Source organism: Periophthalmus magnuspinnatus, chromosome 15 (assembly GCF_009829125.3).
Source record: "Periophthalmus magnuspinnatus isolate fPerMag1 chromosome 15, fPerMag1.2.pri, whole genome shotgun sequence".
Lineage (NCBI taxonomy): Eukaryota > Metazoa > Chordata > Actinopteri > Gobiiformes > Gobiidae > Periophthalmus > Periophthalmus magnuspinnatus.
In genome coordinates this window covers 30,042,966-30,115,054 of record NC_047140.1, presented here as the reverse complement: position 1 = coordinate 30,115,054, position 72,089 = coordinate 30,042,966, and the positions used below count along the sequence as shown (strand labels likewise).

General features: G+C 40.0%; 1 protein-coding gene across 2 annotated transcripts; it reads right to left on the bottom strand.

The window, feature by feature from the left end:
• Positions 1–20,053: 20,053 nt before the first annotated feature.
• On the bottom strand, positions 20,054–71,791 carry srbd1 (S1 RNA binding domain 1). Of its 2 annotated transcripts, none has more exons than XM_033980210.2 (20): positions 71,388–71,791; positions 69,912–70,242; positions 69,616–69,837; positions 69,219–69,385; positions 68,197–68,314; positions 67,857–67,995; positions 66,993–67,089; positions 66,722–66,905; positions 58,992–59,095; positions 58,804–58,911; positions 58,556–58,713; positions 57,218–57,308; positions 56,264–56,371; positions 44,736–44,827; positions 41,476–41,558; positions 31,234–31,340; positions 28,887–29,054; positions 28,619–28,762; positions 23,092–23,276; positions 20,054–21,209 (listed from the first exon to the last, which is right to left on the bottom strand). In XM_033980210.2, the coding sequence occupies exons 1-20, from the start codon at positions 71,450–71,452 to the stop codon at positions 20,917–20,919; spliced, it is 2,964 nt and encodes a 987-aa protein (XP_033836101.1). In that variant the 5' UTR covers positions 71,453–71,791; the 3' UTR covers positions 20,054–20,916. The 2 variants fall into 2 exon arrangements, with proteins under 2 accessions (XP_033836101.1, XP_055083355.1); XM_055227380.1 differs by having other exon boundaries at positions 20,916–21,209; positions 28,881–29,054.
• Between the last annotated feature and the right edge of the window lie 298 nt (positions 71,792–72,089).

The window sequence follows — 72,089 nt, the reverse complement described above, 5'->3', positions numbered from 1 at the left end:
ACTTTGAGAGAGTTTAAACGAGAGAGAAATGTGAGAAAATGTTAACGCCTGTGTGAGAAAAGTGTATAAAGTGTGTGGTGAGGGGTTTTACAGCCAAAAACAGAGAGAATAATTGTAAAAAATAAAGCTGATACTTCACGGATTTCACCTATTGCGGGTTATTTTTAGAACGTGATAAACGAGGGAAGTTTGCCTAATGGGGCTAACATGAGGAAAACATGCAAACGTCCAATAGACACGTCCTATCTGGTCAGGGAATTGTACCAAAGACCTTTTACTTTCAGGAGAGATAAAGAGACATCGCAAACTACACACACAGTAAAGCAAAAGCAACACATAAGCTGTAAAACCTTTTATAACTAGGTAAAAACTGCAAGTTAATCATAGTATTTTGAAATAGTCCGTGTAGTGGAGTAGCGTACAATGGCGTAAACTTGACCTTGACCGTGACATATTAATCTAAACAAAGAGAAAATTACTACTTTCACATTTTTACCCATGAGTCTGCAGTATATGTAGCCTGCCCTGCTTTAAAACTGTCATTCTAGCTCTCGGTATTTGTACAGTATACAGTTAAACGAGTCTGAAAGCTCGTCCAAACTTTGCTCATGATGCCGGATCTAGACTCAGGTATCAGTATCAGCGCCGTGTAAAAAAACATTACAATGTTTCTCTTTCTATTTCCGCCTGACACTCATCTTGTGCGCCTCACCTGAGCTAAAGGTCCTGGGAACAGCGCACGCACCCGGCCTTTGAGTGACAGCCCATGGCCCACAGGCAGCCGCCCCGCCCTCAGGTGAGCTCGGCCCGGGTCAGGTTTCCAACAGAGCCCCCTCATTCATCTCCTGCACTCACTTGTCTGTTTCATGCCCCAAAAACTCAGGAGACGACGACCTGCAAGTCACATACGTCATACACTTTATCTCAATATGTTAGAAAATAGCGAACAATTGCACACAAAACGGCACAAAAAAACAGCACACGGCATTAAGTAGATGCCAAAAACGGCGTCCAAACCAGGGCACTCAGAGCTGTGTTTGTGTGTGTGAGAGAGGAGCCTAAGGTGGTGAGGGTTCGATTACAGCCGAGCTTCCTTTCCCAGGTAAAAGAGTCAAGCGAAGGGTTGGTGTAGGATCTCCGCCTCAGGGTGCTGCTCAGCCTGTCAGATCTGATGTTCAATTTTCAAGAAGAAGAAGAAGAAGAAAACTGCGCAGAGCAATGTTCTTCAACTGTAACTAGCATTAGCACAGTTAGCATAGCAAATATAACACAGATAAGGCATAGAAACTGTACTGAACGAAAGTGATTTAAAGGGCACATGTTACACTATTTTCTGACCTAAATTGTGTTTTTAAACTCCACACACCTTCACTAAGATTATTTGGATTATTTCAGCTCTGGAACTGTCCATCTCTACTGAACTAAAGGTAAAAGGAGCTGTTAACTTGAAAACTATCACTTCGTGACATCACAAGGTGGAACAGAGCATTTTGAACTTTGGTGATGTAGACAGACTTTAATATAAAAAAAATGCCCTGCTAGGAAGAAATTATTTGAACACATTTTTCCCATTGTGGATTGGGGTCAAAGACAGAAATACCAACATTCCAAAGAAGGTACAAAATGACTGATTTCTAGGTATTTTCTTTGGACTCGTCCACACTTCTGGTTTGGTCCTGGTTTGAGCCCAGTTTAGTCTTGATGTAGACTTGGTTTGGTCCTGGTTTGGTCCTGGTTTGGTCCTGGTTTGGTCCTGGTTTGAGCCTGGTTTGAGCCTGGTTTGGTCCTGGTTTGGTCCTGGTTTGGTTCTGGTTTAGTCCTGGTTTGGTCCTGGTTTAGTCCTGGTTTAGTCCTGGTTTGGTCCTAGTTTGGTCCTAGTTTGGTCCTGGTTTGGTCCTGGTTTAGTCCTGGTTTAGCCCTGGTTTAGCCCTGGTTTAGTCCTGGTTTAGTCCTGGTTTAGTCCTGGTTTGGTCCTGGTTTAGTCCTGGTTTAGCCCTGGTTTAGTCCTGGTTTAGTCCTGGTTTAGTCCTGGTTTAGTCCTGGTTTAGCCCTGGTTTAGCCCTGGTTTAGCCCTGGTTTGGTCCTGGTTTGGTCCTAGTTTGGTCCTAGTTTGGTCCTGGTTTGGTCCTGGTTTAGTCCTGGTTTAGTCCTGGTTTAGCCCTGGTTTAGTCCTGGTTTAGTCCTGGTTTAGTCCTGGTTTGGTCCTGGTTTAGTCCTGGTTTAGTCCTGGTTTAGTCCTGTTTTGGTCCTGGTTTAGTCCTGTTTTAGTCCTGGTTTAGCCCTGGTTTAGTCCTGGTTTAGTCCTGGTTTGGTCCTGGTTTGGTCCTGGTTTAGCCCTGGTTTAGCCCTGGTTTAGCCCTGGTTTAGTCCTGGTTTAGTTTAATTCCCAGTTGAAACGCAGCGTGTTCTTCCTACACTAAACATGTGAAACTCAGGTGTAGGTTTAACAAACATAATGTAGGAAACAGACCATGAGAGTGGGTGCAATAAGTTATGAAGAAATAAAACAAATAGATAATTTTCGAAGCCAAAGTTTCACATGAGCTCTAAAAAGTGTAAATTGAAACATCTGGACCTGTTCCTTTCCTGTGTGGTATTGAGTAAATATTATGAGCTGTACTTCAGAACGGTAAGTGCACTATCCATCAGAGCTCAAAAGTGCCAAGTTTGGCTTTAGTTGTTAGAATTACATTGAAAATCTCTCACTAAGTTTAAATACGGGTTGGCGTTCATCACTTTGTGGCGACTAAATACTGCGTTTGGAACATAGACTTTATAAAGAAATGGATTAAGTGAGTGTGACGTCACCTAAAGCGTTCGGCTCCAGTCAAATGGAGTTCACCGAGGCTAGGAGCGGTTATAGCGGCGAATTTGGAGCCGGTCGCAAGTATCGTAGCAACCAAAGAGCCAATCTGGAGCGAGGCTGTTGAAGGTAACGCCCCCCCCCTCCCCCTTCCTGCCTGTACCATCGGTTTGGCTGGTGGCAGGTACTTAGCAAAGCTGTCGATCAAACCTGTCGCTAACGCTAACGGGAGCAACTTCAGGGAAAGAAGGCGCCTGATTCGTCGGTTATTAATGTTCATCTTGATTTACAGACACGATAGCGAAATAAAAACCGTCATGTAGAGCAGGTTAATACGAACATTTAAGACCCCACGCTCGCTTCCTGGTTTGGAACGCGGCGGCTAGCGTGTTAGCTATGTCCATTTATATAAACAGTCTGTGATCACACGACACACAACGCCACATGATAATAAGAAAGTACTGTTAGCGTGTGTTGAAAACGGCAATCTGTTGTCCAAAAAGAGCGTTTGGTATCAAGTCTGCGTGATTCCCACAGTCGACCAGGTCTGATCCACGGCAAAAGACGAAGTTTAAATCCGTCAGATGGACAAATCGTTGTAGGAGTGAAGACGTTTCGCTGGTTTCTGGTAAAAATGTTGGTGTCCACTGCCTTATATCTGTCGACAATCGCTGTTTACAGTTTCAGCGTAGTTAGCCCCTCCCCTCAGATTGTCCAGATTGTCCACGTTGACAGATTTAAACTTTGTCTTTTGCCATTTGGTGTCAAGTACTGAGCATTTTCGAAAATTTATTTGAAGTTTTAGTATTGTGAAACAGTATTAAGTAAGTAAACTGCAAAAATCAGTCAAATATCTTCTCCTGGACAACGGTGTGTCAGATGTTTTGTTGATCCTGGGAAGGCGCCTGATTTGTCTGTTATTAATGTTCAAATCATGATTTAGAGAGACAACAGTGAAATAAATAAACCCCAGGATGACGTAGAGCGGGTTAATACGAACATTTAAGACCAAAATACCAAAGCAGTTACAGAAAAAGACACGATTTTTCAATGCGAAGTGAATTGGAGCCAGAGTCGACGGCGCTGGATTAGCTATGTCCATTTATACATACGGTTTAACAACATAGTTTTAAGTTCAAATACGTGTGAAATAGGTTAAGGTTTGGCTCAGTCTGACAGAAAATGGTAGCAATTATAGTTAAAAGCAACGTAATAAAAAAAAAAACGACTTTTGCCAAATGTAAGGTTTAAATTAAAAACAAAGACGAAGATTCCGTGAAAGTGTAAAGTGACTTTTCGATGCCCGACAAATCACGAAACAAAGGCAGTTTATTTTTCTCCTAAAGCGCACGTTCTGTCTGCCAGTTGGCCGGATCGCAGCAAGAACTTCTGGGATATGTATTTGTAGGAGTATAGTAAAAAAAAATAATAAAAAAGTGTCTAAAATGACCCCACATTACGATGGCCCCTGTCTCAGTCTAAAACATTAATAATGATGATTTCGGTTGGAGCAGATTTCCATGTCGAGTCCGCGCTGTGTGTGCTGTTCTCCGTCAGCGGTACCACACAAGTAACAAAAGCGCATAAGCAGAAGCCCTGGCGGACCTCCCCCTCTCTCCCCGTCGGCTTTAGATGAGCCAGCCACAACAGAAAGAGGCTGGGGGAGACACGGTGATGACTAAAACTGCCTCTCATTCATCACTCTCTCAGCTCTTACGCAGCCATAATAAATACCAATGGGGCGAAAGAATACGTTTCCATCGGTTTGTCTTCAGACACACCATTTCAAAGCAGACGTTTCGCCGAAGCAGCAGCTGAAATTTCAATCCAATTTACTTTTACAGAGATAAAAGTTGGGGCCGTGGCGTTTTCGAAAGCGTGAACGCGCACGATGGGATTATTTACTTACGTCTTAGCAAAATGAAATAGTTTTGTTCTATTTATTTTCAGCCACATCAAGAGAGTCAAAGCCGAGTAAACGGTAATAAACAGAACAGTCGTCCGTCGCTATAACGTGGTTCATCTTTCGCCGACTTTTTGCATTGTGTTGTGCGTCCTGATTGGCTGTTGGACTGTAGACCATTGTGTCGTGCGTCCTGATTGGCTGTTGGACTGTAGACCATTGTGTCGTGCGTCCTGATTGGCTGTTGGACTGTAGACCATTGTGTCGTGCGTCCTGATTGGCTGTTGGACTGTAGACCATTGTGTTGTGCATCCTGATTGGCTGTTGGACTGTAGACCATTGTCCATCAGTCTCCTCCGTGCCGTGTCTCCTGTCCAGTACAGAATGTGTTCAGACAAATTTACATAAACGTTGGATCTCAGTGTGACTCTGAAGTGCTGTACGTTTGCGATTCGTTTTCTCCCCGACAAAACCCGCAATGTCGATGAAACGTTCTGCACCGACAAAGACGCCTACGAAGGTTTGAACTTTGAGAGAGTTTAAACGAGAGAGAAATGTGAGAAAATGTGTGAGAAAAGTGTATAAAGTGTGTGGTGAGGGGTTTTACAGACAAAAATAGAGAGAATAATGTAAAAAATAAAGCTGATACTTCACGGTTGCAATAAAATGAGGGACCACTGTTTATAAATATCAAGGAACCACTCAAACATTCACTCACACGTACACGCAGACACTGGGGGTGAGGTGGGTTAAGTGTCTTGCCCAAGAACAAAGCAACAGTATTCATCTGTGAGAGCTGGAATCGCACCGCCAACTTGTGGGTCAGTAGATCAGACCGCTTAACCAATGATCTTTATGCTGAGAGCGGGATTTGAACTGCAAACCTTCTGATCAGTGGACAAACGCTCTACCAACTCCAGTATTAGACAGATTAATATTTTAATTTTCAAAGAGTAAAAGTTCAAGTCCAAAGTCGAGCGATGCAGAGGTTTTTTTCAGAGCGTTTAAAACGACTCTTCCGACATTAATCTGAGCAAATCCAGCACCGAAGAACGAACCCTCATTGTCCAGTGGAACTTTGAGTCACATGGGTCAAACTCGACATTTTAACACCAGAGACGCCCCGAGTGTAAACGCCATTAAAGGAATAATAAGTGTTTTACAAAGACAGGGGGCAGTATGTGATCTCCACAGACCTGACTCGTCCTGATTTCTTCCTGTGGGTTGATCTTAAAGAAAAGGTGTTTGTGAATAAACCTCAGACGACTTAATAAACGTAAAATCGAGGATCAAATAAAAGCAAATAAGCCTGGAAATGATGTAAATGTGACGCAAAGTGTGTTGGATCGGGTTGTTCAGGGCGAAAAACAAAATGGTGGACACTTTTTAGACATTTTTACTTCCCCTAGTAGTTTAAGTAGTGATACGTTCAAGTGTAAGTGAACAATTATAACCGTATATAATGTCAAAAATCTCACTCTACTGCTAAAATTTGGCGAGTTTAACTTAAGAATTATAGGAGATACTGAAGATTAAAAAGCGTCAGTGACATTTTGTACGTAAAAGAAACAGGCAGGTCTCGAAAACAAGAACATATACAGCTGATAATGGCTATTACAATTAGGTTAAATTAGACACTGAGCTTTGGGTAATGACCAAAACAAGATGGCGGCTAAATGAGTTGACACTGTCTCTCGTCTGGCCTTGGGATGGAGCTGGAGGAACTGTCTGGGATGAGGGAAGTCTGAGAATCCCTGCTTAGACTGCCTAGCCCCGGATAAGCGAAAGAAAATGGATGGATGAACGGATAAACACTGATTAAATGAAAGTTTATTATACTACAGTCATTATATTATTAGGATTTGCAGGCAGAAGTAGCTCTCTGCGTCTGTTTCCCATTAAATTATTGTGCAACGCATTCACTTGTCTCCAATTCTACTTATCAATCGGACGCGTTATACACAAATGATGCGGTTTAGACCTCGGCCCTCATGAGAACCACCACAAGACCATTAGAAAACCATTATCATCCGCTCGAACACAGCCGTCGCGGCCTCTTAGCTTAGCCACAACAAGCTAAAATTACAATTATTCACATCAACACCACTTTAAAACTGTCAACAACTTGAATAATTACCACGACGCAACTGTTAAACGCAATTATTTAGGATTTGATAACAGAAAATTGTCCTATGCCTGACTCTAACCTGCAGTTTCTTCAGTTTCTTTACCAAAAAACCGTCTGTGTTTTACGTAGAGATCAAAATGCCAACGCTGGAAACATTAACAGCAATCAAAACTCATTACAAATCTCCTCAAGTTGAGACGCACACAGGAAGCGGTTTCCAGTGAAGGAGAAATACTATTATACCCTTAACTGTACTTTACAAATGGTCTGCCAACTGTCTCTGGAGGATCACATGACCCCGAGCTGCTCCTGCGATTGGCTGGCTGGCAGAAATGCAAGAGTATCGGGTTAGCGATTGATTGGGTGACGTGTGGTGGAACAGATGGAGCGGTGGAGGAAGTGTTTTCCCAAGAAACTATACAACACCACTGGACCTTCCCAACGGGCAGGTGAGGTAGACACACACAAAGTCTAACAAGGCAAATCCTACACCCACCTCTCTCTCTCGCTCTCCTCCTTCTCTCCGTCTCTCGCTCCCTCTCTCCGATCCGAAGTCGTTTCCAAATCTCTCTCTAGCACTCACTGGCGATTTGGTTGTGCATAGATCTTCATTATGTTTAATTACCATCTTGGGTTTCACTGGAAAGAGTTGCCTTGTAAGTGCGGTGGGGGCGTTCTTTCCCTCTCCTCGTTCGCTATAAGAGGCACAATGAATAAAAGACAAAAACCAGGATTGACAGAATTTTCCGAGACTGGATTTATTTTGGAACCGGAGTGAAAAATCAGCCTGTAATTTCGCTTAGCTCCAGACAAAATTCATGTTGTTATTGGCTTATCCCAGGAAACATCAAAGCCCAGGTGACACTGTGTGAAAACTGGGGGATTAATTAAAATGTATGTTGGGTGTGTATATTTTAATGCACACCACCCACAAATATTCCAGCCTCTCGGTCCAAAATACTTCTACTTTCCGTTGAATTCGTCCAGTGACTTTTTCCTGAGTTAGGAAGAGTTCCGTCAGCCACTTACCAAACGCTACTCTCGCCTTTTAACGTACAAACTCTGCATATTTAGGCTGAGCTCTTCTCTCAAACCGAAAACACCCCGTTCCACCTGGTGATGTCATCGTGTGGTGATACAGGAAGTGCTTTACTGTGTTTTTAAACGCCACACACCTTCATTTCTAGAATCATTTGGATCATTTCAGCTTCTGGAGTTGCCAATTTCTACTGAACTAAAGGTAAAAGGAGCTGTTCACTTGAAAAATACAACTTCATGACATCACAAAGTGGAGTGTTTTGAGCTTTGGAGATGTAGACAGATTAATAATAAAGGATTATCGTATTTTCTGGACTATAAGTGTCACTTTTTTCATAGTTTGCGATGCGATTTATATGTGAAATTATTAAAATATATAATTTCACTTAGACTTGTACCAGTATCTACTTCTCCTGTAACAAAGAACATTTAACATTTCAACATTACAGTGATTTAAAAGACAAAGAGAAACAAATAAAATCATATTCTGCTTCATTTTCCTCTGGAGTGGGCGGAGTTTGTTCAGAAGCGACACCGAGGATGAAGAATTCAGTGGATTTATTGATTTGGAGTGAGATCCAGAGTAAACTTGTTGCTTGTTTTTTCTGCTTTATTTATCTGATTAACTGTTAATATCTTACCTTAACAAACCAGACACGTGTTCAGTTCTGTCTGTGCTTCATGTCGCTGAATAAATATAAATGTGTTACGTTAGCGTTAGCGTTAGCATTAGCGTTAGCGTGATGTACTGATATTCAGAATCAGAATCAGAATCACTTTTATTGATCCCCGAAGGGAAATTCTCTTAGTTAACAGATGCCACAACCACAAGATAGAATTAAGAATAAAAATAAAAAGTCATTTAAAAGTCATTCAGCCTGTTGTTCCACATTTTATTATTATTATTATAACTTCACTTTAAAGATAAAATGTCTGTTCTTTGTCTTGGATTTTGTTAAATAAATTTCCCCAAAAATGCAACTTATATATGTCTTTTTCTTCATTATTATGCATTTTTTTTTTGGCTTTTTGACTTATACTTCAGAAAATACGTGTGAAACAAAACACAACATCGAGCAGGTAACAGCTTCGTAACACGGTTTAAATCTCACAGCATATAGGACCTTTAAAAAAATAACTTCTCAAGCTAAAATACACACTCTACATACTGCAAACCTCTGCTCTGTTCCATCACTACAGCAGCAGCAGAACATTAGCCTCTTCAGCTTCTCCATCTCCTCCTCTTCACCTTCAAAAGTGACTTAAAACTTAAATAAACAGTTTAACAATTCCATGCGTTTGTCCGTGTCGTTTTAAATGTAACGTTGAGAAGATTTACCAGTGACTTTACATCAAGGAACCGCTCACACATCCACACACGCACATTCATACACCGGTGTGCGCAGACATTTGTGAGGCGAGTTAAGTGCCTTGCTCAAGGACACAACAGCGGCATTCATCTGTGGGAGCTGGAATCGCACCGCCAACCCGTGGATCTGATCCGTGGATGCGATCGCTCAATTAATGATGTTTACCTCGAGAACAGGACTTGAATCTGGACTTCCAAGAGATCCGTGGGCGAACGCTCTACCAACCGAGCCACCGGCGTTTCACTGCAACACATGATTGTCATTAGCATAAATCAGTTTTTATACTTTTCCTGACATCCTATCGGCTCAGGATATTCACAACTCCGCTTTATTCTCGGAAAGTTCCAGCTGGAATCGCTGTAGGAGGTAAGGCCCGTTGAAAAAGATAGTGGGACGCTGATTTTGTTTACCGAAGAGGAATCCAATCTGGGGGCCTTTCGATACGAGCAGAAATGTCGTTATTAACAACAGAACTGTGGCCTGTTTGCATTTGTACTTTATTCAATATGTTTCTTCAGTGAGAAATGGAGTAATACAGATTTAAATCACACTATTGAGCTGGAATATTTTTATAATAACACAGAAAACAAAGAACTATACGGATGCGTTTGGAAATAACGGCTCATTTATTACATCTGCGTCGTTACAGAACGGTTAAAACATAAAAATCATAGCTCTGTTTTATCACATTTAACTGGATTTACTGTGCGTTTGTAATTAGAAATGCACTGATGTCATGTATCTGCTTTAAGTATGTGCCAATATCTGATATCAACCAACACACAAAGAGCATAATGTGTTTTTCGGGCTATAAAATGCACTTCAAATCCTTTAATTTTCTCAAAAACTGACAGTGCGCTTTATGTATTGTGTATAAACTACGAAGCCGCTCCGCTTGTTGGCTTGTCGGAGCATTATAGCGACGGTAGTCAAGAGCCTGGTGGAGTAAAATGTGTATAAGGACAGCAAAATGTTAGTTTATTCAGACACACACAGAATCCGTCCAATTGTGACTGAAAAGCTTATTTATGCCTAATTCCACATATAAATAACAATACACACAACAAGAGAAAACACAACAATTTCAAATAATTATATAACACAGAAGAAATACATTTGTTTTTATATTCATACTTATACATATGAGTCGTCCTTATTATCATGATCATAGGTGTTATTCTTAATCGTCAACATATCATTATTATTATTACTATTTTGTTTTCTTATTACATAATTTATATGATGTAATAGACAAAGTTTACACTATGTTCATTAATGCTCAGTTCAGTTGTCATAGTAACAGTTGTACTATTGCTCTATATTTTTCTAGCATTTTTTATTTGTACATTTTTTTGAATACTTTAATTGAAGTGCAGCTTTTTAATTCATTATCCAAACGATTCCATAAATTAACGCCTGTAACTGAGACGCACTAGTTTTTTTTGTGTAATTCTTGCCATAGTTTTTTGGAAGATCCCGGTTCCCCTCAGATTATAGCGACTCTCTCTGGGTCTGAACAGCTCCTGGACACAAATTATGGGTCTTATACACAACAACTGCTGTGTTAAACTCAACCAGATCGTTTAGTTTGAATGTTTTTAGTTATTGTTTTAGTTATGCCTGATTGACAATCCTAATTAGACACCTGAAAAGAAGATCTGGCCAGAACACATCACCAATACGGACGAGGACGCCTTCACTTTTGACATCCCCGTGACCTGTACTGTCGAGAAAACACGGGCCAGTGCGGTATCTATACGCACCACAAGGAACGAGAACTCATCTTTTACTGTAGTTCTCGATCACCGGGCCAGAAAATGCCACCCACGGTCATTTTCAAGAGGAAAACTGCGCCAAAAGAAAAGTTTCTGGCCGGTGTCGTCATCAAGGCTCAAGTGTCGTCCGAGCTTTCAGGACGAGCAGAATCGTCACTGAACGTTACGCAACAGCGGCGAAACGGACTCGGATAAAGACGAGAGGGATCTGGACACGCGTGATGACGTGATCGCCCAAATGTTAAACTCAGACACTGAAAAATTTGATGGATTTGTGTGACGAGGAAACATTAGAACAGATCAGAAAACAGTGTAATATGGGCCGTTTAAGAGAGGCCTAATCCAAAAAATAAATAAATATATATATATATATAAAAATAATAATAATAAAAAATAAATAAAATGAAATAATAAAATTAAAATAAATCTAAAAAAAACATATAAAATAAAAAATAACATTAAAAAAATAAAATAAAATAAAATAATAAAATTAAAATAAATCTAAAAAAACATATAAAATAAAAAATAACATTAAAAAAATAAAATAAAAAAATAAAATAAAATAAACTACACACATACATACACACATATATACACACACGCAGATACATACACATATACACACATACATACATACATACATACACACACATAGATACACACACACACACATACATTTGTGGAAGAAAAATGAACTGAAAAAGTGAGTTTATTGTTTTGTATTTTACAGTTGTGTTACAACTGTTGAATAGTTGAATAAAGTTTGACTTATCTGACTGTTTTGTTTTGCTTAATGTACTCATAAACGTGTTTTATAATCTGTAGCGCCTTATGTATGAAAATAGTCCCATTTATTGACATAGCGCCTTGTAATTTATAGCCTGAAAAATGATTGATTGATGAAGAGTAAAAATGATTCAGATGTGTTTTGTAATTACAGAACAGCAGTTTAATTTTATCAGATGTTTTGGTTCAGCGTTGTCCAGTAAATTGTCTTATTACACCAGTTTATGCACCAAAATGAGATACTGGCTAATGTCGATATCTGGGTTCACCAAAATGTTCAATATCAGCGCTAATATCAAAGTATCTTCATTTAAAAAACAAAACAAAAAAAATCTCATTTAATGGCACATGCCTCGTCAAAGTGTCCACCACTCCCTTAAGACGTTAACTCCAGGTGAAAGCCATGTTTGTGAAGCACTTCTGGAGCTAGCTTAAATCCATAAGTAATGGTTGTCGGGGAAATTGCTCCCATGTGTGTTAATGCTCCTGACAGCACTATTAGGCTGCAGTATTAATGGATCGCTGAAACACAGGGCTAAACAAACAAGTGCTTGAGCTGGTAAACCCTGTCTCTGCCTGAGGCCACTGTTGAGCATGTTACTCAGCACTTAACATGCTAGCAGCTGTGCTAACAGTCACGCTGCGGCGGTGTAAAGCGGAGCGGGCACCACAGAGACGGAAGGATCATCAGAGTTTATCTAAGTGTTTACATAATCTTATATCAACAGCTAAATGATTTCATCGGAAGACAACTGTTGAGATGCCGAAGAAAGCTTACGACTTTAACAAATGAGTGTGGATAAAGCTTGTGCCAGTGTGTTTGTCTTGGGTAACTCACGTAACACTGAAAAAAGTTGTAGAGATTAGCAGTTCCAGGGCTGAAATGATCAAAATGATTCTAGTGAAGGTGTATGGCGCACGTCCTGTATTACAACATGACATCACAAGGTGGGACAGAGCCCGTCTATGCAGGGTTTGTGCGTTAAACTCGTGTGAATGACAAAAAACACAACTCCAGGTCTGTTTGTGAGGAGGAAACAACATTAGAACAGATCAGAAAACAGTGTAATATGGGCCATTTAAGAGAGGCTTAATCCAAAAAATAAATAAATATAAAAATAATAATAATTAAAAAAAAAATAAAAATAAATAAAATTAAAATAAATATAAAAAATAAAATACAATTAACATAAAAAAATAAAATAAAATAAAAATAATGTAAAAATAAATAAATAAATAAATAAACTACATACATACATACATAATTATTTTTTCCACACTGAAACAAATCAGAATTTTACTTTTTTGGAGCATCGTTTTGAGAATGGGCCAAAGTTACACAGGATCAGAACAGAACTCAGTGATCACTTAAAGGACTGTTATCTCACTATAGTAAGATATAACCAGTATAAATAAGTCAAATCCTCTATTTTGCCATGATAAGCATAAAAACGTTTCCAAAGCGCTCTTCTTTCACTCCCTCTGGACACGGGGCTACTACGCTCACACACTGAATTCCCCCTGGAGTGAACATGATCTGTGTCTATCAGATATGTCCATACAACCTCTGCATATCTGCGTGTGTCATCCGGGCCAGCGCTGGGGGAATGCCTCCGCTCTTTAAGTACAGACTTGTTTCAAAAGTGCATTTCTGTGTGAGAATTCTCCACCTTTCTGTGCTGAGGCGGCGCACAAAGTCCATGTCTGTAGAAACCCCCCAAGAGACACGAGTTAAAACCCAAACATTCATGTGTCAATCACTGAGAGCCACCAACTGCAGAGTGACCCGGGACAGGAAAAGCCCCACGGTCTGAGTGAAGGCTCTGACTGGGTTCCTCTGGAGGGAGTCGTGTAAGTGTTCGGCTGGTGCAGAGCGAGCCTGTGTGTTCACCGAGTATCCTGTCTGTATGGATTTTATGAGTGGAGTAGTGATTAAAGGTTCTACACAGTGGTCCCTCGTTTATCGCGGGGGTTATGTTCGAAAAATAACCCATAATAGACAGTTTTTTACAATTATTCTCTATGTTTTTGGCTGTAAAACTCACCCTCACCACACACTTTATACACTTTTCTCACACAGGCGTTAACATTTTCTCACATTTCTCTCTCGTTTAAACTCTCTCAAAGTTCAGACCTTCGTAGGCGTCTTTGTCGGTGCAGAACGTTTCATCAACATTGTGGGTTTTGTCGGGGAGAAAACGAATCGCAAACGTACAGCACTTCAGAGTCACACTGAGATCCAACGTTTATGTAAATTTGTCTGAACACATTCTGTACTGGACAGGAGACACGGCACGGAGGAGACGGATGGACAATGGTCTACAGTCCAACAGCCAATCAGGACGCACGACACAATGGTCTACAGTCCAACAGCCAATCAGGACGCACGACACAATGGTCTACAGTCCAACAGCCAATCAGGACGCACAACACAATGGTCTACAGTCCAACAGCCAATCAGGACGCACGACACAATGGTCTACAGTCCAACAGCCAATCAGGACGCACAACACAATGGTCTACAGTCCAACAGCCAATCAGGACGCACAACACAAGGCACATTCAGATGCTGTAAACTAAACTCGAATGCAAAATTGTGCTTAAAAAAAATCCGCAAAACAGCGAGACCGCGAAAGATGAACCGTGATATAGCGAGGGACTACGCAAAATTGACCATGTTCTGATATTGTTACTTCCTCAAAAACAGACCTGGAGTTGTGTTTTGTTTCATTCACACATTTGCGTAACCCTTTATTATTTAGTCGGTCTACATCTCCAAACCTCAACAAGATGAGGAAACAACATTATAACAGATCAGAAAACAGCGTAATATGAGCCCGTTAAGGCTGTTAAAGAACTTAACACAAAATAAGTACAAGTCTGCTGGGACGGCGAGGGAGGACACAATATAAAAGTTACACAGAGGATATGAGTTCAGTCTGAAGTCCTCTGAGGGTCTGTTTATGCTGTGGCTGTGCGTTTAACCCCAAAGCAAAACTGACTCAAACTAATCAGGCCTGAACTGAAGACTTATGAGTTTAATACAAAATGCGTTATCATTCTACCACCAGAAATCAACAATATTCATAGCAATGTAAATATCCCAAAAGTTTATGAAGTAAAACTAATATGAATGACCAAGGCGGAAGGAAATGAAAAAGATTTAAATGTCTTATATTACACAAAATGGGACACTTCTGAGCTTAAAGTCGTGTTATAATCTCCTCAAAAACAGACCTGGAGTGTTTGGAGATGTGGACACACTAATAATACAGGATTATGTAAAGCTCAAAACGCTCTGTTCCACCTTGTGATGTCACGAAGTGATAGTTTTCAAGTTAACAGCTCCTTTTTTACCTTTAGTTCAGTAGAAATTGGCAATTCCAGAAGCTGAAATGATCCAAATGATACTAGAAATGAAGGCGTGTGGAGTTTAAAAACACAGTGGAGCACTTCCTGCATCACCACATGATGACATCACAAGGTGGAACAGAGTGTTTTCAGTTTGAGAGAAGAACTCAGCCTAAATCTGAAGGTTTTGTGTGTTAAACGTGTGTGAATGAAACAAAAAACACACAACTCCAGGTCTGTTTGTGATGAGGAAACATTAGAACCTGGATCAGAAAACGGCGTAATGAGCCCTTTAAAATAAATTATAATTGCGGGTTCAGAAAATTCGTGATTATAATTCCAGCCTTTTGATGGTGGTTTTACTTTTGATCACATAATAACTTCCTTCAGACGTATTATGTGTATTATATTTGTAGTCATAGTTTGATTAATATGAATATTTTGAAATCGTTATAGAAGCACATGTGATTGAGAAACTGCCAGCTCACTAATTGTGATCTTGGCCTAGAGGTATAATACTCCCTACAACGGAAACATAACTTGGACCGGACTGGACTAGACTGGAATGGACAATATCATGTTGAAGGTTCACGTCTCCAGGTCAAGTACTGATGGTAAATAAACTTCTCTTGCGTCTGAACTCCAGTCTCATGTCTTTTTTTCCAAACTGTTGGGCTACTTCAAATTATTCTACAATTTGGGGCAACGGTGGCTCAGTTGGTAGAGCTCAGTTTGTCCACTGATCTGAAGGTTGACGGTTCAAATCCCGCTCTCGACTGAAAACATAATTGGTCGAATGGTCAGATGAGTGTGAATGGATGAGTGGTTCCTTCTTTAATCATTATTCTTTCTGTCTTCAGTTTTAAACGTAGAATTAGTCAATGTTTTTTGTCGGACGGGAGCGTTTCTTTACCTGCTTTACATGTCTGCGTGTCCCTCAGTCGTCCAGGTCTGATCCGTAGTAAAAGCCAAAGTTAAATCTGTCAACTGGACAAAAAACTGCTGGCGGACACTACCTTATATCTGTCTGAAGGGAGGAGCTAACTACACTGAAACTGTAAACAGCTACGTTACGGTTTTAGCCTTAATGGACCTACTGGCTGGCTCTATTCTCTTTGTTTCCTTTGGGTCTGAGGATGGAGTTACAGATGGCAAAAAAAGCTTCTTTAACTCCCCTCTTAGCCATTTGTTTTCTCTGGCACAGATCTGAACCTCACTCTCTTCAAAGCAGTGGTTAGTGTGTTTGAGATGTAGATGTACAGCAGACTGTGGTCCTGAGCTGCTCTTGTGACGGCGTCGGTACATTCTTTAAGGACTCTTCACTACGCTGAATGGAGTACACTACATTATTTGTTTATGGCCGGGGGTTTTGTACTTTCAGTGACCTGGTTTCTGTCTTAAAGTGTTTATAGGTTTGAAATAGACATATCTCTGGGGGAAAGGCAGGAAGTAGCTGAAACATAATGCGATGTGTCTTGTAGTCTGCTTTACTTTTTGCTTACACCCCCTACTGTTTGACGTCTTCTCCAGTACTTCATCCCGTGTGTGCGATAAGGCGTATGCCCCCTCGTCCCGGTTCATGCTCCTTGGACCTCGTTTACGTATTTCGATGGCCTCTCTGATCCACGGACGGCGGATGACCCTGGCCTCGTTCCAGTCTACGATGTGATTTTGTCTCTTGCAGTGGTCAGATGTGTCTGATTTCAGATTTTCCTTTTATTCCACACTATTTTTTGCTATTCTTTTTCAACGTTCCCGTTTCCTCTACATATGTTTTGCTGCTTGAAGGCATATAACAAGTAGTATTAGCCAAGGACAGTAATTACCAGTGGCTTTGTGTGATAAACGATGTGAAAAGCTGACAGAGAGAGTGAGACAAAGGACAGATGGAGACAAAAACAGGAAGAGTGGACAGTGAGTCAAGATTGGAGAGCTCTGAACGCAGCCCACAGTCCGGAGTGTTGCGTACGTGTGTGTCCTGGCACGTGTGAGGTGGTGTGTGGGCGTCGAGGGGGAAAGCTCATAAAACCCATGATCACACTGATGAGGTCACGGGGACTGAAACCCGAGAAAGCCTTTCATTTCCTGTCTCATTCCATCCCGCGCTCCGTCCTCCATTCATCCACGGCGCTCCTGCCCTCCCCAGCACTCGCACTTTTCAACGGCACATCACAGAAGCACAACAGTTCGGCGGATAGAGAGACGTTTTAGCCCAGTTAGCGAAGTGTCACGGTCTGCGTTTAGCGAAAAAGCGTGTATTTTTTTGGAGCCATGACGGAAATCTGCAACACCGTTTTTAAACTTTTCTCTGAGCATTTATAGAGAACTTGCAGGGACAAATGAACTGAAAAACAAAACTCAAACTTCTGCTGAGATTTAAGCCATGTTCTAATGTTGTTACCTCCTCAAAAACAGACCTGGAGTTGTGTTTTGTTTCATTCACACATGTTTTAGTAACACTTTATTATTAGTCTGTCTACAACTCCAAAGCTTGAAACACTCTGTTCCACCTTGTGACGTCATGAAGCGATAGTTTTCAAGTTGACAGCTACCGTTTACCTTTAGTACAGTAGAGAAGTTTAAAAACACAGTGGAGCATTTACATTGCCTCATGACATCACAAGGTAGAACAGAGTATTTTACATTTGAGAGAAGTAACTAAATCTGCAGGGTTTGTGCATTAAACGTGAGTGAATGAAACAAAAAAACACAACTCCAGGTCTGTTTGTGACGAGGAAACAACATTAGAACAGAGATCGGAAAATAGCATAATATGAGCCCTTTAAATGGATTTCACCTTTCATGCTTTTAAAAAATACTTACTACTATAAAAATGTGAGCCACAAGTGATTCTCTCTACAACGCAGTAGGAGAGTTCGCGGTTCAGCTTTCGTGGTCTCGCTGTTTCGCAGATTTTTTTGGTGCAATTTCATGTGTTTTTTTTACAGTGTATGAACGTGCATTGTGTTGTGCGTCCTGATTGGCTGTTGGACTGTAGACCATTGTGTCCTGCGTCCTGATTGGCTGTTGGACTGTAGACCATTGTGTCGTGCGTCCTGATTGGCTGTTGGACTGTAGACCATTGTGTCCTGCGTCCTGATTGGCTGTTGGACTGTAGACCATTGTGTTGTGCGTGCTGATTGGCTGTTGGACTGTAGACCATTGTGTCCTGCGTCCTGATTGGCTGTTGGACTGTAGACCATTGTGTCGTGCGTCCTGATTGGCTGTTGGACTGTACACCATTGTGTTGTGCGTCCTGATTGGCTGTTGGACTGTAGACCATTGTGTCGTGCGTCCTGATTGGCTGTTGGACTGTAGACCATTGTCCATCAGTCTCCTCCGTGCCGTGTCTCCTGTCCAGTACAGAATGTGTTCAGACAAATTTACATAAACGTTGGATCGCGGTGTGACTCTGAAGTGCTGTACGTTTGCGATTTGTTTTCTCCCCGACAAAACCCACAATGTCGATGAAACGTTCTGCACCGACAAAGACGCCGACGAAGGTTTGAACTTTGAGAGAGTTTAAACAAGAGAGAAATGTGAGAAAATGTTAACGCCTGTGTGAGAAAAGTGTATAAAGTGTGTGATGAGGAGTAGATAGAATAATTGTAAAAAATAAAGCTGATACTTCAGATTTCGCCTATTGCGGGTTATTTTTAGAACGTGACCCCCGCGATAAACGAGGGACCACTGTATTATGCAAAATCTTTTATTTCTTTTGTTTTCTACCGTGCTAGCCTCGATGAGCTTCATTCGGAGCTGAACGCTGTGGAGATCGCATTCCCGTCCTACTCCTGCGTAATTTTTGTTGAGAAAAGAAAGTTGACGCTAACCAGTCTAAACCCACGGAGTCAATTACAGCCACAAAACACATAAATCAAGCAATTACTTTTTTGGGTTTTTTTTGCACCTGGGCAATACACGAGTCACTGCAGGTGGATCTACCATTTTTTACCAACAATCCAAAAAATAAATCTTGCTATTGTCTGGATAATTCTCAAAGTTTGGACACAGCTCGAGCGCACGCAGTTCTACATTCAAACTCAAAAACTCCGACTATAACTTCACTTCATCACCGACATTTTAACGCCACCTGAGCTCAGAACCACGGCAAAAGAGAACAGCTCGGAGTATTCCCCCTGTTTCATATCAAAGACTCATTACGGGTCAGTGTGAGCAGAAAACTACGGGGGCTAGAACTACGCAGATTGCCGGGACCGTCTGTCCGCTCACGTTCGGCGCGGGGAAGGAAAATTAGATTTGGGGATCGGACTGAAAGCAATGACAGCCATGTGCAGAAAGACTGGAATATCTGCAGACATGTGAGTCTAACAAAGCGCCCAAGGGTGTTTGTAAAATAAAATGGCCGCCTTGATTGGGAAACAGAAAGACGGTCAGATACTGTACGTAAACGGTGCCGATCGTGTACATCGTAAGCAAACTGCCACATCTGATTAATGTTGATTGAAGATCTCTTTGTATCCGTGTGTCTCAAATAGATTTCATTTGTTTGGATAAGTGTGATTATGTATTCAACGCTCTGCATACGGTATCCCCAGGCGCTACCCATGCCATATTTTATGTATGCTTTTATTTATTCCACTTTCATAAAAACAAACAAATTAGATAATGTGGGTGGGGAGTCTGGGATTAATTTTGAAGCAGCTGATGAGTGTGTGTTTGTGTGTCCGCGGATAATTGTGTCTGGGATCTGAAAAGCCTGAGGGCCTCGGAGCAGTCTGCCGCAATCTCTCCTCTTGTTAGAATTTCGGTCTGTTCCCATCCCCCGATAGATCACTCACCCGTCTACTCACAGTCTGATCACAGAGAAGGAAGAGACGGGAAACGCTGTTATCCTTAGACAGGTGTTTTATATTACTTATTAAATTTACTGACAAGGGCAATTCAAACATACTATAAACAAACAGAGCGGCTTCTTCTTCTGCATTTTGATCAAACTTTACAGGAGTATAAACAATGCAAAATGTGTTCTACTGAAAGGCACGTAGCAACAAATATTTATAAAGTATATACAAGGAAATTAACTAGATTTATGATGGAAAAATAGTGTAAAAATAGTGTAACATTTAAAGGTCCTATATCAGGGGTGTCCAAACTTTTCTTACAGAGGGATGCAGACTGAAACGTATTTGAAGCGGAGTCGATACAGGGAGTCAAACGGTGCATTTAACACAGGTTTGACAGAAAAATTGCACCTTTAATTATTGTTTTTAGGTCTGCGTCACAATGCGATGTGATGTTTTCAGGTTACAGAGGTAGAATCGCTTCAATTTGTAGGAAAAAATACTTCCTGATCAATTGGGCCGACAAAAATTGGTCTGAGGGCCGCATTTAGCCCCTGGGCCTTAGTTTGGACAGCCCTGTTCTATACTAATACTAATACTCTAGACTTGGAGTTGTGTTTTGTTTCATTCACATGTTTAAGAAATCATTTATTATTAGTCTGGCTGCATCTTCAATGCTCAAAAAAATGCTCTGTTCCACCTTGTGATGTCATGAAGTGGTAGTTTTCAAGTTAACCGGGTTATCCAAATGATTCTAGTGAAGGTGTATGGAGTTTAAAAACACAATGGAGCACTTCCTGTAATAAAAATGTTGTTTGAGAGAAGAACGTAGCCTAAATACGCAGGGTTTGTGTTTTGTGTTGTTTGTGAATGAAACAAAACACAACTCCAGGTCTGTTTGTGATGAGGAAATAACATTACAACAGATCAGAAAACAGTGTAAAACGGGCCCTTTAACTACTGCAGTACCCTGATTAGGTCCAGCCCAATGCGCCCTCTCTGTCGGTCCACGTTAAGCACTCGGACCTCCACCCTCTCCCCGGGTCCCAGGACCAGGCTGCGGCGGCGTTGGCTCGGCGGCAGCTTATCCAGGGTGATTTTGCTTTTGTGGATGAGTCCGGAGCGTCCCACACCGATATCGACAAACGCCCCAAACAGAGCCGTGTTGTCCACCCGTCCCGTCAGCACTGCCCCCACCTGCAGGTCGCTCATGGACACTACGCCGCGCTTAAAGTCGGCCTGTCTGAAGTCTGCGGACGGCACACGGTCCGGGAGAAGACAACAGGAAGAGGGGATGTGAGATAGTAAAAAGGGCAGAGCAGAAATCACAAACAGATTAAATTTCCAGGCGAAACCCTAAACTCGTTCCTGCATACTTCTGCATCCATCTTTCCTCTTTCCATTGGCCTGCGCATGGGAGATGGCTTTTCCTCGCAAACAGGGAAGACTCGTGCCCCAGGAAATAGTCCGGTTCAATTATCTTCCCCACAGCACTGATTTCATGTGGTAGACCCAGCCCATCTGTTTACCCAGCTGAGTGGTGCCTGGCAGGCCGAGCGCGCTGCTCTGCAACCGAATAAGACCAACCTAAGAATGAACCTTGAAGCGGCTTTCCCTAATTTAACGATAGCCTACACTTACGCTGTATCCAAGTTTAAAGTCTGCTGTCAAAACTAAACATGATTTGTTTTTACATAGTTTAGTTTTTTTGATATTTTTGGGTTTTTTTTCCTAAATAAAAAAAGTTGCTGTAAATAATTTTTCCCCCCTTTGTGAAGCATGTGATGTGACAATCGCCGGGATCGTTATGATGTAATGTGAAGCCTCGGATGCAAACTTTTGTCACTGGGCTTAACTGAGGAAGCCAGAGCTGTCACTTCATATGATACAAACTCGCCATCGGTTTTTACAAAGGGTGAGACGCAATTTCCACAAAACGAGACAAGACGCGAGAAAGAGACAAGGCCAGAGTTTAACATAATTCAGAATAAACACATTTTGAGATTCAGTTCACCATTTTGGCCTCTCCGATTATGATTTATGTTACGTTTTCTTGGAACTACTGCTTCTCAAGAAATGTAACTTGCCTGTACTAGGTGGACCTGGGATGATATTGAAATGTTGTGTGACGATTATCATGGCTAAAATAATTACGATGAACAATTATATGAGGATAATGATTAAAGTCATTATGGATGTGAATAATTATAACTTTAACAGAGGATATTATGGATGAGCAGGGCCGTCGACTGAAATTTGGAGGCCCGGGACAATAAGTCTCACGTGGGCCCCCGTAATACAAATTAATAGGAAGCGGGTCTAATTCTGGGCCCCCTAACACCCTTGGGCCCCGGACTACAAACCTCTTGTCCCCCCTGTTGTTAACAAGTTTTGTTTTTTTTGTTTTTTTTCTGCATATATGATGAGATATAATGAAGAATATTTTTGTTGGCGATTATAAAGTGTATATAAAATGTCCCACGAACGATTATTGTCAATCTTTTTTACGATATTATTGCTTATTGTCCCATCCCAGGACAAGGCCTGTCACGATAACACATTTTGAACTGTGATATATATCGCTGAAGTAAATATAGACAATAAACGATAATATTGAAACTAAGTTATGCCACTGACAAAAGCCCAAGAGCAGATTTAAACCACAAAAACGAATGTAAATATACTCGATTTTATTCGAACTGCAATAATAAACAGCAAAACGAAAACAATTTAGTGCTTCGTTTGCATCTGTAATGAAACATAATTGTTATTAGTTCAACATTTTACACCTTAAATCTTATCATATCGCCAAAATATAACCAAAAATTTCCAAGTAGTGCAAAGAAAAAGTACTCACGATAAATACTGACCCCAAAAATACATTTCCAGCTTTGATAAATAGAACGATAAGTCGATATAGTGATTATTGTGACAGGTCTAGCCCTTTTTTGTCCGACATAAATGTAAAAACATGGGAGAAAAATGTTGTCCCATCTTTCATTTTTACTATGGGAAGAAACAGAACATGAACCAACTTGATTTCATGTTTTATGTTAAATCTATTTGTTTAAGAAAGGGTTTATCTAACGGAAGTATTAATTTAAGTAGGATGAAGGGAACAGATATTCTTACTTTGTCGAATGTCAAAGCCTGGGGGTTGTGTGAGCCCGTCTATGATGAGTTTGAGCGTTTCAGGGCTCGTCTCCATGCTTCTGGCCAGCTCCTCCACACTGCTGCTCTTGACTGTGTCTTCCACACATTGTGACAGTTTTACAGTTCCAATCTGGTCGGCAGTAGCACCCACAAGGGAGAGGAATCTATACAAAAAAGATGTTAGTATTAATCACAAGCAATTATACGAAAAATAAAACATGGAAAAAGAACAGAACTGATTTGTGGGCATTAAGGTGTAAGAATAAATACATGGCAGTGGTACTGACGTGTGTAGGTGGGGTTGCTTTTAAAAACACAGACTTATTTAACCTTGTAGTAAATCGGTCAAATCCGCAGTGGGCTGTTAACGCGCTCACACCTAGACTCATGAAACAACCTCCACTTCTCCGAGGTTGGATGCTCGTTCTGTCTGTCAGCTGGCTTTAAGTGTACCTTTCCACCGTTTTATTCAAGCAGGATGTCCCACCTTCCAAAATGTCTAGACCGCTCGCCAGGTTACACAATTTAAATTAGGTCATGTACACTAATAAAGACGCAGTTTGTTAGAAAATATTAAATTTAGAGTGTTGCAGTTTACAGTGGCGACTTTCCACACATGGTGAGAGATGTGAATGCGTTTGCTTGTGTGCATGTATGGACCAGCTGGGGGAGCGTCTATGATGGATGTCGCTCACGAGCTAGCCGCCTGACGCCAAAACTGACTGTGCAGCTGTCCCCGCTCTGATGGACGCAACAGGTGGACACAGAACCACGTATGCTCACAGTAAAAGTTGATTCACGCTCAAATGTTTTTTTTCCGAAATGCTTATTTGGCAGTAGCCGGGACAGTGGGGATGTAACAGGACACGGCTTGTGTACAAACTATGTGTAAGACAGCTGTGAATGTGAAAACTCCCAAGTCAGCAATGTCACCATGGGCAACTCCAGGCAGGAGACGAGCAGAGCCGATCTCTCAAAACTTCTACGACGGATGGAAGGGAAAATTCTTAGGAGTACAGAGACAGCAGCCCCGCTCCAAAATGGATGCCTGTCTAGGAGGAATCTTGTCTCCTCTGCTGCTTTGGATGGCTCATAGATATCTCTTTACAGAAAAAAAAATGACTTGGAAATGCAGGAGGTTGCCAAATCATGTTTACGCAAGACTCCAGTTTGACTCCAGAGTACAGTTTGTTGGGCGCGAACCTCAATCATACATAAAAAAAGAGAAAAAGGTTGTAGAAAAGCGTATGTTGTCCTGCTGAGAAATGCAAGAACCAGGTTTGTAAAGTCAGTTCGCTGCGCATCAATCTAAATATCCAAATATCAATCTTTGTCACGTTTTCTTTAACACAATACCGTAGACTCTCTGTAAAGCAAAGAATGGCTTCAGAAAATGAATTGTGCTCATGGATTGTGTGTATAAATGGACATAAGCTAACACGCTAGCCGCCGCGTTCCAAATAGGAAGTGAGAACGAGCGCACTTCCGGCTCCATCGAATCCCTTCCTCTGTAAATGCTGCAGTGAGCGTCCACATTTTGGTCTTAAATGTTCGTATTAACCCGCTCTACATGATCACGCCGTTTACATTTCACTATTTTGTTCGTGACTCAAGATATGAACATTAATAACAGACAAATCAGGCGCCTTCTTTCCCTGAGGTTGCTCCCGCTAGCGTTAGCAACAGGTTTGATTGACAGCGATGCTACGCGCAGGCGGGAAGGGGCGTTACCGTCAACAGCCTCACTCCGGATTGGCTCTTTGGTTGCTATGATACTTGCGGTTGGAACTTATCTCCAAAGTAGCCGCTATAACTGTTAGCCTCAATTAGCTTCATTTGACTGTAGCCGAACGCCGCGGGTGACGTCACACTCACTTAGTCCACTATTACATTACAAATACGGTAAACTCTTAGTCTATTTTCCTTCAATAACGCTACCAAATAATCAATTGGCTTTATGCACAACATCACCCGCCAACTTCAGTGTTAGCGTCACTACTTCCTGTCCCATTTCTGTTTTGGAGGAGGTTTTTGCAGAGTCACACTAAAATTTATAAAGTCACACTAAAATGAATAAATATTTAAAGATAAAACAGTGGACAATGACTCGGGGGCGCACGTCTCTGATAACACGACCTGAAAACATGTCAACGCTAACGCTAACGCTAATTTTGCGGCTCACAAAATATTAAAACAACACCACAAACTGAAATGATCTACAAATAAAAATAACAGAATAGTCTTTACGTTAACCCATTTTAATCGTAATGGGTTGTTTATTTTATATTTTATGCTTTTAATGACAGTTAGCATTAGCTTTGAGACACCGTGCGCTAGCTAGCACGCTCAAACTACAACAGAATGTGCATCTATCTACAAATAAAGATCGAGTGTCACGCAATGGCTGTATATTTTGCATCGCCTCAGGATTTGGCACTCACTTGCCAGTTTTTTACAATTATTAAAACAAATACGTTTCTCCGATGTGGAACAGAAACGGGCGAAAAGGTGTTTTAGATTTGCGCATCCATCTCAGGTGTATGGTAATATTTAGAGAGTTCTCAGAGTTCAGAGGCCTCCTGCAACCCTGGCTTCAAACCCACGTAATTACCACTATATGTGCGTACCCGTTTGGCGAAGGTGGCCGGGTGGGCTTCGTTACAGATTCTATCCAGGCCCACAGCAAGAACCCACTCTGTCTTGTATTAGCGAAATATTGGGCCCCGACTGCTCCATATCAGAGGGATAGTCTTCACAGCGTGGACCCCCTTCTCTGTCGCATACCAGAAAAGTACGCTCCACGCCGACGGGCCCCTTTCGTACGACAACACCGCGTTTCAGCTGGAGTTTTCATCTTAAGTCTCCCCTTATGAAGTAATTTCCCCGTTTCGTAAAACAATCAAATATCGAGCTGGAACAAAGGCAGATGAAAAGGCGTCTCTGAGATGTATGTGCAGTGCGTGCGGTCGGGTTTCAAAAAGGGGATGGTGTGTGGGCTGTGAGCAGTAATGGAGGATCTTGTTTCTCTAATGCGATGAACCTGATATTCTTTATACAGCGTACACAGTGGCACAGACGCACAAACAGCATTCCTCCGCCATCCCTCAAACCCTCAAATCCCAATTGTAGGTGAGGATGTAGCGGGGGATGGCGAGCGGTTTCCTGTTTTACCATCAACGGAACGAGGCAGCGTTAGAACAAATGTATATTTTAACGAGACGGTGTGTTTGTTTTCACGATAACGGTCAGAAGTCAGTTTGAAAATGACGATTCTATATTTGTTTAAACGATAAAGATGTGTCCAAATATTCCCGTTTTTATTTTATTAATTTTATAGATTTATTTGTTTAAAAAAATGCACCTTTTGTGAGTCATTTGTGCACATGTTTTGCCTCTGGAAGTTAAAGAGAGATAGAGAAAATAGATGAAAAAAGACGATAGAGGGAGCATTATTTTTGTTTTTATTTTATTTTAAAGGTATTTTATGTATCAGAGCTGAGCATTTTCCTCTGTCTTTTAGTTTTCACGGTGCTGAAGATGTGGAAAGTGAAAGAGAATAAGTATTGACGTCCTTTTTGTGAAGAAAACCAGGGTTGCTACAAAATGTGTACAGAAAAACAGCTAATCAAAAGCCCATGACTGTCCAACTAGAACTGAAATGAGAGGGGGAAAAAAAAGGTTTTGATTATTTAGTTTCCCAAAAATGGAACACATCTGAAGAACATGTAAAACTGGATAGATTGGCGCCACTGCAGAACTTTAATAATGTGGAGATAAAGGTTTATAATCACACCTGCTGCTGTTTTTAATGTTTTAAATGGACCTGTGGAGTTATTCCTTTTGCTTGTTTTTGAGTCTGGCGCTCTCATTGGGTTCTCCCGGTCTAAATAAATACACATGAAAAAATGAAAAATGACCTTAAAAGACAATTGGGCTACAGTCTATTCTTTGACCTACATTTTTTTTTGCAATTTCAGAATATTAGAGCACAAAATTATGCAGGATATGTGGATTTTACACTTTGACACACACGTCCAGAATGAGACTTTAGGTTTTGTTAAATACATAAACGTCATAAAAGTTGGCGAGGCTGCTCTTCTCACCCTGTAACCAACCACCGCTCAGTCCTACAGAAGTAAAGGTTAAATGTAGGAGGAACAGATCTGGTGCCAGTATCGGATATCGGCTTCCAGATATCGGTTCAGTCGATATCCTGGTTGTGTCTATAAATAGGCTCTGTGCAACCTCACTGTTAGCGTCAGTACTTCCTGTCCAATTGTATCTCTACACACGCTAAAATGAATAAATATTTAAAGATGAGGCAGTGGACAAAGAGCAGCGGGTTAGGGGTCAAAGGTCAGAGATGAGGGGGTTAGGGTCACGCCGTGGACAGGGAGCTGCAGGTGGAGGTCGCCGATAACACGTTAAACACCACACAAATAAAACGAATACTTCACCAGAGACGCTTCTGTGTTTGGAAAGAGACAAGTTTGTGTCTAAATGCTAACGCTAATGCTAATTTTGAAGTATTCTACATATAAAAATGATCGGGTAGACTTTTTTTTACTTATATTTTTAAATTTATAGGTTGTTTATTTTATATGTTATGCTTTTAATAAACGTTAGAATTAGCTTTCAGACACAGTGAGCTAGCTAGCGCGCTAATGAGTGCGACAATTGATGTATTAAGGCTATTTACCGCTCGTAGTCGGCCCAGAAACTGTCATAATGTTTGAATTTTTATTTATACAAAGTTGTTCTGTAGTTACTTGAGAGATAAGTGACAGCTACATCACACATTTGGATCAGTTTTTTTTTCATTTTACTTTAGTTTTAAGAAAATAGATGCTGTTCTCAGTCTCGTACAAGCAGCTGTAGCATCGGAATCAGTATCGTAACTGAAAAAGCTGGATCCGTAGTTAATAAATATAAGCTCTCATAAGATACAGCAGAAGGATCACGGTCAAACTTCCTCCAAATAGCCTCCTAGTGTTTTCAATCACTCATTCATTATTTCAAACTGTAACGAGCCGAGCAAACTTCTCATACATCACCTCCGCCGACACCTTCTCTGAGCCCATTAAAGGCACATCAACACGAGAGGAGCCGTGCTCAAAACCACTAGTGTCAGAACGTATGTAGACTAAACACATTTGAGTGACTGCAGCTGGAGCGGTCGAGCCCCTCCCCTCGCTGTGTTTATCTGTCCCTGTGTCCGCACGTCTATCTCTTTCACACTCTAAAACCCAGATCCAAAAATACGGCTAAGGAAAGATGTTAAATATGCTTTTGTTATAAACTTTAAAATCACCCAGAGCATCCTTGAGGACATGTGTAACAACAATCCGGGCCCTTTCTTGTCGTCTTGTCGGTATGAATTAAATCAGTACTTCCAAGCTCTGTAACTAGCCCCATATGGAACAGTGTCTGAATGAACCCGGGCTGAGCGTTTGCTTTTGGCCGGCGGGCGATTGGAGAAAGCGTAATATGTTTTTTGTTGTCAAACCTCTGCGCCGTATGGTAGGACTCGGGATGGATGCAGGTCTGGTCCAGCGGATTAACAGAGCTCGGGACGGCCACACAACTCTTTCCTTTGCCCTTCTTAGAGCTTATTTTCTCTGGGATCGCCGGCCCGGACTGAGGTAAGGAGCTGGAGCCGTTTCAATGCAAATTAAAACATAGAAAGAACAAGTGTTTGGTCAGATCTATAACGTGAAATAATAAATGACTAGCTTTGGCAGTTGTGAATGTGTTTTCTGTACGGAGACAAGTACCACTCCAGAGTTTGAGGGTTGATCCTTATGAAGCCGGCGCACTGCTGGAAAGACTTGGGGCCCATGCCTTTGACCAGTTTGAGCTGCTCTCTGTTGATAAAGGGTCCATTTTGTTCTCTCCACTCAGCGATGCTTCGAGCTCTACCGGCGTTCAGTCCAGCCACGTGCCTAAGTGACACCAAAAGAACGACAATATTAAAAATGTAAGGTAGAATATAATATTTATCTAACATTTATTCAATCTTATTATTTATTTTTGTATTAATTTATTGTATTTTTATTTATTTTTGTATTAATTTATTGTATTTTTTATGTATTTATTTTATTTGTATTAATTTATTTAATTATTTTTTTATGTATTTAATATTTATGTATTTATTTAAAAAGGGACCACGTACAATTAGAACATAAACGTTGAGATTTGATGCATTGTACCAGTGTTAAACTTTACATTTGCAGTTCCCTGGAAAAGAAAAACCCACCAACGTTTGACAAAACACAAAAAGTGACAATGAGCTGAAATATAAAAAGTATACATGCATTAAAACTACCACACCCTTTTACACACACAGAAACACACACGTGATAAGAATATGATGATGCAAAGATAAAAAAGCGACTTATTCATTTTATTTCATCAGGAAATCCCATTGCATCTCATTTTGAAGGGAGTCCTGAGTCGACGGCTAAAATATAAACATCTGCAATTAATAAAAAGCAGAGTAAAATGTACATTTAAATATTTACTGAACCTGTGGTCCACAGACTTCAGCTAAAACAATTACACTGGTCTGAAAAGATGACACATATAGTGAGTTTATGTGCACTTAAGGGAACACTGTTTAGGTTTAGTAGGTTTAAATAGAGAATAGTTTAAATAGAGAATAGTTTAAATAGAGAATAGTTTCTTTCCTGTTTATTTGTCAGGGGCCAGGTACAAATCATGTACAACAAATGTAAGGTAAAAACAAATTTAGCAAACAACTGTTGCATTTACGGACAGAAGTAAGCTAAAAATGAAACTTTTCCAATTAAAAAAGCAAGAATTTTACATATATTCATATTTTATACATATTTATAAACAGGAGCGCAGGACCAAACTCTGGGCCGTGGGCACAAATCATCACGGTGGACCTGCACTACATGTCGTCAAATGAAAAATGAATATTATAGACTTTGTGAGGGGCCCCTCCCTACAACTGGGCCCTCGATAAACAGTACACTTTGCCCCCCCCAAGTACAACGCCCCTGTTTATAAATAAAAACACTACATTTAATTATTCATTGCTACAGATATTGTAATGTAACATATTTTCCAGACTATAAGCTGCACTTTTTTCATAGTTTGGCCGGGGATGCGACTTATACTCAGATTTGGCTTATATGTGAAATATGTGTTGTTTTTCTTCATTATTATGTTTTTTTTTACTCTTTTGAGCAAACAAATTGGTGATATTTTGTGCTATAAGTCAGTGCAAAAAGTTTCTACTACATGTTGTCTAATGAAAAATGAATATTATCAACTTTACTGGGGCCCCCTACCTGCACTGGGCCCCCGATAAACAGTACCCTTTACCCCCCCAAGTACAACGCCCCTGTTTATACATAAAACCACTACAATTCATTACTCATTTCTACAGATATTGTACAGATATGTTCTTAACCTTCACCTCAATCTTACCATATTACAAACAAAGACTGTAAAAAAAAAAAAGAAGAAAAATTTTTAAAAACACTAGCCGCCACTTTAGCCGTTTATTTGTCCAGTTTTGGCAGAGCGCCCCCGAGAGGTGATTTGAGACTATATTACGCACTCACTCGGCAACAGTGCCATGTCAACACCCCGCATAATACCTCAGTCATCAACACATCTGAGCGTACGGTGTGTGCGGCGCCGCTGGAAAAAACTCCCTGGCACAGCGGAGAAGTAAACACATGACCTGATGCCCGACATGCAGCTCGTGCCAACTTCATTTCGAGTATTGTGAGCCCACTGGAAATATATGGTACATAATTCTCACCGTTCTATAGTGTTATTTGTGCGAGCCGTGCGGAATAGGCAGTTTGGGTTTTTTATTCTTTGTTATTTTTAATTACAGCCTGTGAATGATGTCTGCTCGTATAATGAATCTTACCTAATCCCTCTCTGTTAGTTACCAAGAAAGTGAGACCGGGGTGTGAAGCATTTCTCTAAACAGAAAGTTGGCAGTCAGGTCGTGTGCTCTTGAAATAAAGCATCAGCCGTGTTGTGACTGCTGGAGGAAAATATGCCAGAGGAATATGCCCCGATGCAGCGGGTTTAATAACGTCTACAGTATATGCAGATGGCGTTGTGGGAGTCGTTTACCTCATCAGCGTCTCGGAGCAGATGTTGATGTCCACTCCGACGAAGCTCACACACTCCTGGACCACGCCGTCCAAGGCCGACTTCAGGGCTCCGGCTGAAACGTCATGCTAAAACGCGAAAGTTTAAAAGAGTTTTGAGCACTTTTTTATTGGATTATTAGAGAAACTTTAAAGAAAATATAAACAAACCGGTCAAAATCGCACGCTCAACCGTAACAATACTATACACAAAATATATAAATGTGTTTGACTTTCCAGCTCCACTCAAGAATTTCATGTTTATTTCTTTATAGACAGACAGAAATATTCAGCAAAAAAAAGAAAAAAAAAGCGATTTGTACAGAAATCACTAGACAGAATTCTCATCAAAACAAATACAGATTGAATTAACAGTGTTGTTGTCTACTGCACAAGGAGACGAGCAGGAAAAGATGAAAATATTTAACTTGGCTTGTCAAAAAGAAGTTGCGATTTAAGTTGAGCCAAAAGATAAAAGAACACACATTTGGACATTTCGCTCAGTTTAAACCGCAAGACAAAACAATACGTTGAGGATGAACGTTGGCCTATTATGGAAAGATCAAAAGAGTCGAAATCTATAAAGAATCGCTACCATTGTTCATACAGTGAGTGCAGCTCGAGTACGGCAAAAAACTGAAGATTAGATAAGAACTTTACGCTCGGCTCGGCTCAAAAAGATTCTTATTCTTACACGTAGATGTTTATTAACTTAAATTTTTGTTAAAAGGTGCAGTACGCAAGTTTCTGCAGTTGGTCCGGCGACTCCAGGGCTAAAAAGAAAGTCTAAAAAGTGCAAAAATGAAGTAAAAAACAGACTTTGGAACGTTCTCCATGGAGGTGGGTATGTTTTATGTCGTACTGTGAAATATTATATTACAGACAAAGGAAAATTTCAATGGAGGATGTTTTTTGTTTTTCCATGCATTAAAAACAACCATACTGTGGCTTTAAGTACTGGGTAGTTTCTGTTCTGTAGTTTAGACAGAGTGATTCAAAACTGGACAGGACAATTCTAGACTAGAGCGTTTGATTAAAGTAAAAAAAAAGAAAAAAGAAAATTTTTAACAATGTACAATACAATTTTTAATTTTTTTTTACATTCAAACACTTTTTATTCCATCATTGCTATTTTTTTTTTTTTTTTTGGACTACAACTAACTGCATTTTCAGTTTTGAGTAACGCGTCTAGACAGAGGATGAGGACTTTTGGTGTTCTAATCTTGCATTGGATAAATCTTTAATGTGTTCAGACATTTGAAAAAATATAAAAATAAACTATATTATTCCAAATCCCAATCCAACAATTCAACAGGGAAATTCCACAAAAGGAGGGAGTTCAGGTTTAAAGGTCAGATATTACGCAAAATTGACTCTTGTGAGGTTTAAATCATGTTAAAACGTTGTTACTTCATCAAAAACAGACCTGGAGTTGTGTTTTGTTTCATTCACACACGTTTGACTCACACTTTATTATTCATTTGTCTACATCTCTAAAGCTTAAAACGCTCTGTTCCACCTTGTGATGTCATGAAGTGGTAGTTTTACTTTTACCTTTTGTTTAGATGAAAATTCTAGGGTTGAAATGATCCAGATGATTCTAGAAATTAAGGTGTGTGGACTTTAAAAACACAGCGGAGCACTTCCTGTATCACCACATGATGACATCACAAGGTGGAACAGAGTGTTTTCAGTTTGAGAGAAGAACTCAGCCTAAAAACGCCGGTGTGAATGAAACAAAACACAACCCCGGGTGCGTTTTTGATGAGGAAACAACATTAGAACAGATCAGAAAAACAGCTTAACGTGTTCCCTTTAAGAAATATTCCATTTTAAAGTTCGGAATTGCTGACGATTCCCGGTGATGGGACATCGGACACTGAGCGGACGCAGGGGAGAGGAAAGCACCTGTAATGTCACACCTGGGAAGAATGCGTTCTCATGAGAAAGGTGGAGGCGTGGAAGAGTTGAGACGCAGTAAAACTCCAGTCGGCGAGCGCTCGGATTCCAGCTGTAACTTTATATAGGTGAGACAGAGGGATCGGCGCAGATGCATCACACACCTATGAAAACCTCACCTGCGCATGAACTCTGCGAACGTGATACGCAATTATGGACTGAAGGTTTTTATTATACTATAACTAGATTCAACACATCACGAAACATATCATCACTCACCCTGCGGGGGTTCTGGAAAGTGACGATTTGATACGTTTTAGGCAATTCAATAATATCTTAGAGCTTTTCAGAGCCAATGAACACAGCGTTTGGATCGAGAAGCTCTATCTGTGTGTGGATCTGTGTGTTTTATTTGCAGAAGTTGAATTTATATATGAAGCGCGTTTAAAAAACAACCATAGCTGCCCAAAGTGTTGCGCAAAGGCGATAAAAAGTGTAATCCTAAAGAGTAAAACATGCAAAAACACAGTACAACGATGTCATACAAGTGTCCCACCCCCCAGCTTATATTAAAACCAAAGACTGTGGACGTAGCTAACTCGCTAGCCGCCGCGTTCTAAACAGGAAGTGATCAGAATGTTCGCATTAACCCGCTCTACGTGATCCTGGGGTTTTTACTTAGCTATTTTGTCCGTGATTCAAGATAAAAACATTAATAACAGATAAAACAAGCGACTTCTTTTCCCAAGGTCACTCCCGCTAGCGTTAGCAACAGGTTTGATTGACACCGGATTGGCTCTTTGGTTGCTATGATACTCATGATCAGAATCCCAAATATAGATTAGTCTACAAATTCGGCGCTATAACTGCTAGCCTCGATGAGCTTCATTTGACTGGAGCACACAGATGGAACCTTAGCTAACTTTAGACGCCCGATTTTTAACATTATTTCAACTGTTTCTCTAGTTTTTAACCCCTCGGTGTCGCTAAATACAAATACTGTATGAGAACCACACCAAAAAAGTAACGTCGGGGGGTAAGAGGGCAGTTTAAATACAAGTTTTTGTCGTAATCGTAGCTTCATTTGGAGCTGAGCGCTGTGGGTGACGTCACACTCACTCAGTCCAGTTCTTTACACAGTCTATGGGTAAAAGCCAGTGTAGAAAAATGAGTTTTTAACCAGATTTAACAATATTTATAAATAAAGATTGGGCTGTTCTAATATCCAGAGTTTGGGACCAGCTACAGCAAAAGCCTGATCTGCTTGAGTTTGTTTGCCAGGTCCTTGGAACGTCCAAAATCATCTGGTGCTGATCTCAAAGTTCTAGTGGAGACACGGACAAACAGAAGCTCAGAGAGATGTGTGTTAAACATGTGTGAAAGAAACACAAAAACACAACTCCAGGTCTGTTTGTGATGAGGAAACGACATTAAAACAGATCAGAAAACAGCGTAACACGAGCCCCTTTGAGAAAAAACACCCACCAACCGAATCTTCAAATCAATCCTGAAGCTGACGGGAGGAGACTGGAGACTGGACATTCACCAACAGTTATTAAAGAGACGTTATTATGAAGCTGAAGAAGACGAGCGGCCCCGCGTATGTGCCACAGCCTGACCGCAGAACCACACAGCAAACAAAAATACTACTTTGGATTATTCCTGGCTATTTCTATTTTTAGACAAACTAAAAAAATATGTGCCCTGGATAAAAAACGGTTAACCCAGCTAATAAAAACGATTTAGAGAAAGTGCCTCAGTCTGGCAGAAATACTTAGCCCTGATATTCTACTCCAATGAAAACACTGAACGGTAAAGTTGCTGAAATAAATCTTTATATGGTGCAAAATGAAGTGTTTTAGTAAGAATGTCAAATGAGAAAGTCACAATGTAAATACTAAGGTTTTAGGGCATTGTCGTCCATATGAAGTTTACATCAAAACTATAATCTATGAAACTCGAGGATCATTTTGTTATAATTTGGACATTTTAAATCGTAAAAACAGTGGTCCCTCGTTTATCGCAGGTGTTGTGTTCGAAAATAACCCACAACAGGCCAAATCTGTGAAGTATCAGCTTTATTTTTTACATTATTCTCTACGTTTTTGTCTGTAAAACCCCTCACCACACACTTTATACACTTTTCTCACACAGGCGTTAACATTTTCTCACATTTCTCTCTCGTTTAAACTCTCTCAAAGTTCAGACCTTCGTAGGCGTCTTTGTCGGTGCAGAACGTTTCATCGACATTGTGGGTTTTGTCGGGGAGAAAACGAATCGCAAACGTACAGCACTTCAGAGTCACACTGAGATCCAACGTTTATGTGAATTTGTCTGAACACATTCTGTACTGGACAGGAGACACGGCACGGAGGAGACTGATGGACAATGGTCTACAGTCCAACAGCCAATCAGGACGCACGACACAAAGCACAATCATATGCTCTAAAAAAAAATGTGAAATTGCGCTAAAAAAATTTGCGAAAAAGCGAGACCGCGAAAGGTGAACCGCAAAATAGCGATGGACAACTGTCTGACGCTGTTTCCTTCTCAAAAACAGACCTGGAGTTGCGTTTTGCTTCATTCACACATTTGAGTAACACTTTATTATTATTAGTCCGTCTACATCTCCAAACCTCAAAACGCTCCGTTCCACCTTGTGACGTCATGAAGTGGTACTTGTCACGCCTCCTTTTTACCTTTAGTTCAGTAAAGATCGGCAATTCCAGAGCTGAAATGATCCAAATGATTCTAGAAATGAAGGTGTGTGGAGTTTAAAAACACAGCGGAGCACTTCCTGTATTACAAGATGACATCAGACCGCGAAAGGTGAACCGTGACATAGTGAGCGTATTCAGCTGTATTCATCTAAAACGACTTAGACTTAGTAAAAGAAACAAGTTCAGAGCGACGCTGCCGAATCCGACGAATATCAACGTTTTACAAAAATGAACCATGAAAGAATCGCTCCAAATACAACTTCAGGTGAGTAAAAGTCGACACGAAATGACATAAACAGAATAACAGGTTTGCTTTAAACAGTTAGCAGCTTTTAAGTTTAATTGTCGTCCATTTTCTTTGTGACAAAAGTGACATGCCGCGATGACGTTTTGCGCTGCTCGTTAGCTCCTGTAAGCCTTTTTGATTATCCTACTGACAAGACGTTTGAGGTTATCTCGCGGTCACGCTAGTCCTGATTGACAGCTCCTTTAAGGCCCCTGAGAACTTGTATTTTACTATTCGGGGCATGCAGGTTCGGCTTGACGACTGTGCGTAGGTGTGCATAGGATGAATAATGTAGAGTTCACCTGCGCTACTGTCATAAATCAGGAAGTGTAACGGATATGACACAGAGGAGATGGCTTTATGTTTTCTCTTACACCTCCCATGAACGCTTCTCATTAATCGCTGTTTTGGCAACTTCCTGTCTGCAAACAATCGCGCGGAGGGGACAAAAACCTGTGCGCACTTGCTCGTAACCTGCGGGGCTGCAAACTGGGGCATGAGAAAATCAGACACCAGAATTGTTTTTTCTAGAAATTACAAATACGATAATCTTAGGAGGGTAAAGTATTTTATTACAAAGCGCAAAGCAGGAGTCATGCAAACGCCTATAAACTTTATTTACTTTGCGTTTTGCCCAACAACGACGACAAAACGATGATATAAATTGTTAAAAGAGCCTGTTATAATGTTGTTTCCTCGTCGCAAACACATCTGGAGTCGTGTTTTGTTTCATTCGCGCACAAATCCTGCGTGTTTAGACGGAAAACACTGTGTTACACCTTGTGATGTCATCATGTGGCGATACAGGAAGTGCTCCGCCGCGTTTTTAAGAATCATTTGGATCGTTTCAGCCGATTTTGAACGTCTAATCTCTACTAAACTTAAGTTAAAAGGAGCCGTTAACGTGAAAACTACCACTTTATGACATCACGAGGTGGAACAGAGCGTTTTGAGCTTTGGAAATACAGTCAGACTAATAATAAAGAGTTAATAAAACATGTGCGAATGAAACAAAACACAAGTCCAGGTATTTTTCTGATGAAGTAACAGGATTATAACGTGGCTTAAAGCTCCCAAGGGTCAATTTAGTGTAATATAGAACTTTAAACAATCAGTAAATTGGCACAGGGCTGTATTAATCTTTTAAACGTTTTGACTTAAAAGTACCAACCCTGACAAACCTGGGGGACATTTAAAGACACCGTTTGGCAGCTTTAGCATCTAATCAAATCCCGAACAAGCCCTCGTATTCCCACGCCTTAAAACTTCTGAGCCGAACCCATCACTCACTGTCAGCGCTCCATATCTCCACCTCGCTCCTTCCTCCTTTTAGCTCTGTCTGCTCCTGTCTCCCCCGAGGCGCTGCAGCATTAAACGAGAAATATGGCTCCGAGTTCAAGTGCGCCTCAAGACTAGTGTCCTCCGTTACATTGATCGCATTGTTATTATGTTATTATTTTTCTATTTTTGGAGAGGAGATGATTAAACGAGGCCCGTCACCATAACAAATAACGTGATAAGCGTGATATCAGTGTTGGAAGGTAATGAAAGTACAACGAGTAAAAGTGCTGTTGCTGGATTTAAGTAGGATTTTTACATATCTGTGCTTTACTTTTGACTTTTACTTCACTACATTTGAGCGCAGTATCTGTACTTTCTGCACCATTACGTTTTTGAACAGGACTGAAAAGTAAAAAGTACTTTTCGTTTTGGAAAATATGGACAATATTCGAATTATTTTTCAGTCTGGCCCCCTCTTTTATTTATGTTTTCCTACTATTATCATTATTTTAACTACTTTATTTGTTTTATGCCGCCGTTATTATCATTAATGTTCATGTTGTTAAATGCAAATGAAAAACTTTAATGAACATGTTTAAAAAAGTACTTTTCGTACGTTTTAAAGGGTTATTTTTACCATGTTTGTGGAAACATCCTGACTAAAGTTTTTGAGTTCAAGCTTCACAAATAAAGACACAAAATTCATGAGAAAAGTAAAAAATTTAAATTTGTATTGCCAATGTAGACCAACATATGTCAAATTTTAAATAAACATCATTACACTGCTTGAGTATCTTTTTTTACTTGAGTATCTGTACTTTTACTTTTACTAGTAGTTTTTTCATGTGATACTTTTACTTCAGTATCTGTACTTTTACTTAACTAGATTTTTTCATGTGATACTTTTACTTGAGTATCTGTACTTTTACTTAACTAGATTTTTTCATGTGATACTTTTACTTGAGTATCTGTACTTTTACTTAACTAGATTTTTTCATGTGATACTTTTACTTGAGTATCTGTACTTTTACTTAACTAGATTTTTTCATGTGATACTTTTACTTGAGTATCTGTACTTTTACTTAACTAGATTTTTTCATGTGATACTTTTACTTGAGTATCTGTACTTTTACTTAACTAGATTTTTTCATGTGATACTTTTACTTGAGTAACTCTTTACCTCAGTTTCTGTAATTTTATTTATGTAAAAATATCACATGAAAAAAATCTACTTGAGTAAAAGTACAGATACAGAGGTAAAAAAAAAACTACTCAAGTAAAAATATCACATGAAAAAATCTACTTGAGTATCCTTTTTACCTCTATCTGTATTTTCACTTAAGTAATAAAACTGAATACTTCATCCACTACTGCATGATATATCACTTCAGAGAAATACTGCGATAAACGATAATATTAAAACACATTTACACCACTCGCACAATCATATAAAAATATTTAAATATACTTCATCATTAAAAGAACCAAACGAACAGCAGAGTGAAGCAATAATGAGCCACAAACGTTACATTTTCAGCTCTTTACAGCTTCATTTTTTTTCATATTACAACAAAAATAACTGAAATGTTGCCCACTACTGCAAAAAAAACTGTACACATGATAAATACTGAGCTCTAAAATATAATAATCAAGCTTTAATAGTGAAATTAGGGGCTCAGAATTGGACTCTTTTCTTATTATTTTGTATTTGACGGGGGAGACTCATTGCCCTGGGCCCTGAAATATCTGTCAACGCCCCTGCTAATTTATAATATTCTTTGCTAAATCGTAGTAGTTTTTTCCCAAAGTACACGACTATAACAGCTGGTTAACCATGAAACTTAATCAAAACATTAAAGTTATAATTATTCAACTCCAACTTTAATAATTATCGTGGTTTATTTGTTAATCACACAAACTTTCACTATCGTCCTAATCGTGACAGGCCTGGACTAAACGCGGACGTTATCTGAAGAGTCCGAAAATGATTGACAGTTTCTTTAATATCCGGTTGGTTGGATATGTTTTCTTACACAGCAGTCAGTGTGTGTGTGTTTTCCAGAAGCAGGTAGATTTTCGGCTCGGGGATTTATCCAGCTGTCAGTACATCAGCTCAAAGAAGTGACAGATGAACAAGATGCCCGCAACCTCCGTCACTATCTTTAATAACTACTGTGTGTTATTACAGAAAAAGCAGCGCGGGGATAAAATGGCGGCTATTGCAATGTTAGCAAAAATGTTATAGCAGTGTTCAGTCAAGCCCAATATGCCAATAAAGCCTCGTCTGTCAGTGCAAAGAAAACAGGGTTCCCACACCGATAGTTATGTCCAATCTGACTTTAATGGGCCGCACTTTTTTAGCCCTCAGCTCATTTCCTTCGTTCTTTTGGAGCTGTCAGTCACTGGGTCAGCCGAGGGAGAGCCTGCTGTGCCAGCTGTCTAGAGTTACATCTTTCCTTATGCTTCTGGGATCTATTGGCAATAAACATTCAAAAGGTCTCGCGATGTAAAAAACACACACGAGTGCACACACACATGCACAGAGCACACACTTAAGTATACATATAGACACATGGAGCACACACATATATATATACATATACACACAAGCACACACACGAGCGCACACACACACACATATATATATATATATATATATATATATATATATTATATATACACAAGCACGCACAGAGCACACATACACATACTGAGACACATAGAGCACACACATACACACATATATATATATATACACACATACATATAGACACATGGAGCACACACACACAGAACACGCATACATATACACATAGACACATATACACACACATATGTACACACAAGCGCACACACCCCCGCACGCACACACACACACACAAATACATAAACATAGATAAACAGACCCCACACACATACAGATATACACACAAACACACACACACAGAACACACAGATATACACACAGAGCACATAGAGCACACACACACTCTAATGCACAGAAGCACACACGCAGAGCACACACACATACATATATACACACACAGAGTGTGCACACACACACACACACACACACACACCCACACAGGAAGCGATAGAGCACAAATTGTTGTATTTAAACATAAAACCACAGAGTTATATGTAGATTTGAGGCTGTGAATGGGAAGAAGAGCGCACAGATATGCAGATGTGTGTGTGTGTGTCTATGTGTGTGTGTGTGTGTGAGAGCTCGAGCACAGGTCAAAGTGATGTCTCATCTCATATCTGTCAGCACCCAAAGTTTATTTAGCCGGTTATATTATCATTTGTTGACCTAGTCACATGATCTGAGGGCGGGAGGTGCAGAACCCCAGGCACCCCAGGGAGCCCCGTCAGAATGTGATGAGAGACAAGGGCTTGGGACTCATCACACAAACACAAACACCAAGACAATTTGACCTCCTTTTGTGTCAAATCCAGTTCAGTTTATTTATTTTATGAGGAAATATCGGCCTCAGAAAAACATTCTAACGCTTTTTCTGTTCTTTGATACACTGTACGAACCTTTCATTGTCCAGGACAGTTTTGGAAAAAGAAAACGCTGAAATGTTTTGTTTTACATAATAGACATCTCAGACACTTTGTTTTCATCTCAGACACTGAACAAATGCACTTACTCAATATATGCCAATGCCAATGTGTTTAGAATCAATTTTCACAAGCAGAATTTATTTATTTTGGCAAACGGTACATGGTTTTTACATTTTTATCCACGTTCAAGCCACTCAAAACACATGTCGAGAGCGGGATTCGAACTGTAAACCTTCAGATCAGTGGGAAAACGCTCTACTAACTGCGCTAACGTCACCCCCATGAGCAAACATCAGCCTCAAAAAAACATCAAACCTAAACGCTTTTTCGTACAGGATTGTTTTTGGAAAAATGTAATGTTGATATCCATTCGTTTATATAACACTGTGCTTCAATGTTTTATATAATAGACATCTTAGACGCTCTATTTTCATTATATGTATTTCTACAGAAGAACAAATGCACTTACTTGATATGTGCCAATTCCAATGTGTTTAGGATCAATTTTCACCAGCTCAGCCATCGGATCTTGAACTCGTCGCCCGATAGACACTGCGGAAACAAAAGATACGGTCGCGTTATTGTCAGGGGGCCTCGTAGCGTCTTTCTCTGTAAAGCTTAATCTCATCAGTTATTGAAAATGCAAATGCAAATATCACATATAATTAGAGAATATGATAATTACCTGCACGTTACAAAACCGGCCTGAGGGTGGGTTAAATCTAATTATTATCCACCACCCCCCGTAATGATGATTTAAGCAGGTTTTTGATCAACCTTCTGACCCCGTTTTGGGCTTAGTCACCAGTCAGCTTTATTTTTTATGATTATTCTACATGTTTTTGTCTGTAAAACCCCTCACCACACACTTTATACACTTTTCTCACACAGGCGTTAACATTTTCAACATTTTCTCACATGTTTCAAACTGTAAAAATGAGCGTCTATACGAGCTAAAACGACTTGAATCTGAATATTTATCTCAGTATTTCAAAAAATCTGCGAGTCAGCTTTATTTTTTACAGTTATTCTCTCTGTTTTTGTCTGTAAAACCCCTCACCACACACTTTATACACTTTTCTCACACAGACGTTAACATTTTCTCACATTTCTCTCTCGTTTAAACTCTCTCAAAGTTCAAACCTTCGTAGGCGTCTTTGTCGGTGCAGAACGTTTCATCGACATTGTGGGTTTTGTCGGGGAGAAAACAAATTGCAAACGTGCAGCACTTCAGAGTCACACTGCGATCCAACGTTTACGTAAATTTTTATGTAAGAACCGCAATAGAGTGAGGTAGTTTGATATTTTCTGTTATTTTTTGCAATATGATGAGATTCAAGCTGTAGAAAGTTGAATAAATAACTGTTTTTTTTCAATATTGTACATTTAGAATAGTGTTTTAGAGATAATTCTGCTTTATGGTTTGGTTTTAATCTTATCATTTATCGTCTATTTTTACTTTACTACAGAATTCTTTACCGTGACAGGTCTAACTGTCACTAAAACTAAAATTGCACACAAAAAAATCTGCAAAATCGTGATAAAACGAGGGAAAAGTAAAAAGCCTGAGCTGCAACAAACGGATCACAGAATGAAGCGAAAATTAACCGTAGAAGTAGAAAAATGGTTGATATTTGGATTTTTTTGTGTATTTTTACGACGTGCTTTCCATCTCCAGCAAAGACCGATCTTTTGTTTTGGTCAAAATTGGTCTGCTGCCTTAAAAAAAACACACACACAAAGCTTTTTATTAACACTTAAATATGAAGAGAACAGTACAAAACGTGACCACACAGCTCTCACGTAAGTATATGTTCAAAGAAAAGAGTGAGTTTGGGATTATTTTAAATGTACTACAATCCGCCCCAAAAATATCGGCAGAACTAATCGGCCATCAGTTGTTCTGGACTCTAAACAATCAGTATCGGCATCGGTCATGAAAAAAAACTACATCTTTTGTCACTGATCCAAACTACTACAGCTCAAATCTTATCAAATTACAACAAAAACATCCCAAATCCCCCCATTTTTGCGAAGAAATTGCTCACACGAGAAACCCTGACCTCCCAAAAAACACTACTCCAGTTTTCACGTATTGAACGATGAGTCTGTAAAGTGATTAATGTGACAGTCCTATAGTTAAAGCCAAAAGAAAAATCCGTCAACTGGACTTTAAAGTTGTTGGATTGAAGACGTTTCGCTGCTCATTCAATCCGCTTCTTCTTCTTCCTCCTCCAGTTCTGACAGGTCTAGTTACAGCTCTAAGATAATGCCATTCTTTCACGCGCATACTTTCTGTACTGGAACTTTGCGTTAAGAGAATTAAACTGTCAAGGTAGAAGAGACAAAGAAATGGGGATGTAACAGAGGCGAAATGTCTGGAATCACTGGTTCTGTGCTCTGGGCTCTGGCTGCGGTGGGAGGCTGCTGCCTGAGATAATATTTAGACAGGGATGGAGTTTCAGCCCTGGCCTTGCTCTGAACACCACCAAAATGATCCTATATTCTTCTGTCTTTTACTGAAAAACGTCTTCGTACTTATTTGTAAATGGATTCCAGTGACTCCGCAGCACTTAGGCGAAGGCTCTAAAACTAAACGCAGATGAAACTAAACTGAGGAGAGAGCGGAGCGAGAGGGACACGGAGAATACACGAGAGACGATTAAAAAAAACGAAGGGTGAAAATGGAGCGGGGCTTTAACTTTAACGCTATGATGTAGTATTTTATGAAACGCGTGAAAAACTCGGACGCGGAGTTGCAATTTTTACACCGTATGTGGTCTGCGCGTCGACTGTGAGCAAAGTTGGCCACTAGGTGTCTCTGCGGTGCACTAAATTAAAGCGTGTCCAAGTCAAATGTATTTCATGCCATAAAATACAACGCCTTTCAAAACACAATTCCAGAACGTTTTGGATTTAATCTGCCCAAGAGTCCGAACCTGTGGACTTCTGCTGGCTTTCATTAAAGGTATAAATATGGCTCGGAGCTGGTGACCACAGGAAACTAGTGAGGAATAATCCAGCCGCACTCCATTTACTGCTTTTAAATAGGAAGTCTGTGGAAAGCATTTGTTCAACGAAATCCCAAGCAATTCGTTATATTGTGCGCAGCGCTGGGAGAAGTACGCAGTTTTATTATTTAAGTAAAAGTACAGATACAGGAGCAAAAGGAAAAACTGAAATAAAACTAAAAGTATCAAATAAAAAATGTAGTTAAAGAGTAAAAAGCAAAAAGACTTCGCGCAGATTTTGAGTCTTTTAAAGCGTCGAATGTGGTGATTTTGATGAAGATTTGAGCTGGATTTTGTTCGACAGAAACAACTGAATCAATTGTTTTTTTTCTGTCTGTTTTTATTTGTTTTGTTTTGCTGTTTTTTGCTCAAATTGTGAACGTGTTAAAAATAAACCTTCAGCCTTTTTCGCAGGTGTCGGACAATAATTAAAAAAAAGGTTTTACTTTTCAGTCTCGTTCGTAAATGTAGTGGAGTAGAAAGTACAGATACTGCTCTCAAATGTAGTGAAGTTAAAGTAAAAAATACTTTGTGTGTACTATTAACGTTGCAGTGGATGAAATAAGTTACAAGCAAGAGGTAAATTCATCTCAAACTTCATTTTGGACGGGTAATATCAACAGGAAAATGACTTAACGTGTGTATTAATGACGAGTATTTGCTTTGATTTTCTGTGTGTTATTTTATTACATTATTACATCATTTTATCGGGACATACCTGCGCTCCTCAGGTTTGGATCCAGGTCTGGCATTTCTTTGACGGCCTCAGGACTGACACTGTAGATAGAAGCTCCTGCCTCATTGGTGATACTAAAAGAGGAAAAAGAGAACGTGTTTATTTGCTCAGTTTAAGCAAAATTATAACATTTCGCCACGTAAATCAGCGCAAAAGATTCTTCGATTAAAATTCAGGATATATGACATGGCGAGGCTGACCTTTTCTGCTGACAAATGTTGAAAAATATTGGGAGAAAGGGTTTGTTATATTAAAAAATTAAGTATTTGATTATGTCTGTTATTGGAACAACTATACAGTCCTTTGTTTTATTTCTGTAACTGCTCCCCCAAGATGCTCTGTTGTATTTCTTTGTTTAAAAATACTTGTAAAAAATAAAATATATATTAAAAAAAAAGTCTGGAAATGGTGTGTATCAGTTTGCAATGCTCCAACTTCTATTCATGTGTCACTGCTGACCCCTTGAGGTTATTTTAAGTACTGCAGGTGACTTTTATTTTACTGTATTTGACTTTACTGCATCTTTCAGCAGGAGTTTAAGTCTAAAGGTTTTGTTCTTTTAATTTGTATAAAGACGTGCTTTTATGTCGTGTTTTCCTTTATTTGTACAGCCATAAACAGATGTAAACGCTCACGTATTTGTCTCAGAGTTTTGCACTTTAACAAGTTTACGATAAGCTTAATGAGATGTTTATGTGTTTTTATTACACTTACACAGTACTTTAACTCCAAGTTCCTCTTTTCCCTTCGGCTGCCAACGTTTTTCAAATTAAACTAAAACTGTAAGTGATTATTTCTTTCATGTTGCTTAATAAAAAAAATAAAGTCTTTAAGTAAAATATATGGATTCACTCTGCTACTGCATCCAACAGATCAGTGCGTGGAGGCAAAACGACCTCTGTCTCCGTCTCTAAAACCTTCAAATCAGGTTAGAAATCTGAGGGTAATAATGGACTCGGACTTGAACTTTAACAGCCGCGTCAAATCAATAACATCTGCAGCTTTTTACCATCTAAAAAAACATTACAAAAATCGAATTTATACCGTCAAAACCAGACTTAGAGAGACTTATCCGTGCATTTGTCTTAAGTAGGTTAGACTAGTGTAACGTCCTGCTCTCCAAACGAACCTTAAGATTCATGATTATTTATGTTTTGATTTGTGGTATTGTGATTTTAATGTTAAATTTCTTATTCTGTAAAGCACGTTGAATGACCTTGTGTACAAACTGTGCTACAAATAAACTTGTCTTGCAGAATATCTGAGTTAAAAAAGCCCAAAACTACATGGTCATAACTCATGTGACCAATAATTTATGTATAATGTATAAAAAAACATATATATTCTTCAGGAAACATAGTGCTCAAGTGCAGTTTTGTCATTGAACGGTGATAAAACAAAACCTCTGATCTGCAGCTGATGCTAAAAGTGACAGCGACAAACAGTTTAGCTCTTTCTGTTTGCGGAATAAAAATAAGTCCGATCTATAAAGTGAACGGGGCGTTTTTCCTCTGGGCTGCTCCACAGACACAGAGTAGGTCAGATCCTCTCCAGTGCCCATAGTTGAGGATACTCTCTCCTGATACATAAACAAACAAACGCACTGACCCCGGGGCCTGGACTCTCTATAACCTTGCCAATTATGAGCAACTCGTTAATGAGGAGTGGCAGAGGACTTCTGACGACGATCGCATTTAAATGAACACGTCCTTCTTATATTCAGTATTGTCTCTATTCATCGGCCCCTCGTTTTGTCAGCTCTCACTCGCCGTCCTGACAGCTGACATATCGCCATGGTGACGCCGTTAACGAGCACTGGCACATGACCTTCAGGGAGGTCAGGGGAGCGCTGGTCATTAGGCTCATCCTACATACACGTGCGCGCTAATACGACGTCGCGCGCACACGGAACGAAGCGCGTCCTTTCACATGTAAAACAACATCGATTCAAACGCGCCGGGCCTGCTCTCCGTTTTCAAGGCCTCGCTGAAAGGACGGGACGCACTCTTTCGATCTGAATTTCAATAAAATCGCGACGTTCGGAGAAAGAATAGATAAATTAGTTGTACAAATGGCCACTAGTCCCTATCATGTCCAACCTAATTAAGCAGGCCGGTGGGGCAGCTGGGTAACCGTCCTGTCATAGATACAGCTCAGAGCTCTTGTCATTACCGCGTCCACGTTGCCATAGCGTCGACATCAGCGTGGCAGCCAGCAGAAGGTTGCGCGCGCCCGTCTCTGCGGCCATGTGCGGACAAAGTCAACAGCCTCTCGGTGTAAAGCGATGACTCGTCGGGCCTCGGGGTTGTCATTTATTCGTCCACTGTTCCGTCTTCCGCATCCACACGAACGGGACCCTTCGGCGGCGTCTCCACCCGGGGCAAAGTCACAAACGGCGGTTCTTAAACAGGTCATCGTTGAGACGCAGCCACGAGACACACGACCGTAATGACTGACCCTCACCGCCCCAAACGCGACACACACACTCGGGGAGATGGATACACACTTTGATACCTCACTGTAGCCTCCTGGCGCGGCGTGTAGCCCTGATCTACGTTAAAAACAGCTCATCAGATCAGTCAAAAAGAACAAGGGTAAAGCCATGACCTGATGAAGAGGAAACGGAGAAATGTTCATCAGGAAGACGCCATTTTCTTTACTACAACACAACTTTTACATTTCAGTTATGTGCATTGAAATAAACAAGAATATTTGATGAGTGAAGAGTCCAAACGGAACAAAAGTAACCCCGAGAAACCCGATCACGATGATGATTATATCGAGTTATCGTTAAAATATATTATAAACGGAGCAATTTTTAACACAAATGCACCAGTCTGGTTTTAACTTTGAGTATCTGCCGATGCCCGATATCAAAGCAGAGACTGAAAACTACATTTATTTCCTTAAAACTAAAATAAAATAAGGCAAATGTGCGATCAAAATGTGTTATCGGATTATTGAATTGTTAATCTATGTGATGTTTATTCGTCAAGTAACCCCAGAACTACTTTGTATGAATAAAAGTAAAACATTATGAGACTTTCTGCGTCAACTACGACTATATTTGGAAGCTGATATCTAATTTTTGGAGGCTTTTTCTTTGTTTTAGTGGAATTAACTTGTGTTATTTTTCTGTTTTATAATCAGATTTGAGCTGTAGAGGTTTGAATAAATCACTTCTATGACTCATTAAGTGTTTTATTCCAGCTACTGCACAAAAAGGATCGTTTTCGGGAGGGCTATAGTCTCAGTAGAACTCAAAAACACAAAAAGCAGAACGTGATAAGTAAATAAACACAAATAAACACGAGGCTAAAGTCTAAAGAGTCCAGAGAATCCACATCCGCAGAAGTTTGACTGTCCCGGCCGCTCAAACAGCTTGGGTCCATTGTTCAGTCAGCTGCAAAGTCTGACCTGAGGCGGGAAAACTGAGGGAGGCAGCGAGTCGGCCGCACAAACACACACACGGACGCACACACGGACGCACACGCAGGCACACACACGTCGGCTCTGAAGACGATGACATTTTTCACAGAGAAAAGCGTCCAAATGGCAGGTGTCAGGGGCTGTCAGTCTCCAGTGAGGAGCTCCGAGGCAACACGGCACACACACGTACACACACAAACACACACACGAACACACACACAGGGACGCAGAGGAGTCCCACTGCAACTGCACACACACGTATACACACACATACACACACGAACACACACACACCAACGCAGAGGAGTCCCACTGCAACTGCACGCACACACACACATGCACAAAGACAAACTGCCACATATACACACACACAAGTCCGACTAGAACAGCACACACACATATACTCACACACAAACACACACACGGACACAGAGAAGTCCCACTGCAACAGCACACACACATACACACACAAAAACACGGACACAGAGAAGTCTGACTGCAAAAGCACAAACACACACATGCATGAAGACAAACTGCCATATATACACACACACACACAAGTCCGACTGCAACAGCACATACACACACACGCACACATATACACAAAACACACCCATACACACACAAGTCCAACTGCCAAAGAACACACACAAAGCACACACACACATACATACAGATATACAGACACACATGCACAATCATACACACAAACACACATATACACACACGTACAAGTCCAACTGCAACAGCACACACCCACATAGCGCACACACACACACACAGGGAGGGCATCTGACACACACACACACAGGGAGGGCATCTGACACACACACAAGTCCAACTGCCACAGCACATCCATACACACACACACACACACACACCCCACACACACAAACTGCCAGTCTGAGGCACATCTGAAAAGAGCAAAGCCTCAAAGACACTTATGTCAATCTGGAGGAGAAAGGCCTGCACTTACTCCACACACAAACACAACACAAGCACGACTAAAAGCACACACACACACACACACACACACACACACAGTCCCCCTACAGGACGCACAACAGGACACCCCCCCCCCTCCCGAAAACTGTCAAACCCTGAGGGAGCGAGGACTTGGTGTCAGAGGAGAGACATGAGACGCCAAAGTGCTGCTGCGTTTAAGGATGTTTTGGGGTCATTAATGTCGACGAGTTTATTTCAACTTCTTCATGTATTTATCTAATTTAATAAAAACAGAGGTAGAAGGTAACGAAGTACAAGTACTTAATAGATTTTTAGGTATCTGGACTTTACTTTAAGTACGTTTTACAGTGGGTACTTTTTACTTTTACTTCACTACATTTGAGAGCAGTATCTGTACTTTCTACTCCACTACATTTTTGAACTGGACTGAAAAGTAAAAAGTACTTTTCATATGATTTGAGGGGTTATTTTTTTTAATCATCCTGACTAAAGTTTGAGTTGAAGCTTCGACTTTGATCCAAACAGAAATAAATGCACGAAATTCATAAGAAAAGTTCAGAAGTTCAGTTACTGTGACCAAAATATGCATCATTTTTTAGTCAATATCACGACATTTACACTTAAATAAAATAACAACACTTGAGTGAAATACTTTTAACTTTCATTTTTAAACGGGTACTTAAATACTTTTACATAAATATATTTTTTTATGTGATACTTGAGTAACTTTTTACCTCTGTATCTGTACTTTTACTTAGGAAAGTTGAGTATTTCATCCAGCAGTGACTAAAACTAGATTTCAGTAAAACAGAAAAGAAAAAAGTACTTTGTAAATAGTAATTATACGGGATTATAAGTAGCGTCGTCGTCACCACCCAGGATACTCTAGAGCACAGGTGTTAAACTCAAGGCCCGGGGGCGAAATCTGGCCCGCCATGCCATTTTATGTGGCCGCGACAAGGTAAATTAAAATGTCAGTTTATGCAGTTACACAGTCTTTTTTTTTTTCATCTATGCAAATTGGCTCTCGGTGAAATGGAGTTTGACGCCCCTGCTCTAGAGGGACTCTCTCCAACACTTTCGGGTCCGACCAGAGGAGCTGGAGGAAGTGTCTGGGGTGGGGGAAGTCTAATGCCCTTGTGACCCCGCCCCGGAACAAGAGAGGAGGAAAATGGATGGATCATTGTAGTACTTTTTATGCAGGAACTCCAGACATCAGGATTTAACACTGCAGTGGTTCTGTTCAGATGTGAATGTGACTCAAAGGGTTTTATTCTTCTCTTTTCCCTTTTAATTCTCATTTTATGATGTTTTGATTAGTTGTTTTGTGATTTTAATGTATTTCTTGTTCTGTAAAGCACTTTTGAATTACTTTGTGTACGAATTGTGCTGTACAAATAAACTTCCCACTGATTTAACGATATATTTATGCTGTAAATGAATAACATTAATCGTAACTGTACATAAAAATATATTTCAGTTTCATGATGCTCTGAAGTTGATCCTGTTGTTTACAAGAAAAGATATTTGCAATTTAGCTAATTTGTTTCATATTTATCACACTTAAATGTTTAAATTATCAAACCAATTTTAATATTTCAGAAAAGTCAAGTCAAATAAACATAAAGTACAGTTTTAAAAGAATTATTTTATATATTACGGTAAGTACAACCCTATGTGTGGAAAAAGTAAGTGTGCTTTGTTATTAAACAGTTTTTACAAAGCACTTCGCCAAAATGACGAGTCTGACAGCAGCAGGTACAGAAAAAAAATTAAAATAAAAAAAAAAAATAAAGTCAAAATAACAAAAAAAAAAACTTTTTAAAAAAACACCCAAAAAAACCCTCAAAATAACAAATAAAAAACAACAAAAAAGAGATAAAAATACAAAAAAAAAACTAAAAAATAGCAAAAAAAAATTATAATAAACATAACTTAAATTTAAAAAAAAAACTAAAAAAAAAACTAAACTAAAAAAAAACAAAACAAAAACTCAAAATAACTCAAAAAAATAAATAAATAAATAAATTCAAAATAACTCCAGGATCATGTAGAGCGCGTTAATACGAACATTTAAGACCAAAATGATGAGTCTGACAGCAGCAGGTACAGAGGGAGGACAGTTTTTCAATAGCAAGTGAATTGGAGCCAGAGTCGATGCAGGCGGACGCGCACTAACGCTCACCTCCTTCTTGCAAACGCCGCCGCTAGCAGGTTAGCCGTGTCCATTTGTATATACAGTCTACGCTCCATAACTGCGCGTCTATATAAAACACAAACAGTGAAAGTGAAGCACTGACCGCCTCAGAGAGCATGTGTCCCTCTACACCTCCTCCTTCAGTCTTTAAATCATGGCTGATGTCTAAATGCCTGCTGTAGCTCAGTGATGACTGGTCCTGCCACACTGCGTTCATCATCGGGCCCCCGGGAGCACGGCAGGACACGGGCCGAGACAGAGAACGCACACGAACACGCCACTGACCCCCAGCTCTGCATCTGGACAGTAATAATGATCTCATCCCGACGGGAGCACAAGGCCAGACACTCAAGGACTCAGCGTTTACTGTATGGACTGTATGAGGCCGCGGAGAGTCGTTTGAGAGGGAAAAAAAAACAAAAAAACACACTAAAGGTCCCATATTATGCTACTTTCTGATGTATGTTCTAATGTTTCCTCATCAAAAACAGACCTGGAGTTGTGTTTTGTTTCATTCTCACATGTTTAACACACAAACCCTGCAGATTTAGGCTGAGTTCTTCTCTCAAACTGAAAACACCGTTTCATTCCAATCAAATCCACACAAACAATCTGATATTATGCAAAATTGACTCTTGTGAGCTTTAAATCATGTTGTTAATAATGTTGTTCTCATCAAAAACAGACCTGGAGTTGTGTTTTGTTTCATTCACACATGTTTGAGTCACACTTTATTATTAGTCTGTTACATCTCCAAACCTCAAAATGCTCCGTTCCAACTTGTGATGTCATGAAGAGGTAGTTTTCAAGTTAACTTTTACCTTTACTTCAGTAGAAATGATCAATCCCGAGGCTGAAATCATCCAAATGAATGATTCAAGTGAAGGTGTGTGGAGTTTAAAAACACACTGTAGCACTTCCTGTATTTCCACATGATGACATCACAAGGTTGAACAGAGCGTTTTCAGTTTGAGAGAAGAACTAGAAGCCTAAATATGCAGGTTTGTGTGTTAAACATGTGAGAATAAAACAAAAAAAACACAACTCCAGGTCTGTTTGTGATGAGGAAACTATTATAACAGATCAGAAAATTGTGTAATCTGTAATCCCTTTAAGCCAGAAATATTTGTGAAAAAAAGGAAATAATACTGGCATATTTACAGTATGTCGTTTGGAAACTCTTTTGAAAAATGGCCGCCACATTGGAGCTTGTGGATAAGAAGTTTTTAGCAACATTAGTAAAATAACATTTGTTGTATTTGTTTCTGGCAGATGCTCTAGACACGCCCCAGTGTGCAGTTTGTCTGTTCTGACCTCCACATATTTGGTTGGACGAGCTGTTTTAATGCTCTGGTTTATAAATTGGGCTGTGCTGTAAAGTTATTTTAAATATCAACTATACACCAGAGCTTTGACACCAGAGTGCATTTGACACACAGCAGCTCACCTTTGCATTTTTATGTAAAGGTGAGACGAGCTGAATATTTGAGGGTCAGTTCTACCTGTCAGAACTAAAACACAATGACAGATGAGGTCGAGCTGAAAAGGAGCCAAAAGAGCCAAAAGAGCCTCAACACACCGAGCTGTTTGGAGGGTGGCACTGAAAGCAGCAGGTGGCCCCATCTTTAACCCACAAGCATCAAGACTGATGTTCAAATACACACAACATAATGTCAGGAGAGATTTAAAATGAGTCCAGTCTGAGATGAGTGAGATTTAAGAGGCTCATGAGGCTTCAGTCTCAGGGTGCACTCCTCCTTCTGCAATTACACTGTTGAATATTATCTGTGGTTTAAATATGTTTAGTGATTTAAATACATAAAAATGTATTTATCATTATCATAGATTAGGTCTGAGTTTGAGTTCAGTGTGTGGCATCATCTGTATTATAGATCACATATATTTATAATGAATCAGACTGGGAACAGTCACATACATATACACGCACATGCACGCACACACACACACACGCACGCACGCACGCATACGCACGCACATACACACACATGCATGCACACACGCGCGCACATGCACGCGCACGCGCACAAACAGAGCGCCTACGTCCCGCAGGCAGCCATTTCTGGCTGTCATTCCAGCTGAGCAGTGAGGCAGAAGGACAGAGAAAAAGACAAGAAGGTGGAGGACAGAGGGAGAGAGGGAGAGGGGCAGAGGGGCGGAGGGGCGGAGGTTGTGGAGAGCAACAATGAGGCTCAAATGGACAAGAAGCAGACGCTCCGAATGAACCAGAGCTTCTAATGAACTCAACTGTCACAGCTGAAAGGCACTGGCTATTTACCATCACACAGCAAGTGTTTATAAAGCAGTTCATCTGTGTGAGGGAAAATATCTATTTTAACAAGATTTATTTTATTTATTTAAATTAAAATACACTTAACTGTTGATAGATCTGTATTATGTGGTCATTTATCCATCTAAAATGTTTATAATATCATCTGAATCTCATCATCTGAACGGATTCCAACACCATGTCAAAACAATGTAAACTGAATTCTACTTGGAAAAAGCCCAGCTGATTATATATTTTTATACAGAAGACATTCACAGCAGGTGCTCTGCATCCTGGGGGTTTCTAATGTATATCTGGATATTCAATGTCAATGCAATTAGTCTCATAATTTAACTATGGGCGGTTCTTCATTTAACAAAGATCCTCATTTTTTATATTTGTATAGTCATAAAAAAAACCTTGACATTAGTATTTTCAAACACATTCTTGGCCAACTATTATTACACGCTTTTACCGTGATCAAAGTGACAGAAGCGGAGCCAGAACCATCAAAGACGATTCAAAGATTCATTCTGGAAAACCTTAAATGGGAATAGATCTGTGGACGTGCTTAACTGTCCTTAAAAGAAAAGAGCTCATGTTTTATAAACGTCAGTGGATATAAGATTGTTTTAATAGAAAATGTATGAGCTGTGTAAATGTATCAAATGAATCGCGCTGGAATGATCTATGGAAGCACCGGACACTCGATACAAGAACAGACGTCTGACTAACCTCAAGTCAACAAACACACAGTGGTAGAAGCGAGGGCAGGGACAGGAGGAGGCGGAGCTGGGGGAGGCGAGCGGGTTCTAAGTTTGGACCGAGGTTCAGCGGAGTCGTGTCTGTGGCTGGTCTCAGTTAACACCATTCCTACTCTTTCTTCACTTCGATTTCACTCTTGTATTTTAACCAAAACATTAAAACTAAAGCAGGACAGGAGAAATCGAACTAAACTTGAACATTTTAACAACGCCTTTCCCTGGGACACAGTGTATGCTCAATGTTCTGATGTTTCTTTATATAACTATGCGTATTTGTACAATACTGCAGTTATAATAGCATTTAGTTACATGTAGAAATCGAGCGAAATGGGTTTTTTCATGGCCGATACCAATACCATTTAGAATCCAGAGCAGTCAATGGTTAATAAGCTTCGCCGATATATTTGGGCTGATATGTGAGTCCAAGTTTGATCATTTTTTCCAATTAAATGGATTAAAAACCTCAACGTGAGACAGAAACATTGAGCGTTATCCCCAAAACAAGGGCGCACATTGATATTTCTGCACGTTTGTGGTTAATTTTTACGATCCTTTGCGCATTTACAAACTTACTGTGATCAGATGAATCCAAAACTTAAAATATGTTACGCAAACGGACTAACGAGAAACACGCAAACGCACAGAATTAGTCAAATTTCACTGCTGTGAGCTTTAAGTCATGTTATAACGCTGTAACACAACCCCTTCTTTACCGCAAACCTATAAGAAAGCTGTGTAGTTACGTTTTCTGCAGATATCGCTTTGCACTGAAGTGTTTATATAAAAGGTAAAAGACAAATTCAAACCTGTAAACTGGACAAAAATTTAAGTTCTGGTAAGATCGGTGCTGGACACGGCCTTATATCGATCAGAAACGGGGGAGCTAGCTGTACTGAAACTAACACACGTATCGTTTAAAGTTTGTTTGTTGGGTCCAGGTCTAATGAGCTACACTAATTAAACTGTGCCTGAGTCGTACTTAGTGTAATCATTCAGGCCCCTAAAGGCTGCCCTCATGTCTATCAGTATAATGACCAGTCCTATTGTTGAAACGTCTTTACTCCTGCGACTTTTTGTCCAGTTTACAGGTTTGAATTTGTCTTTTACCTTTATATAAACACTTCAGTGCAACGCGATGTCTGCAGAAAACGTAACCACACAGCTCTCTTGTAGGTTTTTGGTAAAGAAGGGGCTGTGAGTGAGTGTTTTGTCAATTATTTTTTTCTTTTACTATGGATCAGATCTGGACGACTGAGGGATTACACAGACATCTTTTCAAAAATGTTAATTTAACCTCTTGGTGTTCACATATGAGGTCATTAAACTGTCACTTAAAGGCGACAGAAGAGTTTAACATGTTATAGTTTAGATTCAACATGGACTTTGTTAAAGGCTCATGTGAGGCACAATTGTTGTTTCTCATTTTGTTTTTACACGCAGGAAAAATGTTGCTGTGTTCAGGCGCTTAATAAATCGTTTTTTGCAAATTATTATTCAAATGTGATTTTATTTTGTTCTATCAAAATCATTAAAAAGTAGAATTAACGTCCTCATGTGTGGACATCATTTTTCCTATAATGTAAAAAGATATATTTTTTTTATTTTTACACTCCTCAGGTCCCAGTAAGCCCAAATAAATAAAATAAGTTAATAAAACGATGCAAGAGTTTGGGAAGAAGATAAAGCTTTGTGTTTACTCTTTAAGCAGCAGGTCGGCTAAAACAAAATATTGCCCTGTGCTGGAGATTTAAGGCTGATAAAAAGTGAAAATATATCTCGATCAACCCATATATTGGTTTGTCTCTCGTTAAATATGCACTAATGACAGAACACTGACAAGACACAATGTAAAACCAAAGGGCCTCACCAGTAGGACACGTCCAAAGGCTGGAAGTAACGTCTGGAGATGAGGTCAGAGAAGAACGCCTCTGTTTCACGACACGCCGTCCCATTGCCAATCACGATTTTTGTACATCTGAAAACAAAATCATTACTCAGGACTATTAAGAACATCATTTAACTATTTTTATTTCACACTGAGCCAGAAATCTTTAGTAACAAACTGTCTATGGCCATTTTGATCATTTTATTACAGTATCCGGGCTTATTGAACATCTGCAGCACTTTGGGGCAGTGAGTCTGTTTATAAATGAGCTGTAGAAATTAATTTGACCTAATTAAGGCTGTTTGTAAAGGAAATTATTAGTCATAGACAGGCCTTTAGTTGAACAATGTTAAAATCCACACTCCAGATGGTTCCGTTTAGCTGTGACTGAAAGGGTTTGTCTTATTCTGTAAAGCACTTTGAATTACTTTGTGTATGATCTGTGCTATACAAATAAACTCCCCTTGCCTTGCCTTTTAATAAATGCTTGTAAAACCATCTTAACCCTCTGATGCATGAATTATGAAAGCCTTGGTCACGATTTTTTTCTGAAGTGTTTTTATTCTTCTCAGGACATGAAACAACATTGTGAACTGCCTGTAAAAATGAATTAACTTGTGTTTTATTGTAAATATACGGACATATGTTTCTTTTTATGCTTTGAAAAACATTTTAACAACTTTTGGGAAATTTCAACACTGTATAGGTGCAATGTTTAGGCCTGAATAAGAAAACCAACCAGAGGAAATTTACTTGTAGTTACACCGACTGACCACTGAATTGACCTCAATGGAGTGTGGCAGCAGAGAGCACTCTAGAGGCTGATGTGCAGCTCCACCACATAAACCAATGCATTAAAGAAGAAGTTATGTTTGAGTATCTGTCCACTGCAGTGACCGCTGTGCACCAGAGGGTTAAAACAAAAAAAAACAGTACCCATATTTGATCAGAAGGTGGCGCAGTTTGTCAGCTTCTTGGTGCGTGCTGGAGTTGTGCAAGTAGAAAACATCAGTGTGGAGAATCTGACCTGAGAGACGACAAAAACAGTGGATATGTCAGGTAGTTTGTGCTTTTATTTAAGTATTGATTTTAACAACACAACTATAAGGCTAAAGCTGAACAATATCTTGACAATTTCTATTTTTGTAACTTGTAATTGTGCTGGAGTTAAACAAAAGACATAGCTTAAAATGCATCTGCTCTGAAATACAGAACAAACCGGGATGTTGAGATAAAATACAAATGTGTTTCAGGGACAGAAAATAAAAATATCCAAGATCATGCATCACTTTTAAACTCTAACACGGAAGTTTTCATTTTATGTTGATAGTTTAGGAATAAAAACAGGCATTGGGTCAACACAGGCCTGTCAGGATAACCAATTCTGGAGTGCGATATATCACTGAAGTAAATATAGACGATATACGATAATATTGAAACAAAATCATAAAGCAGAATTATCCCTAAAACATGATTCTAAATGTACAATATTGAAAAACAGTTATTTATTCAACAGCTTAAAACTCATCAAATTGCAAGAAATTACCAAAAATATCAAACTACAGTTGTCCCTCACTATATCGCGGTTCAAATTTCGCGTTTTTTTGCACAATTTTTCATGCTTTTTTACATCGTCTGAGCGTGCATTGTGTTGTGCGTCCTGATTGGCTGTTTGACTGTAGACCAGAATGTGTTCAGACAAATTTACGTAAACGTTGGATCGCGGTGTGACTCTGAAGTGCTGTACGTTTGCACTTTGTTTTCTCCCCGACAAAACCCACAATGTCGATGAAACGTTCTGCACCGACAAAGACGCCTACGAAGGTTTGAACTTTGAGAGAGTTTAAACGAGAGAGAAATGTGAGAAAATGTTAACGCCTGTGTGAGAAAAGTGTATAAAGTGTGTGGTGAGGGGTTTTACAGACGAAAACATAGAATAAATGTAAAAAATACAGCTGATACTTCGCGGATTTCACCTATTGCGGGTTATTTTTAGAATGTAACCCCCATGATAAACTATCCTAAACGTACAATATTAAAAAACATGAGCTGGCTGTAACACTTAGCACTTAGTTTGTATTTATAATGAGCCATAGAACTTATTTATTCAACTTTCTACAGCTCAAATCTTATCATCGTGCAAAAAAATAACCAAAAATATCAAGCTACTGCAAAGAAAAAGTGCTCCCGATAATACTGACCCTCCAAAAACATGGTTCCATCTGTCATATATTGAATGATAAGTCGATATAGTGATAATCGTGACAGACGTACTTGTAGGGGACAGGACTGCCACTTTACAGCCGTGTCTGAAGCCCGGGTCGACGCCCATGAGCACACAGCCGCGAACCGGTCCCGCCAGGAGACGCTGCCGAAGGTTACGAACAAACATAGCGATGGACTCTTTCTCCGCAGCTGTGGTAAGTTTAGTCCTGAAGGAAAAACAAAGACAAAACAGCATTTAAAACAGCAACAATAACGCAAAGGTGTTGTCGTTTTTTTAACCATAAATCGACCCGTACCTGTAGCTTCTGGTTAGGAAAGGTAAAATGAGTCTTTTATAAGAGTCTTCCACCGCGTTCTTAATGAGAACTCGGAGCTCCTCTCTGGCAAACGTCTTTGTCCTCCATCTGGGATAAAAATGTGATTCTAGAGAGTTTGTTTTTGTGTTATGTTCGTGTGTTTTAATACAAGGCACCGTGTTTCTGACCTGCAGTTTATGCACCACGTGGTAAAGTCAGACTTCACTCTGTCGGGGATGTTTATCTTCACCGTTAATATTTTCAGACTCTCCCCTCGATTAATGGCCAAAGTCTAAACAGAAGAAAATTCAAACGGTTTCACTGCATTTGAATCTAACCCTGTCACGATTATTGACAATATTATCACGGGCAGTAGTGAGATATTTTTGGTTATTTTTTTATAAGATTTGAGCTGTAGAAAGTTGAATAAATAACTTCTAAGACTCATTATAAATACAAACTAATTACTTAAGCGTTGCATTCGGATTTTTAGTTATTTCAGCTCATGATTTTTTTTAAATATTGTGCATTTAGAATATTTTTGTGGATAATTCAGCTTCAATATTATCATTTATTGTCTATGTTTACATGGTGAACATAAAGTCTCCTTATAATTTGAACATTTAATTACAAAGGCAATGAATCAGACATATTAATCAGACTTGTTCTGTTGCACTCGGCGGTTGTAAAAGTTTTTAATCATGTTGCATTTATGTATTTCAGGCGTCCTGTTGATTAAAGAGACGTCCTTTTGAATGAATCCCTAAGAAATGGCTCGTCCTCGAGAGAAGCACAGTGTGGATCATGGTTTGTTTTTTTTTTGGATGTGTTAAAGATGTCGTGAATCGAACAGAGAAACAGGACATTACTGAACTAAAGCAACAGATACAGATGTGATTAGAGCTGGGTATCGTGAAGAAGATGCCGATACGATACGATATATTTCAAATTGATTCAGTGAAAAATAAAGGCTTTCAGGACACTTACTGATCAACCCTATTTTCACAAAAAATAAATGTTAATTGTATTTATTTTTTCATTTATCTTCCATTTATTGAAGATGAATAAACAAAACAAAGTGCATTTTGTTTTGGGCATTTTACCAACTACAAAAACACCTCAAGATGTTAGATTGGTCCGTATTATTCATCCACAGTTTACACAAGCTCCATATTTACATTTACACAGAGATATGTTCAGTTTAACGGCTCTGAAGGATCAAAACAGTTCGACTAAAACAACTCTGAGACGAAAAGTGTTTGTTAATCCAAAGTTAATATAAAATAAAACTATTTTAATCATCAAAACAAAGACTCTAATGTCAAATTTTCTGCTTAAACACGTTTCTTTCCTCTAAACAAACCACAGAAATGTAGCGCCGGGACAGAATAATTTGGTAAAATATACAAAAAATACTCTTGGGGATATATCGATACAGCAGCCCATGATATCAATACTGTATTACGAAATGAAACAATACGATATATTGATATTTCGATATTTTTGCACACCTCTAGATGTGATTGAACCATTGGTGAGGCTCTGATACAGCGAAACGCGCCAAGAAATCCAGTCCATGTGCTTCGTGCGTCTAATGTTTCCCATGTAGAGTTGTGTTAAAAGACGTCAAACGCTTTGGAAACCGCTGAGGACGACAGAACAAGTCAGATTAAGATTAAGATATCTGATCAACCGCCTTTGTAATAAATGTTTTGAGACGTTTAGAGACTTCTTCAGTAATATAACGGGCGTGTTTGTACGGGAACGGTTAAGTACAAATCAAATATAGAAGCTCGACATCTTAAAGAACGCAGCCCATTAAACCACTGATGAATATGTGCAGCGTTTTATCCTGGGCAGTCTCAAAGTCCCCCCGTTACATTCTGTTACACAAACACTAAGTAAGTGCTTGACCTTTTCACGAGGGAACCTTTAGCCCAACGCAGAACAGAGCCACAAACGAGACGTCAATCTGGAGCCCAAGCGGAAGAAGAGAGCTGACAAATCCCCCCGCAATCCCCCCGCCAACCTCCACAAGTGTCGCTGCAGCCCGTAACAACAACAAAACTAACCACAAACTGAACATAAAACACAGCTAATGGCAGAGAGTTGAATTAAAGCCGCAGCAGCATCGCCCTCTGAATTATGATGAAAGTCGGATTTAGTTTCTTTTGGCATGTTTCAGCCTCGGGCGCAGTGACGGAGATGACATTTCTCAAACTATTTCCATCAAACAACACGCAAACCCCGACAGTCTATTGACTAAAGTTCGCATCCGCAAGTCTGTCACAATAACGGGTTTCGCTGTAAGTAAATACAGACGATAAACGATGATATTGAAAGTAATTTATGCCAGATTTAAACCACAAAAGATATTCTAAATCTACAGTATTGCTAAAAAATTATGGCTGTATAAAAGTGGCAGTTATAGAGGACAATTTGGAGCAAGTTTCACAGAAGGAAGATGATTTGCGTCTTATTTATCTTGATTTACAGGCACAATATTGAAATAAAGACACCAGGATCGTGTAAAGTGGGGCGATACGAACATTTTAAGACCAAAATGACGATCAAAATGGAGCCGATGGAGCCGGAAATGCGCCCCCTGGATCACTTCCTACTTGTACCGCGGCGGCTAGCAGGTTAGCTAAGTCCGTTTATATATAAATAAACAGTAGAACAAAACACTTTCGATCTTAGTTTGCATCTGGAATGAGTCAAATAAGTCATTAATTCGACCTTTTACGGCTTAAATCTTTTCACAAAGCACAAAAATAACCAAAAAATGTTCCAGTCGTCCAAAGAAAATGAAAAAAAATGCAAAAGAAATATAGTTCCAGCTTTCAGATATAGAACAATAAGTCGATAAAGTGATTATGATTTCACGAGTGTATCATTTAGAAGTCAGATTTTACTTTTACTGCAGTTTTGCTGGTGAATAGTGAGATGCAGAAAAGGTCAAAAGAGTCGTTGAATGAAATATATGTATGTACCACACAATTTTAACAGCTTCACATATTTGCAAGGTCCTTGAAAAACAAAGATCAGATTCTTTTCTTTGTTTAAAATGATTATAAATATAACAATACATCATAATATATAACACTGGAACTATATTTTTAGCTGTCAGTATTTATCTTGTGCTCATTTTCTTGGTATTTTTTTGGCTTTATGATCAGATTTAAGCCGTAAAAGTTTGAATAAATCACTTCTCTGACTCGTTATCAATACAAACTAGTACTAAAGTGTTTCATTCTGCTGTTTATTTATTGCAGCTCATGGTTTTTTTTAACAATATTGTAGATTTAGAATAGTTTTTGTGGCGTAAACCTGCTTTTGTTTTGCGTCAGTGGCATAAATGAGTTTGAATATGGTCGTTTATCGTCTGTATTTTCTTTATCAGTACATATCACAGTTCAAAACGTGTTATCGTGACCGTCTCGCGTGCGTTCGCCACGTTCTGTCTGAGCCGACTCGATGGCAGGAGACGCGGGGTGATCCGAGCACAAACGCTACGTGAGCTGGGGTGAGGTGTGCGCTCGTGATGTAGATGCGGCGGGAGTGACAGGTGGCGCTGTCCCGGCCAAATCCTAATGAGGTCGGACATTCTTTCATAGATGCCCCGTCACATTTCCTTTAGCCCCTGAGCCGGGGCACGGCGCCAGGACAAGACCCGCTCTGTCTCTTTGGACGTCTCACCCTCCGTTTGGAAGAATATTTTCATCCACGAGTCGATCACCCCAACGATTCACAAAGTGGATATTCAACAACGAGAAACGTACATTTAAATCTGCTCAGATGTAAATTTAACTTCACAGTCCAGAAAAAATAAACACGTGAAGAAATCTGATCTGTCCACGTTTGGATGTTTTTGTACCAATAAAGTAGAACTAGAGAACTAAACCAGGACTAAACCAGGACTAAACCAGGACTAAACCAGGACTAAACCAGGACTAAGACAGGACTAAACCAGGACTAAGACAGGACTAAACCAGGACTAAGACAGGACTAAGACAGGACTAAAACAGGACTAAAACAGGACTAAGACAGGACTAAAACAGGACTAAGACAGGACTAAGACAGGACTAAGACAGGACTACGCCAGGACTACGCCAGGACTACGCCAGGACTACGCCAGGACTAAACTAAGACTAAAGCAGGACTAAACTAAGACTAAAGCAGGACTAAACTAAGACTAAAGCAGGACTAAACTAAGACTAAAGCAGGACTAAACTAAGACTAAAGCAGGACTAAACCAGGACTAAGACAGGACTAAGACAGGACTAAGACAGGACTAAGACAGGACTAAGACAGGACTAAGACAGGACTAAACCAGGACTAAACCAGGACTAAGACAGGACTAAGACAGGACTAAGACAGGACTAAGACAGGACTAAGACAGGACTACGCCAGGACTACGCCAGGACTACGCCAGGACTACGCCAGGACTAAACTAAGACTAAAGCAGGACTAAACTAAGACTAAAGCAGGACTAAACTAAGACTAAAGCAGGACTAAAGCAGGACTAAAGCAGGACTAAACCAGGACTAAGACAGGACTAAGACAGGACTAAGACAGGACTAAGACAGGACTAAGACAGGACTAAGACAGGACTAAGACAGGACTAAACCAGGACTAAGACAGGACTAAGACAGGACTAAACCGGGACTAAAATCTGGAACATTCTTGCTGAAGATGTGAGACAGGCTTCTACTTTGACAAAGTTTATATCCAGACTCAAATGGTGAAAGGGGTTTATTCTGCACTCGTCTCTTTTAAAGTTGATTTTATGATGATTATTTATGATTTGATTTGTTTTATTGTGATTTTAACGTCTTTCTTATTATTATGTAAACTCTTTGAATTTCTTTATATGGATTGTGCTGTAGAAACAGACCTGCCTTTCATTTCCTTTCCAAGTCTGACAAGTAACATAAAGGCGTCTAGCAGAGATTAAATCATGAACGTAGCCCAAGTCAAGTGTTAAACTACCATTAAGTCACAAGGCAAGTCAAATTAAAAATCTCCTGCTGTACAAATCGACAAATGTATGTTGGCATAACGACTTGTTGTTGTTGCTAGAAGCTAAAAAGGCTTTAAATCCTCTGTGGCATGTTCCAATCAGGACATAACAGATAAGCCTATAGTTAATCCTTCAGGACATCTACACTTTCAATTATGTTATGTTATTATGAAGATGGAAATAATTCATAACTGAGCTACAGGGGCGACAGTGGCTCAGCTGGTAGAGTGTTTTGCCCAGTGATTTGAAGGTTGGCGGCGTTTCCTCGATGTAAAGTGCTTAAAAAAACGTGACCATTTACCGTTTAAACCCTCTTCACCGGCTTCATGATTTGCACAATTATAGTTTTGTAAAATTTCCACTTCTAAAATGTGTATCTTTGAAGTAAAAATCAGAAGTTGGGGGGGGGAGGATTTAAAAAAATGGACAGCTGAGCGCTTCCACACAAGTCTCCTGTCAAAACACATCTCCCACCTGCTCTCCTCGCCGCTAAGTTGACGGCTCGAAAAGGTTTGTTTTAGCCGGAATCTGACAGCTCGCAGGGTCAGAGCCGCCTGTGGATTAATGCTCCGTGACAAAGGCGAGTCATCGAATTAAAGAGCTTGCACTGGAGAGGAGGAGAGGAGGAGAGGAGGAGAGGAGGAGAGGAGGGGGAGTGAGGGGAGGTCTGGTGTGGAAAGAAGAGCCGTAGTCAGATTGGGACTGAGAGTCTGAGAGAGAGAGAAGTAATGGACACAACTCAACGTCAGGCACTGGGACTCCCTCTCTCTCCCTTCTTTCTTTCTCTCTTCCCTTCCTCTCTCCAATCTCTCCCCTCTCTCTCCCCCCCTCCTGCTCTACACTCCCTCTCTCTCCTCTCCCTCTCTCTCTCCCTTCTCTCACTCCTCTCTCGCTCTCTCTCCCTTCTTTCGCTGTTCCCTTCCCCTCTCCCATCTCTCCGTCTCCTTCTCTCCCCTCGCTCTCTCCCTTCTCTCTCCCCCTCTCACTCCCCTCCCTCTCTCTTTCTTCTCTCTCCTCACTCTCTCTCCCCCTCTCTCTCTGCCCTCTTCCTCTCTCCTCACTCTCTCTCCCATCTTCCCCATCTCTCTCTCTGCCCTCTTCTCTTCTCTCCTCTCCTCCCCTCCCTCTCTACCCCCCTCTCTCCTCTTCCGCTCTCCCCTCCCTCCCTCCCTCTCTCCACTCCATCCCACTCTTTCCAATCCCTCTCTCTTCTTCCTCTCTCTCGTCCCTCTCCTCTCCTTCTCTCTCCTTTTCCTCCTCTCCTCCCCTCCCTCTCTCTCCTCTTCCTCTCTCCCCTCCCCTCTTTATCCCCTCCCCTCTCTCTCCTCTTCCTCTCTCTCCTCTCCTCTCCTCTCCTCTCTCCCCTCTCCTCCCCTCCTCTCCTCTCTTCTTCCTCTCTCCCCTCCTCTCCTCTCTCTCCTCTCTCTCCTCCCCTCTCTCTCCTCCCTCCTCTCTCCCCTCCCCTCTCTCTCCTCCCCTCATCTCCTCTCTCCCCTCCCCTCCCTTCCTCTCCTCCCCTCTCTCCTCCCCTCTCTCCTCCCTCCTCTCCCCTCCTCTCCCCTCTCTCCTCTCCTCCCCTCCTCTCTCCTCCTCCCCTCCTCTCCTCCCCTCTCTCTCTCCTCCCCTCCCTTCAGGAGGCTTTGGGCCCAACAGCAGAACCTGTCACTACAAGAGAGCGCCTGTCAATCAAAGCCTCCTAATCCAATGGCATGTCGGTGGGGGACATGTCACATATGTTAAGAGGAGGGGACGAGGGGCCTGTGTGTGTGTGTGTGTGTGTGTGTGCGCCTCAGTCTGTGTGTGTGTGCGCCTCAGTCGGGGTGTGTGTGCGCCTCAGTCTGTGTGTGTGCATTAGGATGACTTCGGGCCACAGCACCCTGCCAAAGAGTGTGGTGTGGCAGAGCGGCGGCTGGTGATGGAAGCCGCGGTGACACAAGAGGCCCGGGACCAACTCTGAGTAACCCACCAGTCACTCCCAGCGCACGGGGTCCTCACGGGGCACGGGGCGCGGGGGGGGTTAAGTACGAAGGCAGAGACAGGAGGGGTAAGTATGAAGTGCGGAGAGCGGGCTAACTCCACACGACATGACTCACATTCAGAAGAACCATGCACTGGGACAGCCTCAAAAACACATGTACACAATCGTTTGGTGACATATAAGTTTGGATTTTGAGTACTGAGGGAACACTACTGCATTTATCCCAGTATATAATTACATTTGTAGTCATTTAACTGATAAAACAAAGCTCCCAACATGTATCAAAGTACATTTTTAAAGCGCTTTTCATATACTAAAGTCACAAAGTGTGTCACAGTCTACAGTAAGAACAAAAGTCTATAATGTGTGAATGTCTCTGAAAGTTAAATGACTAAAATTGACTCTATATGAAACAGGAATATGGAAATAAAAAGGTAATACGGGCTCTTGTTTCTGTGCGGGTCAAGTCTAAAAAGCAAAATTTTGGAAAAGCTGCAGAAAAAAACAACTATTTCTCATTAATCTGATCTGTTTTAATGTTGTTTCCCCCTCAAAAAACAGACCTGGAGTTGTGTTTTGTTTCATTCGCACATGTTTGACACACAAGCCCTGCATATTTAAACTGAAAACACACTGTTCCACCTTGTGATGTCATCGTGTGGCGTTACAGGAAGTGCTCCACTGTGTTTTTTGGATGATTTAAACTCTGGAAGTGCCGATCTCTACTGAACTAAAACAGTAAAAAAGTAGCTGTCAACTTGAAAACTTGAGTCAATTTTTGTGTGATATAGAGGATAATTTAAGTCACATGAGCAGGTTTGAACGTTTGATCGACACACAGACGTCATCTCTTATACTTTTACCGATAAACTTAAAAAACAGTTCTGTATCTCACGCTCAAACCCACCCGTCGTTACCTGGTGAGACTGGATGCGATGGATGTTACAGGTGAAGTCGAAATACAGGCTGAACTTGTCCATGTCTTGTTTTTTGTTTTGCTGTGACCCCGGTTTTGAATGAGCCGTTTTCTCCGTCTTCTCTTTGTCTTTCAGAGCCGTTTTGGACACAGAAGACTGGATTGTGATGTGGCTTTTCTCACATCTGGAAAAAAAACGGACACGATTTAAATATTTGTATAAAAGAAAGAAGGGAACACACTAAACTGGCGTCGCCGTGGTGGTCGCTTACAGCTCTTTTACGTAAGTTAAAGTGTCGGGGTCTTTGGCGATGACATCAGCCAGTATATGCTCAACACCGGTGGCGACTTCTTCAACAGTGGAAAGACCTGGATATGATCAGAACGAATCCTTGTTAAATGTACGAACAACACACACATAACTAATATTTAACTAATATTTAATGATCTTGAATATTTAACCATCTCTGACGACTATTATTATTATAAATATTCATAAAAACATTACAAAAATAAGAAAAAAATGTGAAAATTGTTGAAGTTTTGACCTGTGTGACAACCAAAATGTATGTATATTATGTACATGTGCCTATTTATTTATTATTTACTGTTTTGCTAGAGATAAACGGTGATAAACAATAATATTAAAACTATAACACAACAAAAATAATGCAAGATAATCCCAGTGGACCATTTTTAAACAGTAAGAGGCCTGAGCTACAACAGAATGAAGCAATAATAAGCTCAAATCTTCAATCAAACTGTTTTTATAGAGCTCTTTACAACACTCAAGGTCAAAGTGCTTTCTAATAAACACAAAATAAAAACAAAACATTAAGCGATGAAATAAAAACGATTTGTGCAAAGTGACACTGCTGACACACATTACTAAGTGTTAAAATCTTATCATATTTGAACAAAAACACCCCAAATCTTCCGACTTTTACAAGGAAATTGAGCAAATGAGTAATTTTGAGGCCCAGATGTAGTGATTATGGTGACAGGCTTAGTTACAAACACATATATGCAGATTATTAATTCAACTAAACGTCTGCCACCCCCTGACCCCATCCACTTATATTGTTAAAGTCTGTGTTGTTTGTGATGTGTTTAGAAATAAAATAAAAATCTCTCACCCTCAGTACCAGGTTGAACCCATTTATTCAAGTCCAACGTGTGTGGACTTTCCAGAAGAGTAGAAGCAGCTTCTTCAAGACCGAGAGCTTTAGCCCTGCGAGCCTTCGTCAGTTTACTGCCTTTCTTGTATGGACTGTACTAAAATACAACTGAAATTAGTAAAATAACTCAAAAAGACTGATGTTGCCAGTATTTAAATGATAAGAATAGTAAGTGTGGCTGTAATGGGGTTATATTAAAGCTTTATTAAACATAAATTATTATTATTATTATTATTTTAAAGTTTAGTGACATGTAACATAATTGAAAACCGTTTCCACAAAGTAACACGTGTCTTACCACATGATCCAGTTCATCTGCAGATCTACAGTTTCTTAGGTTTTGCTCCAGCTCACTTGTCAAATTCCCGTCTTTCTTCAGCGTCTGAATCACAGACTGAGTCTTTTTAGCCAAAGCACTGAAAAAATAACAAACGATTAAAGATTAGAAACACATTAAGAGCTTCAAGCCAAAGAACATTAGGAGTGTTTCATTTGTTTTAGTGGAGAATATGAAACGTGTCACTGGGTCAACTCTGGACTTCTAGCACCATCTAGTGGAACGTCCTCAAACAACAACTTAGTCATGTGAATTTCATTAACAGAATGTTTTAAACTCAATTTAGGGTCATACTGAGTTATGCAAATACAATATGAACCCAAAAACAATTAAACACACAATGAATGTAAACCTTAATATAAAACATATCAAATAATTAATAATAATAATAATAATAGTTCTGACAGAGATACGTCAGAAGACAATGCAACAACGTAAAAGTATTTAAGTACTGATACCTAAAATGTATACTTAAGTACATTTTAAAGTGGATACATTTTACTTTTACTTTACTACATTTGGGAGCAGTATCTGTACTTTCTACTCCACTACATTTTTGAACTGGACTGAAAAGTAAAAGTATTTTTCATTAAAGTTTGAGACCTGCTGAAAAGTTTATCATTTGAGCAAAACAAAAATATTACGACAAACAAACTGATAAAAAGAAACAGAATAAAAAGATCGATTCATTAGTTTCTGTTGAACAAAATTCAGCACAGATCTTTAATAAAATCATTACATTTAAAGTTTAAAGACCTCAAACTCTGCACTAAATACTTTTATTCTTTACTCTGTAGGTATATTCTTAAACAGATACTTTAATACTTTTACTTGAGTGGATTTTCTCATGTGATACTATTATTAAGTGTTTTTTTTGCTCCTTTATCTGTACCTCTACTTAACTAACAAAATGGAGCACTTCTTCCACCGTTGGTAAGGACAAATACTAGTAAATATTCTTGTATACGAACTTAATCACTCACCATAAGTCCTCATAAACCAGCTGTACTTCCCGAACAGCGTCAGCATCCATGTGATTAATCATGTCTTTGCGATAACGAACCATAAAAGGCACCGTGTTCTCCTCCTGCAGCAGCGTCACGATATTCACACAAACCCACGGCTCCACGTTGGTCAGGATGGACAAAAGCTGCGATGAAAAAACAAAAAACGCTCACTTTTCAATACAAATCTTACTGAAATTTTAGCTCATTTAAAACAACTTCAGCTGTCCAAAGTGCTTAACATAAAAAGCCAACAAGAAATAAATATACAGATTAAGACAATACACAGGCAAAGAACAATAAAACACAGAGATATCCTGTCTAACGAGAATTAAATGTCAGGGAGAAGAGGTGGACACATGTATTTATAACATACCTCTACAAGATCCCAGTTCATGTTGAGCTGATTCCTCAAAGACTTGGCCAGAGGAGATCGTAAAGTGCTTGGAAGTTGTCGCCCACTTGGTTTGATTGTACAGGGATCTTCAAATGTGTAATCCTCTTGTTCTTCTTTCTTTACAGTGTAGCCCAGAGACGATGGACCTTCGTTTACCCACCTGTTGTCCTGATGAGCTTCTGACACAGTGAAGGACAAGCGCTACAAAATAAGGGAAAGTATGAACACTGTAATGATCAGCTCCTGTTACGTTTGTGTGTTTCGACATGTCTTACCTCTCGCTTCATTGCGGCCGGCCTTGGTTCATCTGACCTCTCACCTTTGTGGTTATCCGCTTTTGTTTGTTCATTCTCTGTATCAATTCTTGTCCTTTTTGTCCGAATTAACCCAGTAGCTGCAGAATCTTGACTAGTCTTGGGACCGTCCAGTTTGCGTTTGACTGGAGGTTTTCTGGGGGCTTTTGGCTTTGGTTCTTTGGGCACTTTCGGGGCTTTGGGTTGCTTTGATTTGGCATTTGAGGTCGCAGGTTTACGGGGAGCCTTAGGTTTCGGCTTTGATGGCATCCACTCTTCGCCGTCCTCTTCACTCATGGTTTGAGTAAAGGATCTGAAAACAAAGTGTGTATTCATTTTACTGCGTTATAGTTTAAGTAAATGTGCACGGCTGTGGAATTAATTCATAACATAACACATTCATAACTCTTTTAAATAACTGTAGTTCAAAATCTTGTGTCCGTTCTATGTTGCATGCATGTCCAAACAACACTGGTTTAGCTTTTTCAGCTTTCTCTACAAAACATCTCTTAACATATTCACTTTTTTGTACTCCTTCCTCCTCCTAATCATCCTCCATCTTCCTCCCAGCATCTCCAGTGATGCCCAACTCAACTCAACTCAAGTCAAATTCATTTATAAAGCAAATTTAAAAACAACCACCGCTGCCCAAAGTTATAACGTTACAAAACTAAACATGCAAAAATACAATAGAACACAACAAACACGATACAATACGAGAGTCCCGCTCAGCTCGTGTTGAAAGCCAGCGCAAACGGATGAGTTTTCAACAAAGATTTAAAAATATTTAGATTGGGCTGTTCTAAGACCCGGAGGAAGATCTCAACATTCTACTGGGAACATGGGCAGACAGAAGCTAGAGATAAAGAGGGGCCAGCTCTGTCTCTGTCTCTCTTGACGTTGGCAGTCCTTTTCTAGACAAACGTGGGGGTTAAACATTCTATAGGTAAAAAATTTAAAGCAACGTCAAACAAGGAGAGTGTTTTACATATTACTGAGATGAGAGGGGCTACAGAAAACCAAACAGATGAGGACAACAGACCTGATCCTCCCTTAGTAAGATATACAGCCACTGCTGCATGGGAAACAGAACCTTTTGCACCTTCGTAAGAAATTAAGCAATGTATTATATTTATATATATTGTCCACAGACCCACACATTTAATACAGTGATCCCAGGTCATGTAAACTGTGTTGTGTTGTCACTTAGACCATGTAAACTGTGTTGTGTTGTCACTTAGACCATGTAAACTGTGTTGTGTTGCCACTTAGACCATGTAAACTGTGTTGTGTTGCCACTTAGACCATGTAAACTGTGTTGTGTTGTCACTTAGACCATGTAAACTGTGTTGTGTTGTCACTTAGACCATGTAAACTGTGTTGTGTTGTCACTTAGACCATGTAAACTGTGTTGTGTTGTCACTTAGACCATGTAAACTGTGTTGCGTTGTCACTTACAGATCTGAGTCTAGTTCTTGATACTCCACAGCTTTAGCAGTGGCTGTTCTGGGTCTTCGCATCATCTTTCCAGCTTCCCAATAGTAAGAAGACCCTTGAAAAAACGTCAGGAACTAATATGATTAAAGCCAAACCATTGACATTCGATGTGTCAACTAAAACTAGCCAAAACGCAAAGTCCGGTGCTTGAAAATTAGCATCTCAGTCATTCGGCTAACGTGATTCTTGTGATAGTGTGCTACAAACTTCCATTATTTCACTGTCGTACCAAAACAACACATTCAAATGTAAGTTGTCGTGATATTATTTGGGTAAAACTATTTAAGACCACAGTTTTAGTGCGTGCTCAGTCCCAAATCGCACGCAACCGTCGCTTGGGTGCAGATGCTAGCGACAAGCCAAATTAGCCGCTTCCTGGTTACGTCACGCGCTCAACCAATCAGCGACCTCCAGAGTACGTCACACGCTCAGCCAATCAGCGACCTCCAAAACCGTTAAACTCAAATCATAAAACTGTAACTTAAATTTATTTATTTATTGCTCATTAGTGATGGGACTTTCGGCTACTTTGTGGAATTTGAATTTTTTGGATGCGTTTGGATTTGAATCTTTTTTTTTTATTTTATTTATTTATTTATTTATTTATTAAACGTTATTATTACAAAAACACGTTGAGGTAAGAACATAAACAATCAACAAGCA

What these genes read in the sequence shown, in the direction of transcription:
- srbd1 (XM_055227380.1), bottom strand. Translation starts at nt 71,452, where the DNA reads ATGATGCGAAGACCCAGAACAGCCACTGCTAAAGCTGTGGAGTATCAA. An exon ending in ATCGCATCCAGTCTCACCAG is followed by an intron (nt 59,096 to 66,721) that starts GTAACGACGGGT and finishes TCTTCTGTTTAG; the next exon opens with ACTTTGGCCATTAATCGAGG. An exon ending in GGCAGTCCTGTCCCCTACAA is followed by an intron (nt 57,309 to 58,555) that starts GTACGTCTGTCA and finishes GTCGTCTCTCAG; the next exon opens with GTCAGATTCTCCACACTGAT.